The sequence below is a fragment of the Helianthus annuus genome, chromosome 9, assembly GCF_002127325.2.
Source record: "Helianthus annuus cultivar XRQ/B chromosome 9, HanXRQr2.0-SUNRISE, whole genome shotgun sequence".
Classification (NCBI taxonomy): domain Eukaryota; kingdom Viridiplantae; phylum Streptophyta; class Magnoliopsida; order Asterales; family Asteraceae; genus Helianthus; species Helianthus annuus.
Window position 1 is genome coordinate 108,811,603 of NC_035441.2, and position 72,089 is coordinate 108,883,691.

The following is a 72,089-nucleotide window of genomic DNA, read 5'->3' on the forward strand; positions in this document are numbered from 1 at the left end:
GAGGGTTTGCATGAACATCAAGCAACATTCAGCATTTGACCATTTCTTGATTCTCGCGGCACCTGTAAAGATCTGAAGATGGTCTTCGGAATCTTCAGTCACATTATATGTTCTGATGTGGGCCGACGTTTTGATCTTGGTCTGGAAGTCATAATCGGCTATCTGCTGTGAAAAGCATGAGAGGTTACTTGGTTTATAAGGTTTGGCCAAATCTTCTTCAACCCTTGCACCCATATTGTTGTTACCATTATTGTTCCCTTAAGTGGCTAGCACTTGATTAATAAAGTGTTGCCACAGGAAGTTGGCCATCATCTGGGGCATGAGGTTGAAGCCTTGAAGGCTTCCGGGTGCAACAGAACAGCTAACTCCCAAGGGAGTGCTCATAACGGCACTTTGTGCTAAAGGGAGTACCGACAAGGCCTGTTCCCATGAAGTTGTCGTCGAGGGTGGAAGACTTGTCACTGGGGACTGCAGGAGCTGGTCAAGGGTCGGCTCATGGCCCAGTGGATCACCACTTGCAGCAGGTTGAGACGAGAAGAGAGGGTATACTGTAGGATTTCGCCTTGCAGACAGATACGGGTTAGGATTTGGAGGATTACTGGGACTTGCCTCATCCCTAGATGTAAAAGGAGGGATAGGAGGTCCAGGAGATAGTGTTGGTTCTGGCTCGTCATAGTCTAAACGGATCCTCACTCCTTTGTCCCTTTCTCTATTCACATATTGGTTGAGGAGAGATCTCAACTCGAGGAAATTGTTAGCGACCCCCTCCGGGGTAAGCTTGACGTGTGACGGAGCACTAGTGACACCAACATTAGGGGATGGGACCCCTGATCTGGACGGAGTAGGTGTACTGAAAGTCAGGAACTCAGGAGTGCCTCCTGGTGTCAAAAAGGAAGCAGGTGTAGTTGCATGGGCTTGACTAGCACCTGGGGTGGAAGCGTTAGGGACCTGATTCACTTCTCCAGGAGATCCACTTTCTGACATGGCAATTTCAAGAGAATGGAGCTATACTACTAGGTCTTTTGGAGAAAAATAGTGGCGTAGCCCCACGGTGGGCGCCAACTTGTTGATGCAACAAATAATAGACCAAGGATAGTAGCGGGGTCGGTTAGGCAAAAGGGTTGAATGGTTCAACTTTGCCTAACGCAGGTCGTGGGGTCCCCCCACGTTTGCAAGACGTGGAAGGAGGTTCACTAGTTTGTTCTTGTTGTTTGCTATGGATCATCCTCTGAAATGTGTTCAGATTCGGATGAAGGAGCAAACAGAATGTGTGTGTTGGATGTGAAAGGAAGTATCTTGCGAGAAGCAAGTATTAATGATGTATGACCAGAGATTTCAAGAAATCAAGGCTGGCCTGGAATGTCCTTCTCAGTAAATGAAGTGTCAAATATATAGGAGGAGACATTTCCCAAAGAGGAATGCATTTGACTAGTGACCCTGCTTGCAGTGAGGGGCTTACCCTTTCGGGGGTTAAAGCCTTTTGACCCCTGGATAATAGAGTGTGCTCCGTGGACCTGCATTGCTTTTGCGGCTGGTGGGTTGGTGAAGTGATTCGGAGATGTGACCATTTACCGTTCTCACACTGCTTTACTTCACCTCCTCAACTTTTCAACCTTTGAACTGTTTAACCCTTTGAGCACTCATGTATTTTAGTCATTTTATTTAGTCTTGGGCTACCCCCGTCATCAATATGCAACATAACACATTACACATTCTCACATGAAATGCTAGTTGCCACTTGATTTAGAACACTTCTGGTAAACTAACACCCATAGGCCGTAGCGGTGAAATTTAATAAACTTCGAATCTCTCCAATCCCTTGAATCATTCATTTTTACGGCAATATGTTATCAACTATATCAATATAATTTAAAAACTATAAATTAGCACAATTAGTTGTTTTATATGGTTGTAAGATATGGATGGGGAGTTTTTCAAAATTTTTTTGCATTTTTCACTTTTAACCCCTTTGACTTTTTCAGTTTTAACCCTAAGCTTTTCAACTAGTCAATTTAACCTCAACACTTTTTAATTTTCAACTTTGGTCCCCAATACTTTTCATTTTCACAAGTTTTTCATTTCACACTTCGTTCTAAATTTTGCGAGTCAACACGCAGCAACGTGCGTGTGAGGTTCAACGTTTTTTTGTCTGTTTTTTCCCGTTTGACAGGCCAATCGCAACGCATCTATTTTAATCCGTTTGACAAGTTCGTCGTAACGCGCGAATCTTAGATCAGCTTAGTTATTCTTTTATACGTTTTACGTTTCTGTCTAATTTCATCGCATTAACACGCGGCAACGGGCGTACGTGGTTCAACAATTTTACGTATGTTTTTGTTCGGTGTTATTTTTTACCCTTTTATTTATTTTATTTTTACAAGCTCTTCTGATGTTGGTGTTTGCTGGCAATGGTTTGACATTAGTGCTACTTGGCACAGTTTTACAAATGTTATTGACCTATTAAGTTTTGTACTAATAATTTGTTTTGAGTTTACCAATATACCTACTCTACTTAAGAAAAACTATTTTTTTCACGTACATATTATTATGTACGTGCTGGTGTAAATTTGATATGCTCTATATGTCGACATAAACTTTTTCTGGAAACGAGTCAGGTCAAATATAACATGTTTTCGTTTAAAAAAAACATTTTTATGTGCATATTTTTATGTAAGTTTCGGTTTAATTTGAGTTGGTGTATGTTTCGATGTATTTTTTTTTTTTGGGAAACGAGTTAGGTGATGTTTTGTAAATTTTGTTTGTAACTAAGTGGAGTCAAATTGTGATTTTCTTTTTTTCTATTTATACTAAAGCTCTAATTTATCTCTTTTGGTTATACGTGTCATCTTTTCCATTATACCCGCTACATTTTCTATGTATGAATCAGGTCACATATAATAAGTTATGATTGTACGGTATATTTGATTACTTTATGTTTGATCCAATTACAATACTTATTGAGGTTACGTTGAGTTCAATCGGATACGTCGAAACGCGTGTTTTCTTATGGTTAACGTATCACATAACATTTGGACTAATCCATTTGATGTTTGCGATGTACCGTGCCGCAACGCGCGCAGGTGTTATTGCTAATTTATATTAATAAAGAAATCCATATAGTCGTTGTTTAAACATCAAACATCGCGTCCTGTAAGACCACCCGTAATGGGCGAGATTCCGGGTTGATTCTCCCCCAATAAGACCCGATTCCGCCGAGCCCCCACCCCCTAGGGCGTTTTCCGGTGTGGTTTTACAAAAAAAAAAAAAAAAAAAAAAAAAAAAAAAAAAAAACTTTCCGGCGTGATTTAAAACACGCCAATTCCACCGAGCCCCCACCAATCAAATCTATCTTCATTAGGTTTGACCAATACTTTTTTTTGTTAGTTTTTTTATTTTATTTAATTGTTTATACCCTTTTAACATAATGTCCACATCTCCACTACACCCACTTAAAAAAACGCCCAATAACGCCCCTTGCTGACTGTACTGTCACATGGCGGAAAACGCCCAAGGGTCGGGGCATTATTCACCCTTACCACTGCGCATGTTCTAAATATGATTAGCAACTTTAATGCCTCTATCCCTTCCAAATATTAACCCTGTTTCATAATCTCCCTTTCAAAATGTAGACTTCCGGCTAACCGTCATAGCGTTTCATCGACCGGAAAGCCAACACCCACTAATCATTAAACATCACATTATACTCGAAGTCGGAGTCGGCAACATTGATATTCATTCTATTTCCTCACGTAATTCTAATAAAAACTAAGGAAAACAACATCATACAATATGAAACTTCTGGTGAACGACGTATGCGAAGCAGTCAGGCAACACGATTCATATTGATACGACGTAAAGAACAACAAGGTGATGCAACTCTTCGATTCGAAGGGACCGACGATGACGAAACCCAATGTAAAGACGAAGAAAACGGTGTTGAATATTCTAATAGGCACAGAAACGGGGGCGAAACGGTTATTACGTGAAGATTCGAACCCACAGAAATCGATCTACGTTGCTCCGCCCTTATTCTCTCCGCCGGTTTGGTAAGTTCCGAGATGGATCGAAATCATTGTTTTACGTTATTTGCAATTGAACATGCTTATTTATATATTTATTAACTAAATTCACATACGCTTCTTGTTGATCTTGTCTGAAACGGTTGTAAAGAAGGATGAACATACATATTCACGTAAATGGATATCTATTATCGTCATTTTTCTTATGTAAAAAGTATATAATGCATTATAGCAATGATATGTAATTTTTTTCAACAAAAGGATCAGAACGACATATGACTGGATGAAAATTATAATGCTTAAATTAAAGACAATACCCACAACAATAAACCACCCACAGAAAATCACTCCCTTCAACGATATGATAACCTTTCTCCATTTCTCAAAAATCAAAACTCTCTCAAGGCCACCAACACTAACCTCTTCGCCACCACGTGCGCACAAAAACAAAGTCATAGAAGAACCCCTCAAAGTCGTTGTTTTCTGGTCAAATGACGTTTTTTTCCGACAAAAAAACAAAACGTCAAAACCCATGATGATTGTACGGTTGTACCAGCTGGTAGATGTCACACAAAAATCCATCAGATCTAGGATTGGCCGCTTCAATTCTAGTGTTGGTGATCAACATGTGTTTGCAAAAAGGGCCGATAGAAACATGGTTGCAGGTTTTACTCCCATGGCTAGAAACGATGAGGACGGTGTTCTATCGCCTGAAAACGATAATCTTCTTCGCGAATTCGTTATGAAGACGGTTTGGTTTCTTCTATGCCGCAAGTTATGTATATCCCAATTTCTTTGTTTGAAAATTTGCATGTAAGTTTATTTATATATGAATGTGAAGGGATATGATGGTTGACTGTTCATATTTACGACGGTTTCCCGATCGAAAGTCGGAGGGGATGCAACCGCTGTTTTTGTGACGGTTAATGGATAAGTGCGGCAATCTAAGTGATCTATGACTGCAGGGTTATGTATTAAGTTACTTTTGAATGTAAACGTGACGGTTGTTTTTGGTGGGTGCGACGGTTTAAATGTAAAACGCAACCCATGTTGCTTTTTGTATTATAAGATAATAATATAGGTTTGAGTAATGGTTTTGATTTTTGAATTTGGATTTGATTTTAAAAATTATGCATCCTAAACAACCACTCGGTGCTCAAACATGTAAAAAGAGAAAACTAGATAAAGCAATGAAAAAGTCTCAATGTCCCAAGAAACACTTAGTGGATTGGTAATGGTAGCCATCGAGAATGCAATCTTAGAGAATATAAACTGCGAAGAGGTGATCAAGCAGCTTGCTTTCAAGAATGCTAGGATAGTTTCACGAATCATCGGTTAACTATTACACTATGTAATTCTATTATTCTAATACTATTTTTTGTTATGTTTATTGCTATAACGTTAATCATCGTTTAAAAAAACAGCTAATATAATTCGTTAGGCCAAAGGGCCTTTTTCTCGACTCGGCTAACGCACTTAAATCCTCAGGGGCGGTTTGTTATGTGCCTCGTGAAGAACCACACAATAATACAAGACACGTTCCAATTCTTCTCAGTCTTACCCACTACTTCCATTAATTTAGCATGTATTATTATGATTTTAGCAATCCATTAGTCCATGATTCCCATGATTTACAGTTCACATGATGTAGTTGGATGCCTATTTAAAAGGCTATTATTGTTTGAATTGGTATTATGAATGTAAGTTATCAAAGTCTAATTATCTCTCTATGTTCTAGTCTGACTTCTATCTATTTTCTTTGGTGAATTAATCAAGAACCATAACACGGTTTTGGTGATGACGTACATCTGTGGTCCCCACCAAGCATGTTGCTACCGTATATAGTTATGTAGTGGGGCCCACAGTTCCAGAGCATAGATACATACCATCTGGAGAGGTTAGCCGTATCAAATGGTACGGCCAATAGGGTCATTACCTGTTCAATTTACATCTCGATTGTATAACGCTAGATTTTTTTCTCTTTACCGAAAAATCTAATAGCACTAAGTACAACTGATTAGTACGAAACGAAACTTATAACAACAAATATGAACTTCCTTCAATTTTAAGCAGGGGGGGACTACCCTTTGGACAGCGGGGGCGGCCGCACCCCTTGAAAAAAAAAAAAATTTAGTGTATATTTTAGGCAAAAAATCTGACTTCACCCCTTGAAAATATGGTTGAACATCTTATCCGCACCCCCAACAAATAATTTCTGGGTCCGCCACTGATTTTAAGCCGAAACTAACCAATGGAGTTTTCGGTTACAACAGAATGCTAACTGGTTGTTTTTAGTTAATAGGTCCTGGAAATTGGTTTGGTCCAGTTATGATTTGATTAACTAGTTATGTATTTGAGCCTAAATTATGTGGGTCTGGCAAAAACGGACTCAAATTAACCTTGGGCTAAAATTTTGGGTTTCAACTTTTTTCCTTAACCACTTGATAATGCACATTTAGGCTCAAATTTTGAAGCTTTATTATTAGCTATGTGCCTATATATAATATATCTATCCATTTAACACTCATAAAGGTGATAAAAACATTATTGTTAACCCCATTCGTTTGGTGAAACAAGAACGGATCAGTTAACAGAGATTGATTAACCGGTGATGAGAACAAGCATAACCAAACCTGAACCACAAAATTTGGTTTTTAAAAATAACTCTTAACACATATATCAGCTCTTTGTTTTGTTTGTATATTTCGGTCCAATCGATTACCTCGGTCGATTTGGTTCCGGTTTGGTTAAGCCGTTTTTCTCACCCCCTAAATACAGCTTTTAGAAATATGAAAACGCCTACTAGTGAGATATAGGACAATTGTATTTATTTTAGGATGTAATTTCTAAAATATACGTGCATAAAAAAGTTGGTAACTAGATTAGATTTCTTTTTAAGAGATATTAGATTTAAATAACCCTAACTTTCATCAGGTGGTCGATAACACTCCCAACTTTCGATTTATACACCAGCACTCCCAACTTTCAACTTATTGGCCAATAACACTCACTAACTAACAGAACCCTAACACAGTTAGCTTATGTCAGCTACCACGTTATCAAAAATGTCATGTCAGCTGCCACGTCATCAAAAATGCAACATCAATTGCCATGTCATCAAAAAATGTCACATCAACTGCCACGTCATGTGTCATGTCAGCAAAAATGCCATGTCAGATGCCACATTAGCAAAATCTAACTAGGTTAGAGTTCAGTTAGTTAGGGAGTGTTATCGGCCAATAAGTTGAAAGTTGAGAGTGTTGGTGTACAAATCAAAAGTTGAGAGTATTATCGACCAATTAGTGAAAGTTGGGGTAATGGAGGTGCATTTAGTCACACCCTTAGTCACACCCTTATTTAAATCCAATATTTTTTAATGGATCTAATTTGAATGTTACATGCTATTAAGAAATATAAATGTATCTCTTCTCTTATTACCATTTACTAAAACAATGGACGTCATCCACTCAATTATGATCGAGTATTAAAAAGTTTCAACTTTTTAAATAATATTTTTAAGGGTTCGAATAATTTTATTAGTAGTTCTAGAAAGTGAAGCTTAAAATCGACTTCATATACTTGCAACAACTTATGATACGGGCGGCTAGCCATCGATCCATCATGTGTTAACACGTTACAATGGTGTATGTCTGAGTTGGATGTTCATAAACTATTAAAACCGATTACACAACTATATCATTCAAACTTTAGCAAATCGGTCAATTTGAGTTGTGTACAGTTTAACAATTCAACTATCATTTTATTTTTTATTTTTTATTTTTTATTTTTCATTTTTCATATATAATATTGGTGGGAAATTGGCCTGTAATAATCTCATCTAGACCTTATTGGCCATTAATAATCCCACCTCAGAATATCCCCCCACCAGTCCCACTTTTCACCTATTTTTCCTACAATGGTCCCTCATTTAAAAAAACTTAACGGAGTTAAGTTTAAAAAAACTTAACGGAGTTAAGTTTTTTTTTCCAAATTACAAACATATTTTTTTAAGGCTTTTGATCAGAACATTGATACAAGTCCATTAATGTAAAACTTACTTCGAAATGGTGCTCCAAGTGACTTGATTTTGGTTAATTGGAAATTTAAACACCCGAATTGAAGCGTCGTTTTCATCGTTTGGAGCACCATTTCGAGACAAGTTTTACATCAATGAACTCGTATCGTCGTTCTAATCAAAAGCCCTAAAAAATCGGTTTGTAATTTGGAAAAAAGCTTAACTCCGTTAAGTTTTTTTAACGGGGGACCTTTGTAGGAAAAATAGGTGAAAGGTGGGACTGGTGGGGGAATGTTCTGAGATGGGATTATTAATGGCCAATAAGGTCTAGGTGAGATTATTACAGGTCAATTCCCCTAATACTGGGTATAACTATATGTCGAGTCCCTGAATTCCGGTTTGAAGTCAACAAGGCTCGTCAACGTTGTAATAGATCGGTCTTGTCTTCCTACAAAAAAGAACACAGTTAGCCTCGCCATGAAGGATCCCAGGGTAAGAATAAGAAAGCTTGCCGGAGAAAAAGGAGATTATTCCGACGAGTACGTAGTCGTCGGAATATCCTTGTTGGTGTGAACCCTAGGCGTGGAGCCTTAAATGTGATCCAAAAAATGTTTGGAGTAAATGTGTAGTGAGAATATAATCAATGAAGTCGGAATTGAATGCTTACCTTAAACGACATTAGACCCCTCTTATATAATGAGGATCACTTATCTTCCTGGTGAGAGCTCTAATGCCATATAACAGCTTTGTTGATCCTCGGGAGAGTCGGACACGTGTCTGATCTCCATCGGCTCGATGTCTTGGTCATTAAATGAATCCAGCTGCTTCATTGTACTTTTCTGGCGATAACTTCTTCTTGGGCAATTAATGTTACCTGCAAGGAATAAAACATCCTTCTTTCCCGTCTTTTCTTAAGTTCTCTTTTAGAAGAGTCAGAAGCTAGCTTTTAGCTTTGGGCCTGTTAAAAAGCGTAGATAAAAAAGGGGAGCCCAAGACGAGACAGCATAATACCGAGTGGGCCTAGTCGTCACTATACATATGATATCTATTAACCATTTTTATTATTTTATAAAAAAAAAAAAAAAAAAAAAAAAAAAAAAAAAAACTTAAAGCCAATACAACTAAAAGTGGAAAAATCTGTTCAAACCAAACTATTTTGGACAATCCGACAAACCAACCAACCATGCTGGTTTGGTTTGCTTATTTACAATGCTATAGTTACCGGTTCTTACATTTTTTGTCGAACTGCATTGTGACGTTTATGTTACACAATATCAAGTGAATGTACCAACGAGTTATTTAACCATGAAAATAAAGGTATGAAACAAAACTAGTCCAAACCACACCTTACATAATAAAGAATCTATATAAAAACCTTGATACAGTCTCAAAAGCCCTTTGGGCACACCCCTTTTCAAGTTTTTTTTCATTTGTTAAAAGAGTGAATTTCAAGTTTTGTCTTTTATCTTTATGCCCAATTGCAGGCGGTATCCTTTATCTTTAAAATTGACAAGTTTTGTACTTAATGTTTTAAATTCTTGCATGTTATGTCCTTTAACCCAAACCTAGTTAAATTTTTCTGTTAACTCAAATTACATAAGGGCATTTTAGTCTTTTTACCTTTTTATTTAAAATTAATTTAACAAATTAAACAAAGATTAATATAGTATATACGTATATTGTATGTATATATCAACCAAACACTCTCTCTGCTCCTTCAATTTCTCTGCACCACCACCACCACACCACAACCTCCTTCCACCGCCACTCTTCCTCATTCTACCTCTCTCTCTCTCTCTACACTAAAAGGCCACCACAACCACCCCCACCTACCACCACCAGATTGCACCACCCACCATCACTTATGTTCCGATGATGAAGACAGGAGACAAGAAGCGGATGACTTTGCGGTGAAGGAACACCGATGGCGGCGACCATGGTGATCGAACAGGTTAGTGACGGGTTAGGGTTCCAACGAAGGAGAAAAAGGCAGCGGCTAGGGTCTGAAATGGATGTACCTGAAGTGGTCTAATAAGGTCTGAATCAAGCGGTTTCTTAAAACCCCCAAATAAAATCGTCGTCAGAAACTAGTGTTTGATTTATGTTAAGGGGTTTTGTTGGTGGTGATGGTCTTCATCAAGGGTCGTCGGAAGTTTCACTTCAATGGGTAACAGTAGTGTGTATAGATTCTTATCTTTGATTTTGTAGCTTTCGATTTTGATTCACAACTTCTGTCTTCCACTTCGCTTTCTTTGATGTTGTATAGAAGTGTCTTAGATCTGTGTGATTATTTTTTAATAACTTGGTGGTAGTAGTGGATCCTTTTGTGATTAATAGTTGAAATGGGTGTGAATTGTTGCAGGTTGTTGAAGAGAAATTCGGGTTTTGAAATGGGATTGTTTTGGGGAAGAAGATGGTGAAAAGACAATTCTACCCTCATATGCATTGTACATTTGCACATGACCAGATTTGACAGAAAAATCTAACTGGGTTAGGGCTAAAGGACAAAACGTGTATTATTTGAAAACATAAAGTACAAAACTCGTCAATTTTAAACATAAAGGACAGTGTTTGCAAATGGATATAAAGATAAAAGGACAATCCTTGCAATTCACTCTTTGTTAAAATTCTAACAGATCTATAAGAAGATAGAAAATGAAAGATATAAAGATTTAGAATACTAGGCTGTTATAAACTTTAATCATCAAAACCAAAGCAAATCAGCTTTTCTTCACTTTTAAATAAGGCAGTTGACTGTTTATTATAATAAAAAATCATATTTATCATTGTAAAATATTTAATACAACCATATCATTAGATCGTCAAACCACTAAACCGGACCAGTCCGCCTGACCCCAGTGGCGGATCTTACCCCGCTAAACGTGCCAGGGCCGAAAGACACGGGCACTAAAAAAAGCTTGGGCAAGCCCAGGCCAAACATAGTATATATAAAAAATATTCGATCGAAATACGGAAAATTAACACTACGGCCGAAAAACTTGCCCGGGCCGTGGCCCTACCAGAACCCTATTAAGATCCGCCCATGCCTGACCCGCTCAACCCAGTTGATTCGGTTCATGGTCGTAAAAGTCACTAGGCGCTCCCTAGTCAGAGTTAAGAGTACTATAGAAGTACTCGGCCTAGGCGGAGAGTACAACATTATTTTAGTTTGTTCCCCAAAATAGCGGTTCACCCAGAATTATTGCCAAACGCATCCTAACGGAACCTTGAACGCCCCTATATGTTATAAAAGAAATTGTAAAACAAGATTCCTTTGTGCAACACACATGAAACTAATCATCAGTTGGGCAAAAATCGCTCACAATTTTTCCAACTATAACAAAACACCCCATAACTAAAGGCTACATAAGTCTTTTAATCCATTGGAACTCGGTACGGGGTATGAAAATATTAATCAGTACCGGGGATGTTAGGTCACGCAAACAAAAGGGTACGCAACAAAACAAAATCGTCTAACTTAGATCAACGGTTCCAGCCTTGGTTGTTGTCTTCAGTATGGCATGTACCACACTGGCCTCCTGGCCCTAGGAAACCTTCTGCAATATAACAATGTATGTTAGCTTCCAAAAAGTTGCTACATAATTACTACAATAAAAAGATCATTTAAATTTCTGATACGTACCCGTAGCCATATGGAGAATAGTATGATGGGCCAGGCATGTAAGGCCTTCGTGGATAAGAACCAAGGTATGGGTTTGGACGCCTTCCTCTGAATTGCTTCATGCCTGGAACATTGGTCCGTTTGGCGGCAACCTGCACAACAACAAAGTTTATGAATGAGAGTTTGATTAAAAAAAGTGGGAATGTGTTGAACCGGAAACTATAAGAATTAGGACCTTGAGTTGGCGCCCATGCAATTCTGATTCGTTCAGAAGCAAAGAATTCTGAACAGATTCAGGTTCCACGAATTCCACGTATGCGAAACCTTTCGGTTGACCAAATTTGTCTGTTAATATTGTCACCCTGTTTACGGTTCCGCATGACTGAAAATGCTGCTGAACCTCTTCAGGTGTACATGCATAGTCTACCTGAAGTTCATAATGAGTAAAACGAGGTTAAAAACCAGAACACAATAACACATTGATACACGAGATATTATTAGCACGCAATATCACATAGCATTTAAAGTTTCTAAAGGAAGTAGTATTTGTACAAAATACAGTATTATCCTGTTTTAGAAAGCTGTCACATTTCTGAAAAAAAAAAAATATGAAATAAGTTAAGGGATCGTAATTCTCACATTGCCAACATATATCGAACGAGCATCAGCCTCTTCCTTCTCAGCCTGTGTAGCAGAAGCACCTGGATCTTCTAGACATTCATCATATAAAAAAATTAATAATCAGTTAACAAAATTCAAATAAAGAAAACTGATAAACTATAATATTGGAAACACAGCACCAGAAATGGTTGCAGATAAAAAATACATAAAAATTTGGTATGAGGTGAATAAAAGAAGCTATACCCGATACTTGAAGATAAAGAAGACAAAAACACTAAGAAAACAGAAGTATATACTAAAAAGCTTGACGAACGTATTTCTACAGGTCATATAAAAACGCAAATCCCTTAAAAATCTTGATCATAAAAAGTTATTTACCTACAAAGAAAAATATTTCTGTGTATTGCTTTTGAATAAAACTCACAATACATGCGTACATTACTATAAACCATTAAATTCGTTTCCTCTTTTCCCTTGTAACTTGCCAAGATCTGGCCTTTCCTTATGGAAATCAATGAACGTCAACCTTCTTGGGGAAGAATTATACACAAGTAGGATGAATCGGAATTTTTGAGCAAAAATCCGTTATCCGTACACTCGGTAGAAAGGATAGAAAACCCTCGGAATTTATAATTCAAATATGAATTGAGACCAATGAAACCAAACATTTTTTACATTTTCGTCATAGTGACTCGTGACTGTTGACGTTGTTTGATTATATATACCAAGTAAAAAAAGATAAAGAAAAACTTAGCTTGTATGCTTCTTTGGAATGGTAGCATTAGTAGTACCAGCTAAAATTACCAACACACATGATTCTATGATCAGTATAACTGCAAGCTACAAAGATTATGCACTAAAGCTTTGATATTTAATATCAAGTCCATCATCATCATCATCATCATCATACTCAGTAAATCCCACCAATAGCAAAGCAAAGGTAGGGTCTGAGGAGGGTAAGATGTAGACAATCTTACCTCTACCCCGTAGGAATAGAGAGGCTGCTTCCAGTGAGACCCCCGGCTCGATAGTAGTTTTGCATCAAGCCTTGGACATAAGGCACATAACACTTAGCAATCGGGACAAAGACCGATTAGTGCATGTACCCTTTTGCCTTTTAGCTATCAACGCCACCACATGATGCATGATTAACCGTCCTCAGCATTTAACGTTATTTTCACGAAATTAGTAAAATAACGTTAAAATTATTGCACTTTCACCCCCCCTGGCCCACACATATATACCATCGGGGGGCAAAAGTGAAAGTGCAATAATTCTTTCTCAAAAAGCCCTATATACACATGCGTAATAATGCTACACCACTTAAATCACGTTTCGACGTAAGTATCTCCCTCCGAAAACATATAAAACACTTAAATACACCTAAACCCTAACCAACAAACACCATCCGATATCTCACATTAAAACACACATATCATTATTTCCATAACACAACTAAAATATATTCACAAAACAACAAACTAATCAAAATTAAAACTAATACCTTGAACTGAGCCCATTTCCTTCTCAACTTTCGCCTGCATTTCACGAAGCGCACCTGCCTCCTCTTCAATCTCCTTCAATCTCTTCTTCATATCCTCTAAATCCTAAATTAACAAAACAACAAAGCCAAAACACCATTATAACCCTAAAATCCTAAATTAACAAAAAAAAAACACAACCAAACCACTATTATAACCCTAAAATCCTAAATTAACAAAACAACACAGCCAAAACATTGTTATAACCTTAAAATCCGAAATTAAACACCACTGTAACCCTAAAATCGTATATTAAACATATTTTAACCCTAAATTCTAATTTAAAAATAATTTAACCCTAAAATCCTAAATTAACACAACAACACTGCCATAACACTAGTATAACCCTAAAATCAAGGTTCAACTTTAAATTACACGCATACAGAATCATCAAACAATCGTATCTATATACATATATAGACACACACATAATAGAAAAAGAAATTAGACCTTCGAGTTATTGTGTTCAATGTCTTCCGTTTCGTCTCTCGGAACCTCGAAATCGGCGTCCATCTCAGCTTCGTCGGGAATCTCTCCGCCATAAACTTCGTGTTCTTGATCTTGCTCCGCCGTGAGATCCATGTGGTGTTCTCTGTCGACACGAGGATCACACGGAACAGGGGTTCTGTGAGTGAGCGAGTGAAATTAGGGTTTTTATTGTATACCCATGAAACGGATTCAAGTCCGGGGGGTCTAGGGTTGGGGTTAATGAAACTTAAACCCAAGGGCTAGACCGGGTTAACCAACTCAAAAATTACCATAGGTAAGACAGTTTTTAAACATCTAGGTTTGAGAGTAAAGAGTAAAGATCTTGGGTTTAAGTCCTACGGACGATACGATAGAAACTAAAAAAAATTTACCATTAAACAAACTATCTCAAAAACTAAAAAGAAAAAAATGTTTGTTGCTTTTAGATGGTTGTAACGCTTCGCATTTTCTGAGCTTTCCTTATTTAGAAAGTGTATTCGTATTTCTATTTTCGGAATCTTGTAATCGTATCGTATTCGTGATTTCATTTTCAATTTTGTAATCCGAGACTTCGATCATAATAAAATTCTATTTTGTATACATGCTACATACTGGTAAAAAAAATACATGTTACATACTTGTATTATACGCTAAAATCTTGAATGCATACTTATACGCGAAAACGATACTTAAAATACTTGGATTTATAAATTGTGTGTGCATTGTACCAATACAATACGTTGATGCATCTTAGTATACTTAAACGGGCTAAAAATACGAGAAACTGGCATGATCTAACCCAGCCTATAACCGTTGGGCCAAAGACACACGAAGGCAGCCCAAAAAGGCCACCTTCGTGGCCTTCAAGCCCACACACTAAGGAGGCCTGGCCTCCCCACACGAAAGACACACATAGACACGAAGGGTGACCTTCGTGCCCCTTCCTTTTCGCGAAACACCCACACGAAGGCCCACCTTCGTGGCCTTCGTGCCACATAAAGGTAGCCTTCGTGTCAAAACTTTGACTTTGCGTGGAACATGTTGTACATGGACCTTTTCAGCAGTATGTTCTTAAAACTTATGTTTCACTTTTTTCCAACTCCCAACTACCACCAACCTCATTAACTCCCAAAACCCTAATCTTATCTTATAAATAGGAGCCTCCATACACCCCTAAATCCTTTCCACTCGCCTAAATCTCTCTCGAAATCTCACATTCTCTCAAGTTCTTCAAGTTGAACAGAATACTTCCAAGCATTCTCAGTGAGTTTTCACTCACTTTCCTTCTTTTTTTGTCATATCCCGACCGCGTAAAACAACAAACCGCGGCGGAAACGTCGGGGAGTGGAGCGACAGAATTATTGTTCCACAACCATGGTAATTAAAGTTTTGTATTATTAGAATAGAGTGTTTACATTGTTTTGGAAATTAATGAAAACATAACATAATTAAACTGTCTTTTAAGTCACTAAGAGTCCGCCTAAGTGTTGCACAAACATCATCATGCATTAGCACCTGAAACACATGTGAAAATAGGTACGTCAGCATAAAAATGTCTGTGAGATACATAGGTTATGTTTATGCAGGATTCATGACTTGTAGTTAAAATAAGTGTTTAACAAAAAGTAGTCATGAACCTTGTAAAACTGTTTTCTTTTATAAAATCATATGAAAATCGAAGTGAAAATCAAATGATAATAAAAGAATAATGCATGGTTAAATAAATAACCATGTAAAAAGAATTTGTATAAAATATGTAATTTGTAAAATAGTGTCATGTCTTTGTATAAAATGTTTCACGTCTTTGTCGAAGTGGTTTAGATAACGCTACTATGTGTAATACAATAAAAGCACTTATATATAGGAAGTACCAGCGGCGTATCCACCATGCTTTTATCATATAACACATAGCCTCGTTATATAAGTCACTTATCAATATTCAACCAAAATGTCTTGTTTAAAACAAATGTCAAAATGTTTATGTGTAAACTATGTTCAATGTCATGTGTAAAATGTATCATGTATATCCAAATGTAATGTATGGCAAGTAGAAAGTATCTACTCAAACCATATGATAATGTCAATGTGAAAATAAATGTCATGTATGGTGAATAAATAGTATTTACTCAACCCCATAGGAAAATGTACAAAACAATGTTTTTGAATAAACCTAAGTTTAAATCAAAGGTTATGTTTTGCAGAAAACAATGCTTTATAGATACGAACATTTATGCGTAATGTTTATCGCATACATTCAAGCCTTGCGACTGTTTGGACAAACCCTTAAACGAATTAAAGGTTTATCAATTTATGTATATCAGATTCTGTCATTCCCAACTTCCAAACAAACCTAGGAAGTCAGAAACGGGATTTGTCAAGTCCTATGGTACCATTACATACTACCGAGCGGCGTGATCAGTGTTAATGAATGTATTATTGTCCCGTTAAACATACCAAATGTCATAACCAGTGTAAGCATGTCATGTGAAAACCATGTACTAAGTATGATAAGTAAACATACATAGTAGAAATGTTCATGAAATCAATGTGCTAGCATGCTCAGTAAACATACATAGCAGAAATGTAATGTAAAACAATGTGTCCATATGCTGAGTAAACATATGCAACAAAGGTGTCTATGAAATCAATGTGCTAGCATGCTCAGTCAACATACATAGAAAAACATAATTGAAATCATGTACTCTATGTGTACTAGGTGAAACTAGCATGTTTATGTCATAAAAGCAATGAAAAGCACGAAAGTAACAAGTATGCACATGTGTATCACCCCAAAGTAATTGAAAACGGTAAAAGAGGGGACTATGTACTCACTTGGGATTGCCTATTAGTCTTGAGAATAAAACCAAATAAAGCTTCAAGGATCACGGAATCAAGCGGCACCTAATATAGGTAACTACGTTAATAATTGGATCCTAAATCGGGAGATAGGATAGAATGAGGTTCTATAAATCAAATGAGTATTTGAACTCATATAGCATGATTTAATAGAGCTAACATTCTGATTTGGAAGTGAACCTAAGTGCTTTTGACCTGTTATCACCCCAACCGATGGCGGAATCATCGGGGCATGGCACTGAGCGAAACAGATTGTCCAGAAGTTTCCACAACAATTATTATTACTATTCAATTTATGTAATACGTCCCATACTGTGACACCCCAGGAAAACCAGTGAACGATATAACCTACCTAGCTTCCTCAGTGAGTGCGTACCAAATTTCGGGACGAAATTTCTTTTAAGTTGGGGATAATGTGACAAATCGTGTTTCGAACCTACTTTGTGTAACATATGTGAACGTGTTGCGATTATATGAGCTTTGATTTATTGCATGTTATTATGTGCATGTATGTACGTTATTGAATGTTTGTATTAAACGCACAACATGATCCAATCGCACAACACTACACCCAATCGCACAAGCCCACTAGGGGCCGTATTCTTTGTATTCGGACCGAAGGGGGGCAGCCCATGATGGGTCGGCCCACTCTCCTTGAGCATATAACACTTAGGGGGAAAAGGTTTTACCTTTCACAACTTGTAAAGAAATAACACACTCAAACCCTAGTGCCCTCTTTCTCTCCCTCACATACCCGACGGCAAGCACACCCGTGCTATCGAAGATCTTTATTCGGATCACCCTCTCCTACTCTTAATCGGTTAGTATTTCACTATTTATGCTTGGTCACATGTTGTTATGATTCCATGATTCGATATAATGGTAGGATGAATAATAATGTTTATGTAATGATGTTCTTGTGAACCGGATTTGTACGATGATGTTAATCGGTTATCATGTCTTGTTTTCGGATTTATTTGCATGATGATTTAGTATCGAATGTAGGTAATCGGCTGTATGTTCATGTATTCGAACCAAGTATGATTTGTTAAGTAATTGTTTATACCCGAATGTGAATAGAGTTCATGTAAATTAACGAATAGATTGCCCTGTTTGATCGATGGTATGCTAGATGGATAGTTGAAAATTATGTTGATTGATCTGAATTGTGAAACTGCTAAATCTGTTTGCTAATATTACGGAACTGATTGAGCTGCAAATTATGGAAATCAGGAAGTCTGTTACATGCTTGTCTCGACACAGGTTGCGAGTCGAGAACTCCTAGTCTCGACTCGAGACCTCAACACCGACACAAAACAGCACAACCCGAGACCCCTATTGCGAGTCCTGTTGCGACTCGAGACCTGACTCGAGACCACCCAGTCTCGAGTGATATATGCACTAGTCGAGACCTCCTTGTTGCGACTCGAGACCCCGAAACCAATACCACTCGAGATCGTTAGTCTCGACTCGAGGCCATGAACACTTGCACATTTTATCGGACTTGCACTGTCACGAGCCCAACTGATTGGGCCGGATACTTGGACTTGTTTACGTGTCTACTATTGGGCTGCTATGAAATGCTTATACGTGAATTGCCATGACTATACTTGTGTACTTTGCGTGAAGAACATACGTGCTATATTCAAATACGAACCTGACCTGTATCATAACCATGCTAGGACGTGGTTGATCGCTATATAGTTTAACCGACTTTCTGTGTATCTGCCGAGCAAACCAAGGTGAGTTCACACAGCCAAGGCATGGGTTCCCGGGTGGGAATGGGATTGGATGACTTATTGTATATACTCGGATGATAGAACCTAACGACAAGATACGGCTAGACTAGTACCACTTATTGAACTGATCTTCGCACACCTGCCAAGGGTTGGCCGCGATATTATGACTGACTTCGCATACCTGCCTTAGGAAGGCCGCGAACTAAATTTACTAATCTTCGCACACCTGCCTGGGGGCCGCGATACGAATAAACCTAGTCTAGAATACGTGGGAAAAACATCCCCTAATATCTTCGCATACCTGCCTGGGAGGCCGCGATGGAAACTAATACGATACATGACTTAACGAACGAACATAATGCTACTCATACTGTTACAAGTACTGAACTATACTCTGTGAACCGCTCAACTAGTTGTTGACTCTCTGCTGCATGCCTTGCAGGACCTTAGGTACTTATGGAGCTTGCACAGGGAGGAGCAGGTCGTTGTGGAACATGGATCGTGGATGCCATGTTAAAGCGTTTAAACAATCAAACTTAACATTACTTTGGGTTTACATTTACATACTTTGGATTTTCATTATTACACTTCCGCTATTGATACTATGTTTGGTTTAGAACATCAATTGTATTGAATTGGGTTTTACGAACTATCTTATTTATATTATGCTATGTTCAATATGATTGATGGCTTGATCCTGGTCATGTCACGCCTCAAAGCGGTGGTACTCCGCGTGTGGATTTAGGGGGGGGGGGTGTGACAGATTGGTATCAGAGCCATTGGTTATAGAGAACTTGGTTTTAATATGGGGGAAAACGTTTTTATTAAAACCAGACTATAACCAGAACAATGCTCTCAACGATCCACAACGACGCTTCGCTCCACGTGCAAGACTCGACATCCTAGGTAATATGGTTTATGTTTATTGCCTACATGCTAGAACTATATAGAACTTTGCTCGTAGTATGCCTAGATGCACATGACCCTATTACATGAGAATACCTATGTGCTTACACTCTTCTGTCATCGCACTTTACGCGAACCTCTCTCTTACCGATGTTATCTTTGCTATGAAGATCATGTCTGGACGAATTAACATGACACAAGCCCAGTTGACGGCTCTCATCAACGAATAAGTTGCTGCGGCATTTGCAGCCGCACAAGCAGGAGGTATATCCTGTAGTCATAACTCACACTAGGATCTTTAGATCCTACACTCCTAAACCAACTCTTGTGTTTAACCTTGTCCTATTCGTACACAATAGGTCAACACGCACCGCAACCAGTTTGCACTTTCAAGAACTTCATGGACTGTCGTCCAAGTACGTTCAGTGGCACGGAAGGAGCAGTGGGACTACTCCATTGGTTTGAGAAGCTCGACTCAGTGTTCGAGATGTGTGAATGCCCTGAGGCTCGCAGGGTCAAGTACGCCACTGGTACGTTGGAAGGAATCGCGCTAACCTGGTGGAACGCGCAAGTTCAGATTCTAGGGTTGGCAGCTGCTAACGCCACCCCTTGGAACGATTTTAAGGAACTCATCAAACGTGAATACTGCACGCGGGGTGACATCCACAAGCTGGAAGATGAGTTTTACCACCTGAAAATGACGGGGTCAGAAATTGAAGCCTACACGAAACGGTCGAACGAATTGGCCATCTTGTGTCCAACCATGGTGGACCCTCCAATCAAGCGTATCGAATTGTACCTCAAGGGTCTAGCCTCAGAGATTCAGAGCCATGTTACATCGGCAAACCTCGACAACATCCAAGACATTCAGCGTCTTGCTCATCGCCTTACGGATCAGGCGGTGGAACAGAACAAGCTGCCCAAACGCATCAGTGCTACCACTACTGCTGTCACTACTTCTGCTACTCCCAGTGACAACAAGAGAAAATGGGAGGGGGATTCCAGCAAGGGATCAGTTTCTGTTCAGTCTCAAGCACAGCAGCGCAAGACAAATGACTACCAGAGTCCGAATCAGCAGTCATCAGGCAGTCAGGGACAGGGTGGATATCGGGGAATTCACCCATGGTGTAGTAGGTGCAACAAACACCACAGCGGAAGATGTCGCAGGGAACGTTGTCAAAGATGCCTCAAGATGGGTCATGAGGCCAAGGATTGTAGAAGCTCACGACCAGCAAATTAGAACCAGCAACTCCCACCGCCAACTCCACAGAACCAGCAGCAGCAGCCACAGCGTGGAAACCGGGGATGTTTCCAGTGTGGGGCTGAAGGCCACTTCAAACGTGATTGCCCTCAGTTGAACCAGAACCAGAATCGCAACAACAACAATAACCAGGGCAACGGGAACAACAACAACAACGGGGGAAACAACAACAACAATGGCAACGAGGCAAGGGGTCGAGCTTTCGTGCTGGGGCGAGGAGACGCAGTGAACGATCCCAATGTGGTTATGGGTAAGTTTCTCCTCGACGATATTTATGTTACTGTTTTGTTTGATTCGGGTGCTGATACAAGCCATATATCGCTAAAAGTCAGTAAATTGTTAAAACGTGCACCAACACTCTTACCCACCAAACATGTAGTAGAATTAGCTAATGGTAAGAGTCTAGAAGCCACGCAAGTAGTCAAGGGTTGTAGTATTGTCTTAGCCGGTCAAGCTTTCTCGATTAACCTTATTCCCATAGTCTTGGGTAGTTTTGATATCGTGATTGGGATGGATTGGTTATCCCAACATCAGGCAGAAATCTTATGCAGCGAGAAGATCATTTGTATTCCACGTTCTGGTCAAAAACCTCTCGAAGTTCAAGGCGACAAGAGTGGTGCTGTGGTTGGCATCATCTCTTTCTTGAAGGCGCAGAAATGTTTGCGCAAGGGTCACACCGCTATTTTGGCACTCGTTACTGATGCATCAGCAAGGGAAAAGAGATTAGAGGACATTCCAGTTGTACGCGACTTTCCTCAGGTGTTTCCTGAAGATTTACCTGGTTTACCTCCTCATCGTCAGGTCGAATTTCAAATCGAGCTCGCTCCTGGAGCAGCACCCATAGCTCGAGCACCGTATCGTTTAGCTCCAACCGAACTGGAAGAACTGTCGAAGCAGCTACAAGAGCTCTTGGAAAAGGGCTTTATTCGTCCAAGCTCATCGCCTTGGGGAGCTCCAGTACTTTTGTGAAAAAGAAGGATGGCACTTTCAGGATGTGCATAGACTACCGAGAACTCAACAAGGTGACGGTGAAGAACCGTTATCCTCTTCCACGCATAGACGACTTATTCGACCAGTTGCAGGGGTCGAGTTACTACTCCAAGATAGACTTGAGGTCAGGGTATCATCAACTGAGAGTCCGGGATGAGGACGTCTCCAAAACCGCATTCAGAACTCGCTACGGTCACTACGAGTTTCTAGTCATGCCATTTGGGTTAACGAATGCGCCTGCCGTATTTATGGATTTGATGAACAGGGTGTGCAAGCCGTACTTAGACAAGTTTGTGATTGTCTTCATCGACGACATTCTGATTTACTCCAAGAGTCGAGAGGAGCACGAACAGCACCTACGATTGATTTTGGAACTTCTTCGAAAGGAGCAATTGTACGCCAAGTTTTCCAAATGCGACTTCTGGCTTCGTGAAGTCCACTTCTTAGGCCATGTGGTGAACAGGGATGGGATTCATGTCGATCCATCCAAGGTAGATTCGATCAGGAACTGGCCTGCACCGCGTACACCAACTGAAATCCGCCAATTATTGGGTTTGGCGGGATACTACTGACGGTTTATCAAGGACTTTTCAAAGATTGCTCAGCCGCTTACACTACTGACACAGAAGGGTGTCACCTATCGTTGGGGTAATACTCAGGAAGCCGCTTTTCAGCACCTAAAGGATAGACTTTGCAGTGCACCTATTCTCTCATTGCCAGAGGGCACAGACGACTTCGTGGTTTACTGTGATGTATCCATCCAGGGTCTTGGATGTGTGTTAATGCAGCGCGACAAGGTCATTGCTTACGCTTCGCGCCAACTCAAGGTTCATGAACGGAACTACACGACGCACGATTTAGAGCTAGGAGCTGTTGTTTTTGCGCTTAAGATATGGCGACACTACCTATACGGTACCAAGTGCACAATCTACACCGATCACAGGAGTCTCGAGCATATCTTCAAGCAGAAGGAATTGAACATGCGTCAACGTCGATGGGTTTAGCTACTGAACGATTACGAATGCGCCATCAAGTACCACCCAGGCAAGGCCAATGTTGTGGCAGATGCCCTCAGTCGAAAAGATACTACACCTAGGCGCGTACGAGCCTTACAGCTCACTATTCAGTCTAGTCTTCCTGCACAGATACGAACTGCTCAGATAGAAGCATTAAAACCCGAAAACGTCAAGGCTGAAGCCTTACGCGGCTCAAGGCAACAAATGGAACAAAAGGAAGACGTCGCCTACTATGTAACAGGGCGTATTTGGGTCCCACTATATGGCGGTTTACGAGAACTGGTGATGGATGAAGCACACAAGTCTCGCTACTCGATACATCCAGGTTCGGATAAGATGTATCACGACATCAGGACGACGTATTGGTGGCCTAGCATGAAGGCCCACATCGCTACTTACGTCGGCAAGTGTTTGACATGTGCAAAAGTCAAAGTGGAGTATCAGAAACCAGCGGGCCTACTTCAGCAACCCAAAATACCGCAGTGGAAATGGGAAGAAATTTCCATGGATTTTGTTACTGGCCTACCCAGATCCCAGCGTGGGAATGATACCATATGGGTGATCGTGGATCGACTCACCAAGTCTGCACACTTCCTAGCCATAAAGGAAACGGATAAGTTCTCCACTCTCGCAGACGCTTATCTTAAAGAAGTCGTTTCGAGGCACGGGGTGCCCACCTCTATCATTTCGGATCGGGATGCACGATTCACGTCAGAGCTATGGCAAGCGATGCATAAATCTTTCGGCTCACGGTTAGACATGAGTACAGCGTATCACCCTCAGACGGATGGGCAGTCTGAGCGAACGATCCAAACTCTTGAAGACATGCTTCGGGCATGTGTTATTGATTTCGGCAACGGCTGGGAAAAGCACCTCCCTTTGGTGGAGTTCTCATATAATAACAGTTATCACACCAGCATACAAGCCGCTCCATTCGAGGCATTGTACGGGCGTAAATGCCGGTCACCTCTCTGTTGGGCAGAGGTGGGGGATAGTCAGATCACGGGTCCAGAGATTGTAGTGGACGCCACGGAAAAGATTGCACAAATACGACAACGCATGGCGGCAGCATGCGACCGTCAGAAAGCCTACACGGACAAGCGTAGAAAGCCATTGGAATTTCAGGTCGGGGACCGGGTTTTACTTAAAGTCTCACCCTGGAAGGGTGTGGTACGTTTTGGCAAACGGGGCAAACTAAATCCGCGGTACGTCGGACCATTTGAAATCATTGAGAAGATTGGCAAAGTGGCCTACAAGCTAAACCTACCAGCTGTACTCGGGGCAGTTCAAAACGTATTCCATGTGTCGAATCTGAAGAAATGCTTGTCAGATGAGACCCTCGTAATTCCTTTGAAAGAGCTCACTATCGACGAACAGCTGCACTTCGTGGAGGAACCAGTTGAAATCACGGACCGGGATGTTAAGGTCCTCAAACACAAGAGAATCCCTCTTGTCCGAGTTCGTTGGAACTCCAAACGTGGCCCAGAGTACACCTGGGAACGCGAAGACCAGATGACAGAAAAGTATCCCCAGTTATTCGGAACCAATACAACCACTACTGAGGCTGAAGCTACTACTGCGGAATTTCGGGACGAAATTCCAGATCAACGGGGGGAGGATGTGACACCCCAGGAAAACCAGTGAACGATATAACCTACCTAGCTTCCTCAGTGAGTGCGTACCAAATTTCGGGACGAAATTTCTTTTAAGTTGGGGATAATGTGACAACTCGTGTTTCGAACCTACTTTGTGTAACATATGTGAACGTGTTGCGATTATACGAGCTTTGATTTATTGCATGTTATTATGTGCATGTATGTACATTATTGAATGTTTGTATTAAACGCACAACATGATCCAATCGCACAACACTACACCCAATCGCACAAGCCCACTAGGGGTCGTATTCTTTGTATTCGGACCGAAGGGGGGCATCCCATGATGGGTCGGCACTCTCCTTGAGCGTATAACACTTAGGAGGAAAAGGTTTTACCTTTCACAACTTGTAAAGCAATAACACACTCAAACCCTAGTGCCCTCTTTCTCTCCCTCACATACCCGACGGCAAGCACACCCGTGCTATCGAAGATCTTTATTCGGATCACCCTTTCCTACTCTTAATCGGTTAGTATTTCACTATTTATGCTTGGTCACATGTTGTTATGATTCCATGATTCGATATAATGGTAGGATGAATAATAATGTTTATGTAATGATGTTCTTGTGAACCGGATTTGTACGATGATGTTAATCGGTTATCATGTCTTGTTTTCGGATTTATTTGCATGATGATTTAGTATCGAATGTAGGTAATCGGCTGTATGTTCATGTATTCGAACCAAGTATGATTTGTTAAGTAATTGTTTATACTCGAATGTGAATAGAGTTCATGTAAATTAACGAATAGATTGCCCTGTTTGATCGATGGTATGCTAGATGGATAGTTGAAAATTATGTTGATAGATCTGAATTGTGAAACTGCTAAATCTGTTTGCTAATATTACGGAACTGATTGAGCTGCAAATTATGGAAATCAGGAAGTCTGTTACATGCTTGTCTCGACACAGGTTGCGAGTCGAGAACTCCTAGTCTCGACTCGAGACCTCAACACCGACACAAAACAGCACAACCCGAGACCCCTATTGCGAGTCCTATTGCGACTCGAGACCTGACTCGAGACCACCCAGTCTCGAGTGATATATGCACTAGTCGAGACCTCCTTGTTGCGACTCGAGACCCCGAAACCAATACCACTCGAGATCGTTAGTCTCGACTCGAGGCCATGAACACTTGCACATTTTATCGGACTTGCACTGTCACGAGCCCAACTGATTGGGCCGGATACTTGGACTTGTTTACGTGTCTACTATTGGGCTGCTATGAAATGCTTATACGATCAAACGGCTTGACCGTTCGGTTGGCATTCCGTTCGGACAGCCTGTCCGGTTGGTCGGTAGGCCGATCGGATGGCTGTTCGAGTGGATTGTTTCTTCCTTTGAGTAGGATGTGTTTGTGTATGATGGTTTGACCTTTTGAGGTTTTTGTTGCAGTATTTGAAATTATTGAAGTATCCTTACCTTTCAGGTAGATCAATCGAACGAACCGTTCGATCGGCCGGCTTAACCGATCGGTTAGGTACTTTAGTAACCAAGTTCTTAGTAGGGTGTCACCTGATCGGACGGCTGTTCGATCGGGTGGCACTCCAAATGCATCGAACCAGTTGAAAATCGATTAAGTGTTGAAACATAGTATCTCATGATCCGAAGAGTAATTCAAATCGGACGGTAGTCCGATCGAACAGTAGTTCGTTCAATACTAGACTTCATGAAATTGTTCAAGTGTGGGGCCATGTGCTAGCCGATCGGCTGGCCTGGTCGATCGGCTGACTGTCCGATCGGCTGGGCTGTTCGTTCGGACAGCAGTACGATCGGTCAGCTTCCTGACCTGGTCGACCTGTTCGCCTATCACTTGGTTGTTCTGATTTGTTTGTCGTTATATTGAGGTGTTTTGACAACGAGTTGAACCATAGGACTCTCGTTCTTACTTGTTTCTCCTGATCGGACAGGAATCACCCAAGTCCGGTCGGTGAACTGTTCGGAACGGAGTTTAATGTTTAACCCGAAGTCGGTTAACCTCATGGATAGAATCCAAATCTTTAACCGCACCATTACTAGAACGATTAGTAAGTTGGCCCAAGCTTCGTCTCTATCAGTTTGAAGGCATTGAGTGTAAAAGAGTTGAAAGAAAGTTGGAAAACCTTCTTCCAATCCTTTTCACCGTGTGAATGTTTAGATCTATCACAGATCTTTGTTTGTTTATGTGGAAATCGGCTAGATCCAAGTTATTCTTGGTGGATTGAGGCCAAAACATGTAGTTCTTCAAGAACACCATGATGATATCATCCTAGAACACTTGAATCTTGATGATTTCATGGTTAAAAGTTAAGATTTGAAAGACAGAAAGGTGTAGGAGTGCGTATAGATCAAGGAAGTACAAGATTTAGGATGAAATCTTACCAGAATCGAGAGAAATCTGAGAAAAAGGGTGAGAGCACGAGCTGGTCGGTCAGAGCTTTCCAAAAGTGGTAAGTATGACAATGACAGGGGTATTTATAGGCTGCCAAAAGAGGAAAGGGCTGGCCGATCGGCCAGGCATCCCGATCGGACAGCCTGTCCGATCAGACTGCTGTTCGATTGGCCGAGAGCCTGATCGTTCAGCTGCCTGATTCGAGTGTTCGGTGCGACGATTTTTGAAATTTCGATTTTGATTGAAGACGATGCGAATACGATAGAGTTTCCTATTCAAATTACTTTTAATCCCAACTACTATATCTAACATACAAGCATCTATATCTCGCGCTATCTCTTCTCCACTAATTATGATAATTCGATTCCGACTGAGTCGATTGAGTTTCAAGTTTCGATTCGATTGATCACCATACATAAAGTAAACACGCACAAGTAACACATAAGGCACACACACACGTATAATAACACCAAAGTTGCATAATTCGAGTTTCGAGTCCGATGATGATTTGATTAGCTCGATTTTTGATTAATTGACTTTATCGCATTGTTACTTCCTATTATTCACAATCGTAAAGCGTTTCGCACAATAAACATTCGATTACTTCGATTTTAATAAATACTCCACATAATACAACCAACGTAACATGAAAATAGATTAACTACAGTCAAAGAAGTCAAAACAATAGCTGAACAAGGAGTGACAGATCACAATTAGCGATCTTTTCTTCCTTTGACTTCAGTCTTGACTTTGACTTTGACTTTCGAAAACACGGGGTGTTACAGCCTCCCCTTGTTTAGGGAATTTCGTCCCGAAATTAGGCTGAAAGCTGCACAACACCGTGAATCACGTTTGAGGTCTTTCTCTCTCTAGACTTTCACTTGAACAACTGCAGGTACTTCGCCTTCATGTCGCTTTCGAGTTCCCAAGTGAACTCTGCGCCTCGTTTGCCTTCCCATTGGACTTTCACGATAGGAATGCGCGAGCGTCTGAGTTGCTTGGTTTGGCGATCCATGATTTCGACAGGCTTCTCCACGAAGTGTAGCGTTTCGTTGATTTGAAGGTCGTCGAGGGGTACAATTAGATCATGCTCAGCCAGACACTTTCGGAGGTTTGACACATGGAAAGTCGGGTGGACGTTACTAAGTTCCTCTGGTAGTTCGAGTCTGTAGGCGACTTTTCCGATCCTTTCCAGAATCTTAAAAGGTCTAACATATCGAGGCGCTAGTTTCCCTCTCTTGCCAAATCTGACCACACCCTTCCAAGGTGATACCTTTAGGAGTACGTAGTCACCAACGTCAAATTCAAGGGGCTTGCGTCTTCTATCGGCGTAACTTTTCTGTCTACATTGAGCTTTCAACAAGTTGTCTCGGATCTGGAGGACTTTGTCAGTCGTTTCTTGTAGTAACTCGGGACCGGTTAGTTGTGAATGACCGATCTCATGCCATACAATCGGCGATCGACATCTTCTTCCATATAAAGCCTCGAATGGTGCCATTTGGATGCTGGTATGATAACTGTTATTATACGAGAATTCGATTAACGGCAGGTATTTATTCCAATTACCACCGAAGTCTATGACACACGCACGGAGCATGTCTTCAAGGGTGCGGATCGTTCTTTCAGTCTGTCTGTCGGTTTGAGGATGGAATGCGGTACTTACGTTAATCGACGTACCAAGAGCCGCCTGAAACATTTCCCACAATTGCGAGGTAAACCGAGCATCACGGTCAGATATGATGTCACGAGGTGTACCATGATTACAGATGATCTCGTCGGTGTAGATTCGGGCTAATCGTTCTACCTTGTAGTCTTCTCGTATTGGAAAAAAGTGAGCTGATTTGGTCAAACGATCGATTATAACCCTAATGTTGTCGTGACCTGATGGCATGGGTAGAAGTTTGGTTATGAAATCCATAGCTATACTCTCCCATTTCCATATTGGGATTGGTGGTTGTTCGAGTAAGCCAGAGGGTCTTTGATGTTCAGCCTTGACTCTTGCACAAGTCAGACAACTTCCGACATAAAGAGCGATATCCTTTTTCATACCCGGCCACCAGTACTTGTAGCGAAGGTCCTGGTACATTTTATCAACACCGGGATGAATAGAATATCGGGATTTGTAGGCTTCATCCATTAAAATCTTTCACAATTCGGTCCTCTTAGGGATCCAAATTCGATCCAGAAAATAGAAGATCCCATTTGATTTGCTTACAAGCTGAGCTCCATCGTGATAGATTCTCTCCTTCTTCAATGTACGTTCATTAAAACAAGCATGCTGGGCTTCGCGGATGAGGGTTTCGAGATCGTGTTGGTGTAACACCTCGAAAAATTTCGTCCAATAATGTCTTGACACGTGTCATAAGGTTCCGGTATGTGAAAACAGACTTTAGAGGGACTAAAAGTGACAAACAGTGAAAACTATGGAACGTAAGGGTCCAAAGTGTCAACAATGGATAAATAGACTCTATGATAACCCTACATAATGTTCATAACCTTAAACGGGTGGTTCATGGATCATACGACGCAGAAATTGCACAAAAGTGAGGAATTGCAAACTATAGGGGCCAAAAGTGTCAACATGTTTAATTTATACCTCTGAGTGAACTTTTGGCAGACCCGAAGCTTTGAGAAGCTAAAATATACTCACTAGAATCTGTGGTAAAAATTTCATGAAGTTTCGTCAACGTATGAGAAAGTTATGGCCAAAACCGTACTTGAAGGACTAAAAGCGTCAACGTCGAATTTCATGGTTTTTCGGTTGAGCGCAAAGTTATCCGAGGACATTACCATGTAGGTAAATGTCCCAAGGTTCTTAAAAACCAAGTTTGGGGGTTTACGAGTCAAAATAAGCAGCCGAAACATCGCATGCAAGTTCAGGGACCAAAGCTGCCATGTTTGAAACTTGTTTGGCTGATCAGAGGGTCAGGCGACCCGCCTGGACATGCCCAGGCGGGCCGCGTGGGACTACCAGTAACAGAAATCGCGAAAATGACCATTTTGGGTCCGAATTTGAAGTTGTAAACAGCTGTTATCACCTCTCTTTTGATCCAATGAAAGTCCTTGCATGCCTAGGCTACTGAGAACTTGCTACTACCTCTGATTTCATCCATAAAACAGATCAAAAGCTCATTTCTTTGAGCTCATACATTGTGATCAAGAACATCCAACTTGTAAAACTCTCAAGACAACTTCCTGGAGCAAATCTGAACGTCAAGGCAACATCCTAGTGTTAACTAAGCATCAATAGGACCTTTGTAAGCTTCTAATTCAGTCCTTAATTCGTTCTTGCATCGATTATTAGTAAAAGTCAAACTGATTGTTCATACACTTTGACTTTCTGATTAAACGAGTTTCACTCAGTCATTTCTCAAATTGAAACCACACTTATGTTGGTAATTATGTGGGAAACAAACCCTCAAAAGGGTATTCTCTGATTCCCACTTTATGCATGCTAATTGTCGAGTCAAACTTGTTTCTAAAAAGTCAACAAAAATGATTTTTGTGAAAAATAGCTTAAATGGTAATGTTGATGACATGCAATCCGTTTGATCATTAAAAATAGCTTTATAATGAATATAAGAATGTGTTTTACTATGATCAACTCGACAATCTTTAGTATAGATACGAATCGGAACCGAAAGTCTTGTAAAACGACTATTTCGTAGACCATCGATTCGGATTCGTACATGCATGTTTGAGATCTGTATTGGAGAGTATTTTTGACCATTTTTATTTTGGTAAAACTTTCTGGAATTTTTGTTGCCTGAGTCTATGCTTAGCCGATTCATTTGCATGTTTCCGATTTATGCATAAAGTTGACTATTTTGCCCTTTTTGATATAAAACGTGATTTTTGGAAAAGTGAAAGAGTAGAAATCCTTATTCCTAATATATAAACTTGCACCGAAAATTTGTGACCAGTTGGTGGTCCAGATTTTGAGTTATGGCCAATAGCGTAAAACTATATCTTATTATTACATAATCGGCGCATTTTGCGTATAACCCATTTCAGGCCACGTTTTGGTATAAAACTTTTTACCCACTGATGTTATATATTATTTTGGGATTTTTGATGATTTTTATTAAATTTTTGGCTGATCGTATCTTAGATCGCTTAGTCAATTCGGTTAATGCCGATTTTGACCGTTTAGGCCATAAAATGAGTTTTATACATTCTTTTGACCCGAAACCTTTTTCTACTGATTTTATTTGTTAAATAAATTATTTTAAGCATTCTGGAAATATAAAAATCTCAGCTTTCTTTTGAAAACCCGGAAACGGCGTTAAATCGCATTTTTAGCATTTTAACGCATAGTAAGCGTTATACCTATTTTTAACATATAAGACTTATACCTACTGATGTAATTAGTATAATTTCATATAATAACAGTAAGTATAAGTATATGAACTCAAATTTCCAGTTTTAGCATTTTTAGCCCTTGTGAAATTACTAAAATACCCCTACGGTGCATAGTTTGATTTTAAATGTTAAGTTTGGTATATGGGTCATACCCTACTGTTATAATATGTTAAATGAAGTATATTTACGGTATAAACCAGACCCAAAACTCAGATTGCTAATTTGACTCTTTTATAATCTTTTAAATGACCGAAATGCCCTTATGAGGCATAAATTGAGTTTAAATTTATTCGGGGCATAATAGAACATAACTTGCTGATATTATATCATATTTAAAGCATATTATCTCAGGGAACTTGCATATGACTCTTTTGGCTACCCGTAACGCCCTTTTTGCGTTCGGTTCGGTTTACGTAACTAGTTTGCGTAAGTTGACCGAAACGGGTCAAACGTTATCATTTTTGTCTCAAAATCCAGAATGTATTTAGTATACCCATATTATACAAGTATTCAAACTTGTCGGGTCTAAATCACGTTCTATCCGGTCTTCGCTTAATCATGCGCTTGAACCGTATATTTCCTTAAAACTAACCGGTCTAAGCTTAGGCTTAATTAAAGACCCGTTAGTATTCTAATTGGTTATTTATACCATCGTTCCAGACTAGAGCCTTCCGGTAAATTGTACCTACGCTTACTTAAGTGAATACGGCTGAGTTATTATAATTCTTGCTATTTAAGACAGGAGCTAGCTCAGGTAAATACTCTTAACTTATTTTCCCTATTACGGGCTTGGGATACGGTAATATAAATACCGCATGGTCAGGTATGGGATTCGAAGACCAATGTGTCGGGAAATCCAAATAACCTGTTTTTAATTCGTATTGCTTGACTGAAACATTGGGGGTTAATGCGACCGTGTCCTGGATATCCTTGACTCATTAATTGCAATGGCCACGACCTAAGCACGGGGTGTAGGCATACACCTGACAGATGCTTTATGCTTATTATTTGATTATACCCAATAAGGGATTCCCAATAGGGGAATAGTGGTGTGTCGGTTAATCTTGAACCGGCATAGGACCGGGCCCCGTATGTAGAGCAAGTTATGTAAAACTGATAACATAAGATATAGTTTGTCCCAAGTATAAAAGATTAATCTTGCCTTGTGCATCTTAATCAAGTGTCAAAATAGTTTTGTGGCTTGTGCGCCTAAACCAATTTTCATAAACTCTTTTCAAATGAGTCAGTTGAGTGTATTTACCAGTGAAAACTGACGTATTTTCCAAAGTCTAAGTGACAGGTACAAGTACGTAATAGGGTGGAAGCTGCTCAGGGCGTTAATAAGGAATCTTGCAAATTCTAGGCGTCTAAAGTCTGTTGAACAATACTTAATTTTTAAGATCCGCCTGTGGATCCTCTACTTTCCGTTGTAATACTTGATATTACTTTATATTCGGATTGTAAAATATTATCTTTTGCTTCCGCTGTGCATTTATAAATTGTGTTGTTTGACTATGATGTTATCAACTACGTCACGATACTCCCCACCGGGCCCACCGGTGACACGTGGAAATTCGGGGTGTGACAGTTGGGCTTGAGTATTGCGAATACTAAGCAAATAACTCCGTCTGCTGAGTGTGTTGGCAACAACATTTGCTTTGCCTGGGTGATAACGAATCTCACAGTCGTAGTCGTTAAGAAGTTCTATCCATCGGCGTTGACGCATATTAAGTTCTCTCTGATTAAAGATGTGTTGTAAACTCCTGTAATCAGTGAAGATCGTACACTTGGTACCATACAGGTAGTGTTGCCATATCTTTAACGCAAAAACAACCGCGCCTAGCTCGAGATCATGGGTTGTACAGTTATTCTCGTGGACTTTGAGCTGACGAGATGCGTAAGCTATAACCTTGTCCCGCTGCATAAGAACACAACCAAGACCAAGGTTGGAAGCATCAAAATAGACAATGAAGTCGTTGTTTCCATCAGGCAATGTGAGAACAGGAGCATTGCAAAGCATATGCTTGAGGGCTTGAAAGGTAGACTCTTATTCAGTTCCCCAAACAAAAGGCTTGTCTTTATGGGTAAGAGCGGTAAGCGGCACAGCGATTTTAGAGAATCCTTCGATAAATCGTCGATAATAGCCCGCTAATCCGAGAAAGGAACGAACTTCAGACGGGTTCTTGGGCGTAATCCAACTCTTAACTGCTTCAATCTTCGCGGGATCGACATGAATACCTTGACTATTAACGATGTGACCCAGAAACTGAACTTCCTTCAGCCAGAATTCGCACTTGGAGAACTTGGCATAGAGTTGGTTCCCCTGGAGTAGCTCGAGAACCAAACATCGATGTTGCGCATGTTCGGCTTTCGACTTGGAATAGATCAAGACATCGTCGATGAACACGATGACGAAACGGTCTAGAAATGGCTTACACACGTGATTCATCAGATCCATGAAAATCGCGGGTGCGTTGGTTAAGCCAAAAGGCATAACAACGAACTCGTGGTGGTTGTATCGAGTGCGAAAAGCGGTTTTAGGAATATCTTCTTCCTGAATGCGTAATTGATGATAGCCTGAACGTAGATTGATCTTCGAGAAACACGTAGCACCTTGTAGCTGATCAAACAAGTCATCGATACGAGGTAGGGGATAACGGTTCTTGATGGTTAACTTATTCAATTCCCGATAGTCGATGCACATCCTGAACGACCCATCCTTCTTTTTAACGAAAAGGACAGGCGCGCCCCAAGGAGAGGTGCTCGGGCGGATAAAGCCTTTTTCAAGTAATTCCTGGAGTTGGTTCGAGAGTTCCCGCATTTCGGATGGCGCGAGTCGATAAGGGGCTTTGGCGACAGGATTAGCTCCAGGAATGAGGTCGATACGGAAGTCGATATCACGACTTGGCGGTAGTCCAGGAAGATTATCAGGGAACACCTGAGGAAATTCACGGACCACTGGAACATTCTTAACTTCTGCCTTCTTTTTCTTTTCCTTCTCCGCTACTACAATATTGGCCAAGAAAGCTCTATATTCCTTGCGGAGATACTTGCTAGCTTGGACACATGACATAAGCTTGAGACCTTTTGAAGCTGTTTCGCCATACACACATAATAAATCACCATTCGCGAGCGAGAATCGAATCATTTTATCGAAGCACACAACTTCGGCATGGTTTTCGTGTAGAAAGTCCATGCCTACTATGACGTCAAAACTTCCGAGTTGCATCGGAATGAGGTCGATTGGGAAGATGTGATTGTTGAGCTCGAGTGTACAATCACGGAGAACAGAGTTAACGGCGACGGTTCTTCCAGTAGCGACTTCAACTTCGAATGACGTGGGGAGATAAGAGCGCTTACGACTAAGGAGCTTCTCGAATTCAAACGACACAAAGCAGTTATCGGCTCCAGTATCAAACAAACACGATGCATAAATACCATTCACAAGGAACGTACCATTAACCACGTTGTTGTTAGCCTGGGCTTGTCGAGCATTGATGTTGAAGGTTCTGGCGTGTACTGCTTGTTGCTGCTGCTGAGGCTGTTGCTGCTGCTGTTGGGGCTCTTGCTTTACAACCCTGTTCGGGCACATGTTTGCAAAGTGGTTAGGATCACCACATGTGAAGCAGACTCGAGCATTGTCCGCGGGTGCTTGAGCTGCATGTTGGCCTTGCGGGGCTGGGAGTAGAGCTTGATGAGCATTGGCAGGAGTTGCGGTGTTACGGGGACCATAACGACAGTTGGTAGTGAAATGATCGTACAAATTGCAATGAGCGCGGAAACGACAGGCGAGACCCACCGGATGATGATACGAACATGTCGGGCGGAGCGGGTGGGGGCCTGTGTATGCACGCTTTGCTGGCGGTGCATATGTCACTCGTGCTGGTCGATGGTGAGACTGCTGTTGAGCCGTTATGGCTTGCAGAGGAGCAGTGGTGGTAGTGATAGCACAGTTCTTGTTGCTGGAGCTGCTGTTGTGCTTCTTCTTTCGGCGTTATGACTTGGATGGTTGAGTAGTGCCGGTGTCGGCGGTCGGTGCAGTTGTAGCTTGATGCAGAGACTTTGAGGGCTTATCCCAGAAACCAGATTTTACCCGCTTGTCGTTGATCTCGGCAACAAGCAAGTAAGTCTCCTCGATCGATGATGTTTTGGCAGCATGAACAAAGTCGGCAACACAATCGGGTAGAGCTCGAATGTACTTCTTGATCGCTATCTCGGGCGTCTTGACTTGGTCGGGACAGATAATGCTGAGCTGCTTAAAGCGAGCAGTCAAGGCAGCGTTGTCTCCATCTTTCTGCTTGATGTTCCAAAACTCGTCCTCCAGCTTTTGGCGTTCATGGGGAGGGCAGAATTCGTCCATCATGGTGGCTTTCAGCTCTTCCCAAGTCAGCTCATAAGCTGCATCATTCCCGTGTTTGTTTCGTTCGTGTTAGGCCCTATAGGTTTATGGATTAGTTAGATTGGCTAAATGGACCAAGCTTCTAGAAGATGGTGGGTATTAGAGTGGGCTTAGGGGTAATTATGGGCCTAGGGTTTAGGGGGAAACCCTCCCTATAAATAGTTAATGAAAATTAGGGGTTTAGGTTGGTTCCTTGTTTTAGAAACTTGTATTAGACAAGCTCCTTGTATGCAAGTTTAAGCATTGAATCAATAAACATTCAAATCTTCATCATCTTTGTTCTTGATTTCTTGATCATCATCAAGTTTGGATTCCGCCCATCCTTGGTGATTGTTTGATATCGTTGTTTGATCCGTATTTTCGGGACTTACAATTGGTATCAGAGCCAATTTGATATCAAACATCAAGAAATTCTGCATTTTTGTTGAAGTTCTTCATCTCGTTCTTCGTGTTCTTCATTTTGTTCATCCAAAATCTTCAAAAACCATCATATTTTGCTTCTTAATCTATTTAGAAAAGTGTTAAAAGTTGAGGTTGATTTTTTTTACTGTTTAAAATCAATCAAAAATTGATTCTGTCTTCATCGTACAAATCATCCAGTCATTAATCTTATCCGACATCATCATTACGGACTGCAATTCATCTGTCATCATACATAATCATCATCGTACAGCAGACATCATCTTATCCTAATTCTTCATCAGTACATCGAAATCATCCACAATCAAACAACCTTCATTTCGAGTCAACCACCTTCACAATCTGATGCTTATCCGTAATCGATCCGTATCATCATCTTTTCATAACATTCAATCAGACATCGTTGTCGATTTCATCCGTGATTAATCCGTAATCAACAACTCGCATCTCGGATCGCATCTTCATCCGTAATCTTCAACATTCATCATCCGTAATCATCATTGTACATCATCGTATGCTCATCTTCCTTCCATCCGTATTCATCCAGAATCATATCCGAAATTAATCCGTAATCTTTCAACGTTTATCATTCGGAATCATTTCCTTCATCCGTAATCGATTTCCTTCATCCGTAATCATCCATCTTATCTCCGGTTAAAGACCACCGTTATATCATTTATCACCGTCATCGTCTCTATCATCGTTTTCCTCAACAACAATCATCATCATCCGTTCATCACCGGAAAACATTAGCTCCATCATCATCACTGTTCAAGTCACCTTCATCTCCATAAACCGTTAACCATTCTCCATATCCATCATCATCTGTCATCATCGTTCCGATAAACCTCCGGTCACCTGAACTTAAACCTCCGTTCATCCATCGTTCCGACACCCTCTGTTACAACCGCCGTTCGCCGTCATCGTCCCACTGCCATCTCCGTCTCATTCCGATAAACTTCTCCGACAACCACTTTTGTGCATCGTCTCCGATCACCACTTTCACCTCCGTTCGACGTTCCGTTTCAGATCATCTTCTCCGATCCATCGATCACCGCCGTTCAATCACCCACTCCGACTCCGATCCATCGTTCTCCGCCGTTCACCGCATTCATCCATCTCCGGTCCGCCATCACTTGTTCTCCGGTCGTTAACCATTTTAGCGGCGGCGTTTTAAAAAAAAAAAATTAGGGTTTTGGGATTGAAGATAACAAACGACACTGTTTTGTCGTTTAGGTTATTAATTATATAATAATTATAAATCATTAGGTAATCATTACATAATTATTAATATAATATAATTATAATATAAAAATATAAATTAGTTTTCTTTAATATATATCTTAAAATTAATTAAAAAAGGTTTATATAATATATTAAAAAAAAAGGTTAAATCTTATTAGTTTAAAAGTTAAAAAAAAAAAATTTATTATTTAGAAAATAAAAAAATTATAATATATAACCTATATTAGTATAAAAATAATAAAAAAAAAATCATTTTTATAAAAAAAAGGGTTTGTTTGTTTTGCGGTATTAGTTTTGACAGGATTTGAGATTCGGTACACAAAGCGGGATCGTTCGATTGCAAAGTGTTCGAAGATGTCTACAGCCCAAACTCAGTACTCAAACATTGTTTTCAGTCCAGTATGTAATCCAAAGACGAATGCAAATCCGAACATTGTCTTCAGTCAAATTATCCAAACTACCGTTAACAGCACTGCACCCCAGACACAAAAACAAAACCAAAACCCGAACCAGAACGTGATGGATAATGCTGACGATTCGCGGTTTGAAATCATTATTTCTGAAGATGGAGCTGGAAGGTTGCAGGATCGAGTGAAAGAAAAGCTAAATGAGTTCATAGGAGAATACAATGTTGATCCTGTCGTGGAATTTGTGATGCGCTCGCTTAAAAGAGGGGGACGAAAAGAGGGAGTAAGAAATGGGATGAATACTTTTTTGGGTAATGATAAAGACTCCTTTGTTTCTTGGCTGTGGGATCATTTACAATCAAACCAAGATTTATACGCACAGTCAAAAGAATCTTATCCCGATGAAGTGGTGAAACAGAAACCTCAAGCCCAGCAAGCTGCAGTCAATAGTCCAGCACCCCAACCCCAAGCACAAAGTCAGCTAGATAAACCAAGATCGCTCATTGACACTGTCAACTATCTGTTGTGTACTGAACCTTGCAGGAATAGGGTTGCACAACTGAGGGCGCTCAATTCTAAAATGATGGATGATTACAACAGTGTCATGGCAAAGTACATCGGTCTTCGAGAGAACAATAAAATTCTCTATGAAAAGATTGACGCACTTAAGAAGGACATAGCTCAACTTCACAGAGACGTGAATCAACAGCAATGTTGGGTTCACGACTATAAACATAGACTCACAGTTAAAACTCTTGAATGTGACTCTGTGAAGGGTGAGCTAGAGCTCCTCACTGGAAAGTATAAACAAAACGAGTTAAACATTAAAAAGTTTGATACTTCCAGTGACACTGTTCGTAATCTGTGCGATGTGCAACTGGCCTATCAAGAAAACAAGGGTAAGGGTTTGGGGTATAAAAAGGTTTCGCCACCATACAATCATAATTATTCCAGATTGCCAATCACTGAGCAAGAAATGGAAAATTATGACACTATGATGTATGGCAAACCTAGTGACTATGTTCCATGGGAGCCCTTCAGACCAAAGAATGCCAGACCAACTGATTTTCAAAAACCAATGAATTTTGTTAAAAATGCGGATAAAAATTGCTCAAACGAATCAGCTGGCGAATATGAAAAGGAAAATGAACCAGAGAATGAAACAGAATCAGTGAAAACATCCGCAAATGAGCCACAAGAAATTTTGTCAAATTCTGATTGTGATTCTTTAGAAAATAATAATTGTTCTAGTTCATGTGCAGAATCAATGACAGTTGAAGAGCAGTCTGCAGTGGATGATGAACCACATTCAATCGTTGCTGATGTTGCTGATGATTCAGATGCTACCAAACCCGATCATTATGCTTGGAACAGTGTTATGTCTTGGTATGCTGAGAGTCGGGGTATTCCAATTAAAACTGATGATTCAGGTGCTGTGGTTTTAGATTATGATCGTGACGAAAGTGCTTTAACAGGGAAATCTGATGTATTGATTGATAAACTTGAAACACTTGTTTCAAGTGACTCAGAAATGTGTTCTGGTGATTCAGACAACTATTCTAGTATGTCTGAAACATCAACCGATACATCAGAAACTCATGAACAAAAGAAAAATGAGAAAATTGATATGTTTGATTGTGTTAGTAAAGAAGTTGATGAACAGGGATCATCTGATGAATCTGACGTTCAAGCTGCAGATTCTGGTACCTCAGATAATGAGCGTAGCGTTTCTGAAAATTCTGAATGTGACAAACACTCAGATTCAAGTAGTGCAACGCCCGAAGAGAGCCAAACAGTTTCAAACACAGATTGCTCTTCGTCTGAGAAACCAGAATCAGCTGATGTCAGAAACTCAGAGGTTGATGAAGCTGAAGAAGAGATATTCATAGAAACCAGTTCTGAGGAAACTCATGAGATCTTGGAGCCTGAAGAAAAGGGATCCACGGAAATCAATTCAACAGTTGATTCAACTGATGAAACTGAAGAAGAGATATCTGTGGAAATCAATTCTGCAGAAACTCCTGAGAACATAGTTTCTGAGGAAAATGAATCTATGGAAGTCAATTCAACAGATGATTCAACTCCCGGTCCCAAAGGATCAGATTCTGAAAAAAGTGTTTCAAATGAAGCAAAGTCTACTGAATCTGCTCCTTTAAAGAAAAGACGGTCACGTAAAAATAGAAGACCACGGAAAAAGAAAATTCAAAAGGAAAACCCGTCTCTCAAGCAAACTGAATCTAAGCTGAAGGGTAAAGCTGTCGATACTTGCTCTTGTGCTGATAACTGTAAGCAGGGTTCTTCCAAGACCAAACATACGCACAAGCAATCATCATCAAAGGAAAGGAAAGGACTTGATCAGTTCCCTAGAATAACACAAGCAGAACTGAATGTCTTTTTCTCAAAAAGACAGACGTGTTTTAATTGTGGAATTCCGGGGCACATAGCTAGAAATTGTGTTAATCGGCCTTTCGTGCCTCACTACTCTGGTAACACACATCATCAAAAGGCTATGCATTATCGATCGGACGGAAATCGATTTTCTCAAGCTAAGCCTTCTGATGGAGACTGGAATCTAGCGAAAAAGAACAATCAAAAGTTTTCAAACACAAATGGGTTCCAAAGACATCATATGGAGTCAAAAGTCTCATCTTTAAAGAAAAATATGTCAAACAACAACACTGACTCTAAGATTTGGAAGCCCACGGTTCTTGCTGGATCCCAGTCTCAGTGTTCGCAACCATCAACATCCACTCCATCGCCAAAAACCACCGGCGATGTTAAGAGTTGCATGATTTTTCGTGAGGTTTCTTACACTGATAGCGATGGTCAACTCAGGTCAACAATGGCCTGGGTTCTAGTTTCTAATTAATCCCGCTAAGTGTGCAGGAACAGCTATGGAGGGCAATCGTTAGACCTTGGTTTATCGATAGTAGTTGTTCCAGACACGTGACAGAAGACTTATCCCAGTTGAGTAACAAAAAAAAAAGTATTCGACGATGGATTTGTCAACTTCGCGGGAGAGGAAACTGGAAGAATTACCATGAAGGGCACTGCCAGAAACGGGGTTCTCACCTTCCCAGACGTCAATTATGTCCCTGATCTGTAGCACAACCTTTTGAGCGTATCTCTGATGTGCGACAAAAGAATGGAGGTTCTCTTCACCAAGAGTGGCTCGCAACTTCATTTTTCGACTGTTCAGAAGCCGATTTCTGAACCTGCTATAGCTATCCCTGATGGTGGAGTACGTAACACTGAAGTCTCCTCAGGACTCTCAAACATTTAAGGAACTTCTTTGTTTCTGGGAGCAATTCTCTCAGACTGCACTGTAGATCCACCGGTGATCAACAAACTCTACTGCATCAAATGAGGGGGAGCATTCTGATATAGCATAAGGAAGTTGCTGGTGCACAATCCCACAGCGAATCGGGTATGAGAAAGTTGCTTCGAGCAAGTTAAAGGTCCGGATTATGATGAGGAACATGCATTTGTGATGAGAAAGAAGTTCGAAATGAGCTCGTTGGGAGAAGTGAAAATGTTTCTGGGCACACAAGTTCGTCAAAACAGGGATATGAAGTGTACATCAGCTGGATGCCAATTCTTGGGGGACAGTCTCACCTCATGGCAGTGCAAGAAGCAACAGCTCACTTTTGAAGCGGAAGCAAAGTGCGTTACAGCATCTGCTGCCTACTGCTCTCAGGTTCTTTGGATACAACACTAGCTCAAGGATTACGGTTTGACTTATCTAAACTCTACTACTTATTTTGATAAGGTTGCCGTTATCCAGATTATCAAAAACCCTGTCTATTACTCTAAAACCAAGCACATTGATATCAAGGTGCGTTTTATTCGAGATTGCTATGACAGAGGATTGTTTAAACTTAAACAGATCCACACTGATGCTAATTCAGCAGATCTTTTACTAAACCTGTCAGTATCTCGAGATTCAATGTGCTAGTAGATCTTTTAAAAATGACACGTTTCACCGACTGAGCGACAAAAAAAAAAAAAAAAACCGGTTTCATACTAATGTAAATAAATAAGTAAATTTGCGCATAAAGTGTGATGCACAAATTTAGGGGGGAAGAGGGACATATATGTACATATGCATAGTTTGAGGGGGAGAAAAGCAAAAAAAAAAAAAAAAAAAAAAAAAAAAAAAAAAACAAAAAAAAAACAAAAAAAACATATATGTACATACGCATCGTTTGAGGGGGAGAAATAGTTGCTAGGGAAATGAAATGAGCTTTCGTGTTAAAGAACTTGATTAACACACGTAAGGTTTCAATGTTAAACAGGTTCGGCTCCACTGCGATGTGTTGATAGGTCTGCCGCTCGAAAAGCAAAAGAAGCAAAAGTGATACAAACATAATGGACTGGACATCTCGTGGGTAACAGACCAACGGTGTATGATTTCATGGTCTTAAATCCTGCGTTGATAGATAGCCAACATCTGAAGTTTCGGGTCTTTATACTGAGAAATCATCCTGACTGTCCCTCTGTTGCATCCAGATTATATGCAGACCTGGGCACAGTCATATCTTGCTAAAAGAGCCCGCGTCAGATCTTCCTTGGTCTCTCTGCTGTACGGAAGTACTGACCTGTTCACCAGGAAGTCTGGCGTTGTAAAATAAAAAAAAACAAAAAAAATAGAATAAAAGGGCTCTTGTCGGATCTTCCTTGGTCTCTCTGCTGTACGGAAGTACTGACCTGTTCACCAGGAAGTCTGGCATTAAAAAAAAATAATACAAAAATAGAATAAAAGGATGATCTCAGTATACTCACCTGCTACGATGAACCGTTGTGCTTACCTTGATCGCGGGGGTATGCCTTGGAATGGGACACACAGATGTCACAGTATAAAACTACCTAAAAGCGTATCACAAAGCAAAAAGTTGAAGTTTGAGCGGTGGATTTAAGAGGACAAACATATCAACAATTGCGTGGACCAGCCTAAGTAAACGAAGAGCTGAAAAGTGTCCCTTAATCGGTTCGAAAACGATTTTGATCCCATGGCAGGTTCTCCCTATATTACTCCTCCATTAGTTTTCTATTATTAATTTGTTTTGTTTTGATTATCTCTTTGCTAAAAAAAGGTTGCTCGGTTGGTTGGATCGTTGATTTTGATAAAGATATTTTCTGTCCTGAAAATGCAAATCATTAAAGTAATAATCTGGCCCACTATTTCGGATTGGGGCCCACTATTTCGGATAAAACGAATCAGATCCGGCCCATTGCTCTTGAATGTAATTCGGACCATCGTTCCGAGTTGGGGCTTGGCCGTTTGATCTCAGGCCCAATCCGAAACACTATTAACTGGCAATCACTTTCTCCTTCGAGTCACATTTCGGACTAATCTCTTTTCTTAAGCATTTCGGATCCTCTCATTGTATTACCGGACCACTTATTCGAATTACAAGGTTTTTCAGGTTCTCATACTTTCCAAACCAAAGCCTTTGAATGCCACAGTTGCCGAAGAACATGACGAGCAACTCATGAGTGTTGCTGATAAAGCTGAGATAGAAGCTGAAGTGTTAGAAATGGATGAAGAAGAATCTGACGACAACAGTGATGTGGATGTTATTGTCTCTGTAAATGTTGAGGAACCCGTTCAAGAATCAACGTAAATGACGACTGAAGATGTTCAAGCCCTGATTGAATTCTTGAAGGATAGTATCGGAAACCCTCCTTCCGTATCTATTCCTGAAACTGAAGATTATTTGACAGATGATGCTGAAGAAGCATCCAACAAGAAACGAAGAACCGAAACTGCCCCTGATTTTCATTCTCTGGCCCAAGCTCAGAACCATAGCCTACTATGCCCACCGATCCACAAGTTACTGCTGCTACTCAAGAAACAAGCACACAAGATCTCGATTTTGATTTAAAATTCGATGTCGATCTCGATCTGCCTGAAACAACTCATTTGCAACCAGAAAGCTCAAGCAGCATAAGGTTCAATGAAGGAAGTTCCAGTGGTGCCGATTTCTCTGAGCATGATGAAGCAGCCATGCGTTTCGCCGCCAGCAAGATGGAATTTGTTGAAGAAAGAGATAGTGATGATGATTCGGCTGTTGATGTAGCGAAGCTGCAGAGAAGAGTGATTGTGTTGGAACACGACGCTGCCCTGAAAGAAGTTCAGATCTCATCTTTGCAAGCTCAAAAATCAAGCAAAGATCAGGCGATCGAACAACTACAAAGTGATGCGGGTATGCTGACATCTGGTGAAAGATAAGCTGAAAAGAAGCTCGATAACGTAATCAAGAATCGTCTGTTTGCTGATCCGGCTCCGTTGCAAGGTGGTTCTCCAAACGGATTCAACAACTAATCCAGTAAACCTAGGGGGAGATTGTTAGGCCCTATAGGTTTATGGATTAGTTAGATTGGCTAAATGGACCAAGCTTCTAGAAGATGGTGGGTATTAGAGTGGGCTTAGGGGTAATTATGGGCCTAGGGTTTAGGGGGAAACCCTCCCTATAAATAGTTAATGAAAATTAGGGGTTTAGGTTGGTTCCTTGTTTTAGAAACTTGTATTAGACAAGCTCCTTGTATGCAAGTTTAAGCATTGAATCAATAAACATTCAAATCTTCATCATCTTTGTTCTTGATTTCTTGATCATCATCAAGTTTGGATTCCGCCCATCCTTGGTGATTGTTTGATATCGTTGTTTGATCCGTATTTTCGGGACTTACAGTTCGGCCGTCCACCAGTCTAGAACTCGGGACTGGAAGACGCCAGTTGCGTTTAGGGTACGGAGATTTTCTGGACAACCGCTTTGGCGCAGAGTGACTTCGACAGAATCAAACCATTGAAACATGGCGGCAGGGCCATCTTCTCCGATAAATTCCTTTGGTCCGCATGCCTTGAACTGTTTGAAGCTGAAAACAGCCTTGGTAGCATCTTTAGGAGCTTCGGTTCTCGACTCCTCAGACGATTTGCTGACGTTTTCATAAACCTCGCTCACAGCTTTTGCTACTTGTTTGGCGATGATAGCAGCAAGACGCTTGTCTCTCTTTTCTTGGTGAGAAAGTAGGTATCGGGATCTAGACGACATTGTCTGCAACAGACATCACCTCAGGATTCAACACAACAAAATCGAATCTCACCGCACACGTCTAGTTATAACAAAAGCTTAGGAGCACAGTCATATATACACATAACCACGTAATTGCATAAGCACAGAAACACATATTCACGTAGAGCACAGAATCACATATTCACGTAAGGCACAGAATCACATAAGCACATATTTCACCTAAGCACATATTTTGCATGTATCCCCCTTCCTGTGATTATGCGTGTTCCTTTTTCATTTAAGAGGCAGTCAGAATACAGAAACCTATCATTCAAAGTTCGCGAGTCGTTCGTATATATCGGTCGCGTATAGCATATCGAGTAGTAGAGTTTAGTCGTATAGCATATCATAGTGTTGTCTAGATTTGTAGCGACTTGTTAGCATATTGAGATAGAAGTGCAATGCGAGTCGTGTGTGTCGATCGAAGTGATGGCAAAAATCGAATAATTCTTCAAAATTTCAAAATTTAAACATATAAACAGATAATTACACAAAAAACACATAAAATCGACGAATTATTAGAGTCGGCAGTTGCGGGCTCAGAATCGAAACACATAAAAATCGGGAAGTAGATTGTCTGCGGCTATTAGACATCGACTACCCAAAGCGATTCGACTATTCTCAATAGACTTGTCGTTACATTTTGACTTTCGGGATCGTGTTCCTGCCTCGATTCTTGGTCATTCAGCACGCATTCCCTAGGTCATACTCATGAGTTCAGATCGTTGGAGTCCGTCGAGGCTTTGGTGAGATAAGCAAAAGTCGGAATAAATTGTCAAGGTTAGGGTTTCACCCCTAGCTTAGCAATTTCTTCCTTGTTTTTAGTAAAATTGAGGAGGTTATTCATTAAAATGCGGATTTCACTCCTGATTTGGTATAATTCCCCTTGTTAAACAAGCGTTCGTTATTGAAAAATAATGAAGAAATCATTGATAAGTTGGTAAAACAGCATTGATCAAGCAACTTAGTCGAGAGTTTGCGGTTTTCACACCTAATCTCCACTTAATCGCTTGTCTTTTCTTGAAAATTTGAGTGCAGTGATAGTGTAGAGTAGCGAGATATGACAGGATATAGCACATAAAGTTGGTCTGTTGGTTCCTAACTATAGTCTAGGTCTCTAAGACATCGACCTGGACTAGGTCATGTCTAGCTTAATTCCCTATAGTTATGGCTCTGATACCAATCTGTCACACCCCAACCGATGGCGGAATCATCGGGGCATGGCACTGAGCGAAACAGATTGTCCAGAAGTTTCCACAACAATTATTATTACTATTCAATTTAGGTAATACGTCCCATACCGTACCTAAAATAGCAAACAAATTATTACAGATAACATATAGTCAAATATTCTGTTCCGACAACTCAGATTTAAATATAAATATTGTTTATCTGTGTCTAGAGACTCAAGCTGTAAGATCTACAGACAACTATGCTCTAGACTCTTATTCTAGCTTCGCCTTCCTAGCAGATAAGCATCTTAAACACCTGTCACATACGTTAAAATAAAGTCAATACATAAAATGTAAAGGTGAGCATACAAGTTTGATATTAGCATATAGAGTTCGAAATAGTTTACGCATAACCAGCACGTACACAGAGGAAAATGAAGCATGTTAATTATCGACATGGATCTATCGATACCAATGACTGCGGGTTGACTGCCCGAGGCAGTTCACAATACATGTTTACCACCGTAATCCATGCAAGTAATTGTCCTTAACAACCCCCGTGTGAACGGGTGCTGAGTCCAAACTATAGTTCTATCGTCGTTAAGGCAGGTAGACAACATTCCACGTGTAAACATAACAACAAGCATTCATTTAGTCACGTAATACATGCGGTAACGATTAGCGTTTAAGTAATTGAGTAGTGTGTGTTCGCTTGTGATTTAGAATAAGTAACGTATGTCACACCCAAAAGTGTTAAAGCAAAAAGGGTTCGAGTATAGTCACAGCGGTTGATGGATTGAAGGGAGCGCTTGGGAGTAAAGTTAGCCTGAATAGTTCGATAGCATAACGATAAGCAACGCTTAAAACGAAAACAAGTGTTGGAGGGTCGGACAGCTGGTCGATCGGACGGTAGTCCGATCGAATGGCTTGACCGTTCGGTTGGCATTCCGTTCGGACAGCCTGTCCGGTCGGTCGGTAGGCCGATCGGATGGCTGTTCGAGTGGATTGTTTCTTCCTTTGAGTAGGATGTGTTTGTGTATGATGGTTTGACCTTTTGAGGTTTTTGTTGCAGTATTTGAAATTATTGAAGTATCCTTACCTTTCAGGTCGATCGATCGAACGGACTGTTCGATCGGCCGGCTTAATCGATCGGTTAGGTACTTTAGTAACCAAGTTCTTAGTAGGGTGTCACCTGATCGGACGGCTGTGCGATCGGGTGGCACTCCAAATGCATCGAACCAGTTGAAAATCGATTAAGTGTTGAAGCATAGTATCTCATGATCCGAAGAGTAATTCAAATCTGACGGTAGTCCGATCGAACAGTAGTTCGTTCAATACTAGACTTCATGAAATTGTTCAAGTGTGGGGCCATGTGCTAACCGATCGGCTGGGCTGTCCGTTCGGACAGCAGTCTGATCTGTCAGCTTCCTGACCTGGTCGACCTGTTCGCCTATCACTTGGCTGTTCTGATTTGTTTGTCGTTATATTGAGGTGTTTTGACAACGAGTTGAACCATAGGACTCTCGTTCTTACTTTTTTCTCCTGATCGGACACGAATCACCCAAGTCCGGTCGGTGAACTGTTCGGAACGGAGTTTAATGTTTAACCCGAAGTCGGTTAACCTCATGGCTAGAATCTGAATCTTGAACCGCACCATTACTAGAACGTTTAGTAAGTTGGCCCATGCTTCGTCTCTATCGGTTTGAAGGCATTGAGTGTAAAAGAGTTGAAAGAAAGTTGGAAAACCTTCTTCCAATCCTTTTCACCGTGTGAATGTTTAGATCTATCATAGATCTTTGTTTGTTTATGTGGAAATCGGCTAGATCCAAGTTATTCTTGGTGGATTGAGGCTAAAACATGTAGTTCTTCAAGAACACCATGATGACATCATCCTAGAACACTTGAATCTTGATGATTTCACGGTTAAAAGTTAAGATTTGAAAGATAGAAAGGTGTAGGAGTGCGTATAGATCAAGGAAGTACAAGATTTAGGATGAAATCTTACCGGAATCGAGAGAAATCTGAGAAAAAGGGTGAGAGCACGAGCTGGTCGGTCAGAGCTTTCCAAAAGTGGTAAGTATGACAATGACAGGGGTATTTATAGGCTGCCAAAAGAGGAAAGGGCTGGCCGATCGGCTAGGCATCCTGATCGGACAGCCTGTCCGATCGGACAACAGTCCGATCGGCTGGGCTGTTCGATCGGCCGAGAGCCTGATCGTTCAGCTGCCTGATTCGAGTGTTCGGTGCGACGATTTTTGATATTTCGATTTTGATTGAAGACGATGCGAATACGATAGAGTTTCCTATTCAAATTACTTTTAATCCCAACTACTATATCTAACATACAAGCATCTATATCTCGCGCTATCTCTTATCCACTAATTATGATAATTCGATTCTGATTGAGTCGATTGAGTTTCAAGTTTCGATTCGATTGATTACCACACATAAAGTAAACACGCACAAGTAACACATAAGGCACACACACGTATAATAACACCAAAGTTGCATAATTCGAGTTTCGAGTCCGATGATGATTTGATTAGCTCGATTTTTGATTAATTGACTTTATCGCATTGTTACTTCCTATTATTCACAATCGTAAAGCGTTTCGCACAATAAACATTCGATTACTTCGATTTTAATAAATACTCCACATAATACAACCAACGTAACATGAAAATAGATTAACTACAGTCAAAGAAGTCAAAAAAATAGCTGAACAAGGAGTGACAGATCACAATTAGCGATCTTTTCTTCCTTTGACTTCAGTCTTGACTTTGACTTTGACTTTCAAAAACACGGGGTGTTACACCTGCTTCGACCCGTTACGGTAGTTTAAGCTACTTTAACGCGTCGTTTGCGTAAAACTAAGGTCAGATGGTTATCTAAGTCCTATGTCAAGTCTTACATGACCAATTATGCCTAAATATGTTACTAGATCAGATTATATGTCAAAAACTTGATCACATATGCAAATATCAATTTATGCTTCAAAAGGGCATTTTGGTCATTTTCTATGGGCATATAATCTACTTAACAAATAACTAACCAACCTATGTGATCATAAGGTATAACCTCAGTAGGTTATTCCCTATGCAATTATGATCACTAAACATGCTTGGTCGGATCCTAATGATCGACCAAATGGGTTGGGTTCGAAAGTCTAAGCGGTTGTCGAGACCGCTTAACTTACGACCCTAAACAAGCACTAAACTAGTAGTGACGAGTTAAACATGTAAAAACATGTTTAACTAACTAAGAAAACTGATTTGGTATCAAAAAAAAGTGTTTTGATACCTAAAAGTAGTTCCGTTGCAAAATGCGCGTAAATACGCATTTTGACCGAAACTTTGACTCGTCACTACGCCTAATCAACGTGGTAATCAGGAATCCATCGTGATTACAATCACGTTGCAAATTTCAATTGAACTTTGACTTGACCAATTGATGGTCAAAACCGAAAGTCAAACTGTTGGTCAAACTGTTTAACTTTCAGCTCTAAATGGCTGCAAATAACTACTAAGCCATGAAAGAACACTTACAAGGTGTTCAAAGGCTGAAGAGAAGGTTTTAGAACTCAGGTAGGTGGCTCCTTAGCATGAAATCCTCCGCTTAGAGTCCCAAAATGAGAATGAGCAATGAAACAAGTGAAAAGACCAAGCTATTTATACTTATGGATGATGAACAAGATCATTACAAGTGTTCATTTGGCCTCCAAGCAAGAAATCTGAACCATACAAGTGTTAATGACAGCTATCCTTTGCTTGGAGAGGTGTTAACTTGGTCATTACACAAAGAAATTACAAGAACAACCCCTGAATTATCAAACAGCAGCTGAAAATGAGTTTTCTGTCACCGGGGGTTCTGTCGCACCCCGCGTAGGAATTGGGGCTGGCTTACGCGGCTTGCGACATCCCCTCAGTTCAGCAACAGTTTCATTTTTTACACATTTGGTCCCTGCATGTGTTTAAGCTGATTTTTGACGTGTTTGACCCCCATTAAGCCATTTTCAAGGCTCTACAAGGTCGCCAAAGTATAGGGGACTCAAAATATGCTTGGAAAAATCTCGGATGTCGGTTCGTTTGGTCGTACGGTCGCGTTATTTGTCTAATTACGACGAAACTCGAACGGACGCGAAAACGATCCAAATTACGCGACGAATGGTATTTTTGCATTCCGATCACTAAAATAAAATATTTTAATGTCTACAAAAATTTTTGGATGTCCGGATGTGGTCAGAACGTAAGATATGCGCGTAAATGCAAACTTACGCCGTTTTTGACGCTTTTAGTCCCTGCATGATCAAACAAGCGTATTTTTGCACACCAAACCACTCAAAGCTTATTTCTAAGCTATGTTAAGGTTATTTATGGTATGTTTAGCTTATGATCCTGTTCCGGAATGTACGTTGCCATACGAAACGACAGACTTTTGCAGTTTGATGCAAATAGTCCCTGTAAGCGAACAAACTTGTTTTTGCCATACCAAACCCTTCAAAACTTATTTCTAAGTTATGTAAAGGTTATTTAAGGTATGTTAAGCTTATGTTGCTGTTCCGGAGTGTTTGTTGCGTTAAACTGATTACGTTTACGCATCAGTTTGCGTATAACTTTCCAGAAAGCGATATAGAGTTTAAAATCGATCAAAAATCAAAACGTGCAAAATGTCAAGTATCATTAAACAAATATTGGGATCAAAACACGTTATTTTATTGATATAGAATTGTTTTGAGTTTGTACAAAGATTACACAAGCACAGATGTCACATTTTTCTCCTTATTTTCTTTTCTAAACTTCTTGGATAATCTCTATGAAGGTTTCCACAAGCTTGCTATGGCAAAATAAGGTGGAACCTCATAATATTTAAGGTCCAAGATAGTTTTAACTTACTTTTTTACTTTACATTCTTATTTCTCATGTATTTTGTTAGAAACTTGGTGAAATCTTATGCCCACCTTGCTCCTAAGTAAATCATAGTTGTGGGTTTGTGTTGTGGTTGACTCTCACCAAGAAACAAAACTTGTAACCTCTTTAAAATTCTGCCCAAAATGTTCTAAGTGTTGAAACCATCCAAGCTTCCAACCTTCAATGTTGGAAGACTTGTGTATGAGTAATGTGTAAACTATGGAAGCCTTGGCTCTCCAAACTTGTTCCACTACCTCACTTGTACGTTTTGGTATGAAAACAACTTCCGCAAAGTGACAAGGCTACATCACGTCCTCGAACATTTTCCATGCTCGAGATGTACGCATCTAGTTTGCTCAGTTGGTTGCTTTAGTTAGTTAGTTAAATTTAATCTGACATTCATGACCAACCGAACTCATCAACTAAGTTGATAAGTTTGTGCTTTGTTGAATCATATAATGAGGATTAATGGATGGAAATCATCCTACCTCCATGCTTGACTTACATGATAATACATGATGGACCAAATTATAACTTATATTATATAATGTATAATATATACTTTTTAGCCGAATTCTTGATACTAACTGGGCATGGTTAGATGTCAAGGACTTAGGTTAAATCATCTTCGTTCTTAGGCTCCTCGTTTGTGATTCTAGTGGGCAAGTTAGGACCTATGAAAACACATGAAAACTTAGTGTCCAAACGAGTATCTAGGCAAGATATACTTTCATGCACATATACTTTTCATATTAATTCCGAATACAAACTCACTACGAACTTCATATACTCATACACCTTCGTTTCCCCAATGTTGGGTAACTTTGGTGCTCCACCCACAACGACTCGCCAACTCACGTTTATCTTTGGAAGCTTAGCAAACCGTGAATGTACATAACCCCCTTTTTATTTTTCAACACTTTCGGGTGCAATACTTATGATTTATTAAACTCACACAATCACTTACGAACATACTTAACACATACGAATAATCCTTTATACATGCTTAATATGTGATGCTTAGAACTCATACATGCTAGAAAGCTTACTTGCTCTATACTTTACCATTAACTTCGTACAAGCATCCCTTACATGTATAGCGCTATAAGAGTAACACACCGCCCGTATTCTTGAGGTCATGTTAAGTTATACAAAAACGGTCTTGTCGTTGCGACGACAACATTACGCTAGTGGGTAACTTTGGGTTGACAATTATAAGTTGCATGCTAGTATTGTAATAATAAGTCTTAGTTTACAATTATGCCATGTGGATTCATTTAAACCGTTTTATACTTCTGCTAGTAATTCAACCTTGTATGCTTGCCAATACTTCATGTGTTGACATGTACTTTAATATGTATTGCATGAACTTGATGATGTTACATTGAAAGAAATCTAGTAGGAAGACTAGAAATGCAGTTTAAATTTTGTTTATGTTTTGTACTTGTTTTTCCTTGTTCAAGATGTTGTACTTTGCTTTCAAACGTTGCATTTCCGAGTTAGAAATGAAATTGTGAGGACCGTTTCGGGTCCTCGAATGCTCCGGTCGGTCATGTAATCTTCATATCACGTGCGAAATATATGTATGAAGTTGACAAGCACAAAGATACACTGTTTAAACACTGATTCTATTGATAGATTGAAAGTACAATGCCGAGAATCCAATTGGACAGAGTCTCCCCTCTAAAGTACAAAAGTTACAAATGAGGAACCCCAAGCCCCTAATTATAGACAAACCCAGTCGTCTGAAACCATAGGGATGAGAGGATCGCATTCACATGAAAGAGGTTTAAGTCCCTTTCGCATGAAAGACTCTTTCGTGAGAAAGGGTCTTTTACATAACAATCCGACCTTTTCTTGCGTTAAACTATCAAAACTAATCTATACAATCACATACAATAGACCTAGACACGACACGACACGACACGACACGACACGACACGTGGATGTAGGCTGCAGACATATGCATTCACAAACTCCCTCTTTGATGTAGCCGCAATCAACACGTTCAGTCTCCAAGACTCTATCTCTTTCTCTTCTTCCTTTTCTGCTCTTCTCGATGCTCTCTTCTTTCAGATCTACCCTTTGTTTACCACCATTCTCTGGCTTGTACACTGGAGTCGAATAATTTAGTAATTCTGACTTTCTTCTTTTCTTCTCTTTCAATTGGAGTTTGGTCAGTAGCAACTGGCTTGTTTGGCCTATAGGTAAGATACTCTCATCGAGAAGCAATTAACGGTATCTTACCCTTCCAGTTACTACACGTCTCTAATCGATTGAAACAATTGAAACTTTGGCGAGATTGAAAATCGAGGAATGGGACTTAATCGACAAGGTGCGGGTTTTACCCCTAACTTGACGATTTCGTACCCTAATGTGGTTGGTACTCGTCGGGTCAAAATATAATTTCGACACTTTGACGAGGGTCAACTAGAGTTTGAATTGGAAATTTATCATTAAGATGTGGATTTCACTCCTAACTTAATGGCGTAATTTCATGCAAAAATAAAGTATAAGCGGGATGAGAGTCGTTCACCAAATTATGGGTTTCGCGCCTATTTTGGTAAACTCGCCTCTTTTGTATTAAGAGTGTCTTCAAGTCTTCAAGTGTATTGTGTAAAATGTCTTAGGAAAGACATAATGTAAGTATTTGGACCAAGAAGAAGAGAAAAGAAGCAAAGTAGGAAGAAGGATATTTTAAGCATGAAACAAGAATGGTAAAAAATGAGGTACCTAATATAGACTAGGTCGAACATGGAAATTCTACCTAATTCCCTATAGTTATGACTCTGACACCAATCTGTCACACCCCAACCAATGGCGGAAACATCGAAGTGGGACGAAGAAAGATTGCTCATCACACATAACACTACTTGTGATAATATTTAAATCAAAACCGTTTTCATTTCATAATTCAAATTGTCAAACATTACATGGAAATTTAAATACAACATGTTGAATACAAGAAAACAACATAACAACAAAGACAAAATTGATACAACATATTAAAACCTAAGGCATCTATATGTGTATCTAAGCATCATCGCTACTTCAATTTCATAGCATCGTTATCCTCAACCTGTAACATGTTTAAAATAAAGTTCAATGCAAAAGCAAAGGTGAGTATACAAGTTTTCATACATACATAGCATAAAAATGAGTTTAAACGATTCCATATGGCAAGCTATTGATACAAGACAAACATTAAAATCGGCATGTGTTTAACAAATCAAACCAATGATGAAACGCAATAAGCTCTTAACATAACCTCAAGAATACGGTTGGTGCGTTAATCCTATATTGCTATATATGTCAAGGATAGGCTCGATCGAAGCTGATAAGTCTAACACAAAACGTATAACCCCAAGTTCAATGTATCAAGTAATCAAGTATGCAAGCATGTATAAGGAATGTTTGTGCATTTACGAATAAAGTTAAGCGTAAGTTTCATAGATAAATATGTTACACCCCAAAAACTGGTAAATGAAAAGAGGGGGTTCAAGTATACTCACGCTTTTGCAAGCTTTCCACTTGTTAATCCGCGAGAGAGTTGTTGTTGTGGGAGGTTGGAACACCAAGTCCTTCTACACGAAGAAACGAAGGTGTATGAGTATTGGAGGATAACGGAAGATTAAGGATTCGGAATAAAAAGGAATATGGAAAGTAACATATGAGAAAATAACCATCTAATCACAAAATACTCATTCTTGACACTATGAAACTCAAAAGAGTTTAAATATTTTCATGGGTCAAAATGCCCATTAGAATCGTGATGAGTATTATGTTCTTATGTGGTGTAACCTACTATTTTGACAAATAACCATTAGGTTATCATCAAAAGTTTGGTTATTATAAGTATTATATATCTTATATAGTTTATATTATAAGTTATTAGTCCAAGATTATCACAAGGATGTCATACAAGTCATGTAGGAGGTAGGAAGATAAATCTTCCATTTAGGAACCTCTTGTGTTTCACCAAGGCACAAGTTGTCATGGACAACAAGGATGGTCATGAATACATACAATAAGGAATGAAATAACTAAAAGTTAGCTACTAAAACATCAAGTGATGTGTGGATTTTCAAGTAGGATAGCCCAAGCTAACCTTATAATCACACAAACTTCAAGCTTTAAACTTGTTCATCACTTGTAGGCTAAAACCTTATCAAAACAGAATGTTTATGAGGATTAATGTAACACCTCGGAAATTCATGTCCAATAAAATAAAGACACGTGCCATGAGAGACAAACGTGTCAGGAAAACCGGATTAAACAAAAAGATGTATGGTAGGATTTTAAATGAAAGGGCGTCATGTTATTTAAAATACCTCTGAACGGCCCAAGGGCGACATGTTATTAAAATATCTCTGAGCGACCCAAATCATAAATCCCAAGATCCTTAAATCATTTGATAAACATCTTATATATATTAACCGGTTGTTTTTAAATAAATAAAATTCCATCTTTATATGGAGATTAGACTATTAATAATGTTACTACAAGAAAATGCTAGTTTAAATGCTATTCTAATGGAAATTAGAATAAATAATTAAAACATGTCCAACTATTAAGAATCCAAGACTTGTTCTTGTATTTTCCGTCAATTCTATCTTCCCACAAGAATCCAAAGTAAAGTGGGAAACATGTAAGGCATTTACAAGCATGCAATGGCTGTGCAAAAAGGCCCCACAACTAAGAAAGATGGCATGGATTCGGACTTGTATGATTGCATGGTCAAGGCTTGAAAGTTTACAAACTTTTGTCCTCTGACCAACGGTTACGGACCGTAAGGGTCATGGCTTACGGTCCGTAAGATGCATATCTGGGCGATTTAGCAAAGGTCGGTTACGGACCGCAACCATCTGAGCATACTGTCCGCAAGGGCTGCATACGGACCGCAAGAGCTTAGGCTTACGGTCCGTAAGCCTGTCGCTGGCAGCAGAAAATGGACAGCTGCCTGTTCAGCCTGTTGCACCGCCTTATTGAGATGGTTTTCGAAACAAGGGACTTTCTAGGCAGTATTTAGCCTATTAGGGACACCTGGGGTGATCTTGTAACCATCCTAGACTTCCATGTCTTGATCCTAGAGCATCTTGGTCACTATATAAGGGAGTGAAGTGTAGTGAACTTTGATCATTCATTTGTGTCACTCACTTGGAGCATTCTCTGGAGCTTCCTTGGACAGCAACAAGTTCTCATTAAGTCTCTAATCCTATTTAGGATCTTTGTAAGTGATCCTAATCATCCCTAATCCATTTTAGCTTAGTTAATTAGCTAAAAGTCAAACTATCGTAATTAAGGTTTGACTTCGAGATTAATCCATAATTACTCAGTTAAATCTCGAATTAAAAATACCTATAAGTAGGTAATTATGTGGGTAACAAACCCGTAAAAGGGTATTTCCAGATTCCCACTCTAACCATGTTAATTGTCGAGTCAAAGTATACTTTAAAAAGTCAACAGAATGTTTAAATCCAAATAAATGCATAATTAGCAATGTAGGATACATGCAACCTGTTTGATCATTAATATAACATGGTAACCAACGTAAGAACATGTCCCAACATGTTCAACTCGACAATTTTCTGATTAGACCCGGTTTGGAACCGAAAGTCACATAGTTTGACTTTCGCTTTGACTTTCAGTTCTGACCCGTTTTAGCCAAGAGTAGGAATTCCTTAGAGCTTCTTTTGGACCTAGTAACATGTTGGTATAACCTCCTGTGATTATACGGCTTAGTTCACTAGTTGTCTAATTAGTATGCAAGTTTCCGTTAAATGCCATATGTTGACTATTATGCCCAAATATCCATAAAATGTGATTTTTGAAAATGTAAAAGAGTAAACATCTTAGTTACTGAATTATAAACTTGTACCCAAAATTTGACATCAGTTTGAGGTCTAGAGTAAGAGTTATGCTCATTAGCGTAATTAGAAGCTTTCTTAATAATTAATTAGCGTAATTAGCATATAGCCTAACTAAACCCAAATTTTATATCAAAACTTTATACCCACTGATATATAATAATATTTTGGGATTTTTAAAGATTTTTATTTATTTTTAGGCTGAATATAACTTAGAGTTCCAAACTTATTTCGGTAATTGCCGGTTATGCCCTTTTTGGTTATAAAATGGGTTTTATAAATCCTTTTGGCCTCAAACCTTTTTCTACTGATTTATTATGATAAATGTATTATTTTGAGTCTTCTGGAATTATAAAAATATCAGCTTTTCGTTTAAAACCCGGAAATGGCCCAAATCGCCTTTTTAGGCATTTTTACGACATAGTCTATGTCAAAACTAGTTTACATGTATAAGGGTCAATACCTACTGGTATATTTAGTAGAATTCTATATTATAACAGTAAACTAAAGATTGAAACTCAGATTCCCAGTTTTGACCTTTAGGGTTATGTGAAATTACCAAAATGCCCTTTTGGTGCATAAGATGGTTATAATTAATAAAATTCACACATATTTGATAATATACTGTTATAACAAAGTTAACTAAGTATATTTACTGATTTATTCAGATATATAACTCAGAATGTTAGTTTAACTCTTTTACACCCTTTTAAATGACCAAAATGCCCTTATGAGGCGTATATTGAGTTTAAAATCATTTGGGGCATAATAGGACATATCTTACTGATATCACAACATATTTAGTGCATATAATCTCAGGAAACTTGTATATGAATTATATGGTTACCCGTTACGCATTTTCGCGTTCGGATCGGCTTATGTAACTAGTTTACACATGTTAGCCGAAATGGGTCAAACCGTATCATCTTTGTCTCAAAATCCAGAATGTGTTTAGTTTACCCATAATATACAAGCCTCCAAACTTGTTGGGTCTAAATCACATTCCATTTCCAGTTTCCGCCTTTCATGCGATTAAACCGTATTTATCCTTTGAAACTAACCAGTCTAAGCTTAGGCTAAATTAAAGACCCGTTAGGATTCTAATAGGTTATTATAAACCTTCGTTCCAGAATAGGAGACCAGTAAAAGACACTTGCATTTGCTTATTCTGGTTTTATACTTGCTCAGGTAAATACTTTTAACTTATTTTCCCTTATACGGGCTTGGAGTACGGTATATAAAATACCGCTTGGTCGGGCAATTGACCCTAACTCATTAGTAGTTGGGTATTATCAATGTGACCCGTTTGAAAACTGGTTTTGTTTGTTTTACGCCTTTGGGAGCTTAATGACCATGTCCCGGATATCCTTGGCATCATTTTACGAAATGGCCACGACCTTGACACGCGGGTGTAGGCGTACACCCGACAATGTGTCCATGTTTATTAAGGTATAACCGTTGGTTTCCCGCCACGGTTTTATACTATGTGGTGTGTCAATTAACCTTAAACCCGGCACGAACCGGGCGACTGAACGCATAACGAACATGTAATTCTTTTACAAGATTAAACTTGATTAATTATCCCCAAGTTATAAAAAGTTTTGTGCCATGTGCATTTAAAACAATTTTTACAACATTTTCAAAATGAGTCAGTTAAAATTTATTTACCAGTGTAAACTGACGTATTTTCCCCAAAAAGATTAAGTGCAGGTTCTACACGTAATAGGCTGGCTACTCCTTAGCATCATTAGAGTCTCGCAAGCTTGGGATGCCATTCATCTGTTGAACAATTTTCCTTTTTATATTGATCCGCCTGTGGATCTATGTCAGTTACTATGTGATACTTGGATATTACAATACGTTTGGTTGAAATAAATCTATTTTATTGCTTCCGCCGTGCATTATAATTTGTGTTGTTTGACTATGATGATATCAACTACGTCACGTTACTCCCCCACCGGTGTTGATGCATTTATTGTCTATCGCCTTCGTCAATCCGAGTCGTAGTGAGAAGCCGGAAGAAATCAAGCGCATAATGTCATATTTAGTTAGAAATGGCAAGGTGGCAAACTTGTAATTAATGTGAACTTTCATTAAATAGCCTTGACCATATAAATAGGGGATTATGTCACTAGTTTTGTAAGTTCTTGAAAGAGTTTAGGAGGAGACTTGGAGGAGAAGACTTTCTAGAGAGAGAAAGTAGAGAGAGAAAGTATTGTATTTGTGATTCTTGTACCGTACACGTCAAATTTAGCAATGGAATCACATTAGTAGTACGTTATCGTGTGTTCGGTCACGTTCGTTCACGGATTCCGCACGTGAAACGTTCGTTACGCAATCGAACGGCGTCAAAACCGGTCCTACAATTGGTATCAGAGCTAGGAGCTCGATTGCTTGATCAAACACATCGTTCTCGTACAGATTTCAGCGATTTCAGAGGCGATTCAGATCCGATTTCATCTATTTCTTCATCTTCTACCTACTCTTCACGTTTTTCATCGTTTTTCATCAAATTGAACAGGTAAATACGGTCCGTTTCGTCTGATTTTTGGATATGTTGTGCGTATAGACCCGATCTACAAACCTACCAAGTTTCAGCTCGAAACTCCAAGTCGTTTAGGAGTAATCGCAATTTTTCGGTCCAATTTCGCGTCATACGATCAGATGAGTTGTGGACCGCTTTTGTGAACAACTCATGGGTCGCTGTAACACCTCGAATTTTTGTGTCCAAAGATGTGTTAACACGTGTCATTTGTTTACACGTGGCATCTATAATAAATAAAGGACTAATTTTGACAAACCTTGAAAGTATATAAATTCGAGGGTTATAAATGTCAACAAGGGTAAATATACTGTATAGTATCCCTAAATAATGCTTAAACCTTCAAACGAATAAATTATAGATCGTACATAAACAAAACGCGGAAGAAAGTGAGAGATTACAAACTACAGGGGTTAACTGTGTCAACATGTTTAATAATACCTCTGAGTGACCCTTTAACGTTCCAAAGACTTTGTAACGGTATTATACCCTCACTAAAATAATGCATATGAATTTCGCGAAGTTCCGATATGAAACGAGAAAGTTACGATCGAACTCGTAGAAGAAGGGTTAAAAGCGTCAACAGTGAAAGTTAAGGCTTTCCAAATAATTAATAAATAAACCGGGGACTTAATAATGCGGGTAATTAACACGAGGCCCCTATCGGTAAATAACCGAGGGCCAAACCGCAAAGTTACCCTTCAATTCCGAAAGGTCAGGCGAATCATTACGAAAGATTTCGTTATTAATGGCCCGATTCTGTAATCATTATAAAAGATTTGAAAAATTCAGAAAATATAACCTCACGCGACCCGCGTAAGGTTTAGACATAAGTCGAGGCGGGCCGCGAGCCTCCTCACTAACTCGCCTGATTTCTAACCTTTAGGCGACCCGCATTAAAATGCATGGGAACTCCCATGCGGGCCGCGTAAAGTGCCCAGATGCAGAATGGTTGTAACTACTTGGCTTTTGGAGCTTTTGAACGATCAAACAACCATTTAATTGAGCATGGGTGCCCCCTACACGACCCATACCACTTAGGGACACCTGCCCATGATCCATGATCAATTGTAGCTTGTTGTGTAATGATCTTGAAGGCTCTTAAGCACTATAAATAAGCTACATTGGCTCATATCATTCACAACATCAAAACACACAACTACTGATCATTCTAAGTGCTCCCAAGCATTCTCTTCTGCTCCATATTCAAGTTCTAACTTCTGTAAGTTACCTTGATCATCCATTGTTCAGTTTATGCTTAGTTTTTAGCTAAAAACCAAACCGTCGTAACTACGGTTTGACTTTACGATAAATCAGAAATGGTTCAGTCTTATGACGAATCAAAAGTGGTTATGAGTTGGTATTTACGTGGGTAATAAACCTCTAAAATGGTTCCCTCTGATCACCACTCTAACTATGTCGAATGTCGAGTCAAACGTGCGGTTAAAAAGTCAACAGAAAGCTATTTTAGCGATTTATGCATAATCTGTAATATATATGATATGAAACCTGTTTTGACAATCATAAAACATGATAATAAGTATATAAACATGTTTGCGCTCGTTTGAATCGATCATTTGCTATATAGAACCGGTTCGGAGCCGAAAGTCGCAAAAGTTTGACTTTTGCTTTGACTTCAGTTCTGACCCGTTTTAGTGAGGTATAAATATACCTTAAGACTCTCTTAGGACCAGGTCACATGTTGGTATACGCCTCTGTGGTCGGTTCATGAGTTATCCAAGTCTTTTACGTATTTCCGTCATTCGCCTAAAAATTGACCGTAACGGCCTTTTAAAATTAAAACGAGTATTTCGGACGTGTGAACGGACCAAAACCTTGCTTATTAAATTATAAGCATGTCCTTAAAGTTTCACGTCAATCCGAGGTCTAGAATGAGAGTTATGCTAAAAGGCGCACTTTTAAGAAAGTTTTGTAATTAACGGCGCAATTAGCATAACGCCCATCTAACCCAAGTTTTCGTCACCAAAACTTTTACCCACTGTGGTAAAATAATATTTTGGGAATTTTAAAGATTTTTAATAATTTTTACCTTGCTCATAACCTGCGGTTATGGCTACGGTTCGGTAAATACCGAATATGCCCTTTTTGGCCAAAACGGGAGTTCTACAAGGTCTTTTGACCCGATTCCAGTTGCTACTGGTTTTAAATAATAAATAAAGTATTTTAAGCTTTATAAACTGTTCGGGAAACTCAGATTTCCTGTAGAACTCGAAAATCCCTTTTTAAAGTCTTTAAAGTGACCGAAAAGCCCCTACAGGGCATAACATAAACTTAAACTCGTTACGGGCATTACGGAAGGTATCCTACTGATACCAAAATACTTTTAAGGCATATTGACTTAGGAAATAAGCGTAGGACACTTATGGTTAACCGTTTCGCCTATTTGCGCACACGGTACGGCCCATGGAACTAGTTTTCGTGCAATAGCCGATATGGGTCAAATTATATTATTTGAACCCCAAAATCCAGAGTATGAACTATAAACCCATATAAAACAAGTCACTGAACTTGTTGGGTCCAAATCATACTCCATTCTCGGTTTTCGCCTTTTCGTGCGAATTAACCATATCTATATATCGGAATCAACCGGTTTAAGCTACGGCTAATACAAGGACCGTTAGGATTCTAAGAGGTTAATTAAAACCTTCGTTCCAGATTAGGAGCCCCAGTAAAAGCTATCGGTGACTTGATCTAAATTAAGGATTTATACTTGCAAAGGTAAATACTTTAACTTATTTCCCCTATATGGGCTTGGGTTACGGTATATTAATACCGCTTGATTGAGCATTATATAATTCCATCGCTTAGGTGGTTAATTAATTAAATATGATCGGCTCATTTAAACAGTTTTGTTGCTTATAAGCCTTTGGGGGGTTTAATGACCGTTGTCCCGGATATCCTTGGCATCATTTTACGAAATGGCCACGACCATCGACATCCCGGTGTAGGCGTACACCCGGTATAAAGTGTCGACATTAAAACTAAAAGACGTAGCCGTTGGTTTCTGTACTACGGTTTTACGCAAACGTGGTGTGTCTATAAATCTTTAACCCGGTACGACCCGGGCTACTGAACGCATAAAAGAACATGTAAAACGTTCACAAGATCATTATGAATTTTCCCAAGTTATAAAAGAGTTTGTGCCTCGTGCATTCAAATCAATTTTAAATAAACATTTTCAAATGTGTCAGTTGAATGTATTTACCAGTGTAAACTGACGTATTTTCCCAAAAAGATTAAGTGCAGGTACCTAAACGTAATTGGCTGGTATTAGCTCCCTAGCGTCGGGATAAGCCTCGCAAGCTTGATTGCAGTATCTAATGGAACAATACTTTACCTTTATTTACGATCCACTGTGGATATCCAACTTCTGTAATACATTGATATTATAATCAGAGGTTGAAATTATATATTTAAATTATGCTTCCGCTGTGCATTATATAATTGTGTGGTTTGACTATATTGTTGCCAACATCGTCACGGTAATCCCCCACCGGGCCCACCGGTGAGACACGTGGAAATTGGGGTGTGACAGGTTGGTATCAGAGCCAACATTGAGTGAATTAAACACTATCCTAATGTGTTTAATCTCAGTGACACAATTGCACATACTTGAGTCTAGACAAGAACTTAGGACAAATTCGGATTAATACTCCTTTTTGTCTTTATTTTCGATTTGATTTTTATAAGTTTTGGAGCAGGAAAATGCCACCTGTTATATTCTGAGGAAGAGGAAGGGGACGTAGAGGCCGAGGAGAAATCGTGACACATCACGATCAAGAAGCTGGACCATCTGGTACAAGACATCCTTCGATGACAAGGAGCGAAGAGCCACAACGACGAAGAGATCTTTACGAACCCGCGAGGCATTCCACTTCGCACAGCTCAACGCCATCCTACCGGCACTCCTTTGGGCCAGATTCGGAAAATAATCCCAACAATCCACAACCTTCCTTCATACCTCTGCAACGTTCGGTTTCGCACCGGAATTATGACGACCCTACTCCATACTACGTAGCTCAGTTTAATCCGGCTGACTACATACAGGAACCTTCAGGTTTTGTTCCACTAGGGCCACAAGACCATTTTTCTGAAGATCCCATGGAGGAAGATGAGGATCCAACTGAACCAGCTCGTGGTACGCCCACGCATCCGATAGAAGTATCTGATGGATCTTCATATCATGGACCGCAGTATCAAGGCCCAGACAGCTTTATGGCCTTGTTTGACCGACATGAGTGGTACAACACACCACCTCATCAGACATCGCAACCGAGACATCCACAGGATCCCTCTGAGGATTCACGCTTTGAGGCAGTTACGCCACCACCTCCGCCACCGGCACAACCAGTAATACCTGATCCGCCGAGGCGTAGGAGGACAAATGCTCGTGTGTCTACACGAGGAGGAGGGGGTATCCACTTCAGCACTCCTCGACATTCTAGTAGTAGCCACTATCCGCCACTACAAGAAGAAGGACCTTCAAGTCCTATACAAGAAGCGAACTCCGCACCTACTGCACGAAATTCGCCACCATTTGGGTATGACCAACCCATACCAGCTTACACAGGTCCAACGGCTTACAACCCGTTTGAACCGTCACAAGCACAATACAACTACGGCTATGAGCGCGACCCATATGTGGTGTCGGCAAGATATAATGCGCGCTACCCTGACGGAGCACATGGAAACATGGGACCACCGGATTACTCAGCTCATGGGTATCCAATACCTCCCAGACCTCCAGTTCCGCATCAAGCGCCACAACCACGATTTTCTCCTCCTGAACAGGAAGAAATACTCCATCGACTAGATCGTGTGGAGAGAGAGTTCGAGGAAGAAAAGAAAAGCCACCGAGGATTTCTCAAAGGCTTGGCGAACCTACTAAAGGGCAAAAAGAAGAAACGTGACCATTAGCCCTTAATAGCTGTACTACTGTAATTTCTACTTTAAAATAAGTCCCTGTGTGGACAACTTATCGTATTTCAGTCCCTACGTGGACTTATCTTTAGTCCTTGCATGGACACCTATCTTATATTAGTCCCTGCGTGGACTTGTCACTTATTTTAAAACCTCTATGGAGGTATGTATTATTTGAAAGACCCGTTTAGGGCAATATGTAATTGTATTTGTGATTTTTGGAATGTATGTTATGAGTTTTGTTTTAATATATATAAAAATAAATCAAAACCATTCCTTTTATATTGATCTGCCTAAATAAAGAATCTTAAAAGGTGAAACCTAGCTTGGGGTCTTTTAAGATCTAGTCAAGATGGTACGACCTAACTGAAAAGATTCTGATTCCCTGTTAACCTCTGTACGCATGTTAACATTCATGGCAGATGTGATTCGTTATAATCACGCACGTCATTCCTATACAATAATCCTTTAAGGATTTCAAAACCCAACTAAATGATTTATAAATCGCGGGTTAAATCACCAATGAAGGTGATCAATATTATAAAGACATCCATTAGTGATGCAATGCCTACGGGCCAGTATTATAAAAACATCCATTAGTGATGCAGTGCCTACGGGCCAGAACTATAAAAACATCCATTAGTGATGCAGTGCCTACGGGCCAGAACTATTAAGACATCCATTAGTGATGCAATGCCTACGGGCCAGTATTATAAAAACATCCATTAGTGATGCAGTGCCTACGGGCCAGAACTATTAAAACATCCATTAGTGATGTAGTGCCTACGGGCCAACCATATTAAGACATCCATTAGAGGTGTAGTGCCTATGGGCCATAATAATTGTCTTATAAAGACAAAAGGCAGTGGTAGTCTATGACTCTCTGTCAGAAAGAGATAAAAGAACTACGGTTCAATTCTCTATGCCTTTGATTCTCTGAAATCCCGGTAATATTATAAAACATCATCATGATTAGGCTTTATGCCGCCAGTACTATTTATATAGTTAAAATAGGATATATTCAAATCCTAATATTTAATGTAATGAGATAATAAGTTAACCGAATATGGTCTCTGTACCATGGTTGACAAATTGTCATAAAAGACAATCACATAATAATCTCCTAAATTAAAATTTTGTTATCTTCTGTAACAGATTCAAGTTACAATGGCGGATCCCAATGGAGAGAACAGCCACACGAATGAAGATGACTATGACAACGCGTCAGTACATTTGACAGGCGCACAGCTAAAGGCTCTGATCAACAATGCTGTCCAGGCAGCTATTGATCGTCAACATACTGAGTCTCAAGGCAGAACTGTGTCAAAACCACCCTCTAAACCAAAGACACACTCCAAACCACCCTCTGAACCCAAGAAAGATGACGACAAGCATTCGTCTACTGAGCACAGCGTTCACCGCGATAGAGAATATACGGATGCGTCCAGTGCTAAGGGTTGCACCTACAAATACTTTGTATCATGTAAGCCCCGTGAATTTACAGGGGAGAAAGGTGCGGTTGACTGTATCACCTGGCTGGACGAGATGGACACGATTGTGGACATCAGCGGGTGCGCTGAGAGGGACGTGGTTAAGTTTGTGTCCCAGTCATTCAAGGGCGAGGCCCTGACATGGTGGAGAGCTCTGGTGCAGGCTTCAGGTAAGTCTGCCTTGTACAAAATGTCATGGGGGGAGTTTATTACCCTCATAAAAGAAAACTACTGCCCTCAGCACGAGGTTGAGAAGATTGAGGCAGATTTTGTCTCACTAGTGATGACAAACCTGGATTGTCAAGCTTATCTGACAAGCTTTAACACTATGTCACGCCTGGTGCCATATCTTGTGACACCAGAACCACGAAGAATTGCCCGATTCATTGGGGGCTTAGAGCCGGCGATCAAGGCCAGCGTAAAAGCCTCTAGGCCGACGACCTTCAGGTCAGTTACTGACCTCTCCTTGTCTCTTACACTTGATGCTGTCCGTCTGAGGGCACAAAGGAGCAAGGAGGCTGAAAAGCGAAAGCGTGAGGATGATACCTCACGAAAGTCTGGGAAAAAGCACCGTGGAAACGGTGAAGGCAAGAGAGGGTCGGAGGCAAAGAAGGAGGGGCAAGCTGATGGAAGACCCCACTGCAAGGTCTGCAAGAAACCTCACTCCGGGAAGTGTAGGTTTGCGTCTGGTTCGCAGTCGCAACAAAGGACTCCACCCTGTGGGCTATGCAAGTCCAAGGATCATAAGACAGTGGAGTGCAAAAAGATAAAGGATGCAACCTGCTTTAATTGTAATGAAAAGGGGCACATAAAGAGTAATTGCCCGAAGTATGCCAAGAAGACGGAAGAAACGAAGAAATCAAATGCGAGAGTTTTTCGCTTAGATGCAAAGGAAGCGGTCAAGGACGACAATGTGCTTACAGGTACTTTTCTCGTAAATAATATATTTGCAAGAGTACTGTTCGATTCTGGCGCTGACAAATCCTTTGTAGACCAGAAATTTTGCCACTTACTAAATATGCCAATCAAAACCCTTGACGTGAAATACGAAGTAGAGTTGGCAGACGGCACGATAGAAACCGTCTCTACATGTGAAATATCCATTAGGAACCATTCTTTTCCTTTATCTCTACTTCCTTTCAAACTTGCGGGTTTTGACATTGTGCTAGGCATGGACTGGTTATCCCATAATCAGGCCCAAATCATCTGCGGCAAGAGGCAGATAGTTTTAAAGACTCCGAGTGGTGAATCTCTTACCATTCGAGGGGATACGCATTACGGATTGCCCGAAGACGTATCTATGCTGAAAGCTTCAAGGTGTTTGAACAGAGGCTGTGTAATTTACATGGCTCAGGTGATAATTGAAGAACCAAAGCCGAAGATCGAGGATCTTCCTGTCATTTCTGAATACCCCGAGGTTTTTCCTGAAGAACTACCTGGTTTGCCACCAGATAGACAAGTGGAGTTCAGAATTGACATCATTCCTGGAGCAGCTCCGATAGCAAGAGCACCTTACAGATTAGCTCCAACTGAAATGAAAGAACTAAGGACCCAGTTGGATGAACTACTGGCGAAAGGTTTTATCAAACCTAGTTCATCTCCCTGGGGAGCTCCTGTCCTATTTGTAAAGAAGAAGGACGGATCAATGCGATTGTGCATCGACTATAGAGAGCTGAATAAAGTTACCATAAAGAATAGATATCCTTTACCAAGGATCGATGATCTATTCGATCAGCTGCAAGGAGCAAGCTACTTTTCCAAGATCGACTTAAGGTCGGGTTATCATCAACTAAGGGTCAGAGATGAAGATGTACACAAGACTGCATTTAGGACTCGCTATGGTCATTACGAGTTCCTAGTGATGCCTTTTGGGCTCACAAATGCACCGGCTGCGTTCATGGATCTCATGAATCGCGTTTGCAAGCCATACTTGGACAAATTCGTCATAGTCTTCATCGACGATATCCTTATCTATTCCAAGAATCAAGCTGACCACGAGAAGCACCTCCGTTGCATTCTCGAATTACTACAACGTGAGAAACTCTACGCCAAATTCTCGAAATGTGAATTCTGGCTACGAGAGGTCCAGTTTTTAGGACACGTTGTGAGTGAGCGTGGTATCCAAGTGGATCCCGCTAAGGTAGAGGCGGTCATGAACTGGCAAGAGCCAAAGACGCCTACCGAAATCCGTAGCTTCCTGGGTTTAGCAGGATACTACCGGAGATTTATTGAAAATTTTTCAAGGATTGCTGCGCCCTTGACTTCCTTGACCAAGAAGAAAGAAAAGTACATTTGGGGCCCGAAGCAGCAAGAGTCCTTTGAAATACTGAAGCAGAAGCTAAGCAACGCACCTGTGTTGACCTTACCTGAGGGTACAGATGAATTCGTAGTTTACTGCGATGCATCACATACAGGCATGGGGTGTGTTCTTATGCAGAAGGGCAAGGTGATTGCCTATGCTTCAAGACAATTAAAGGTGCATGAAAAGAATTACACCACCCATGATTTGGAGTTGGGTGCCGTTGTATTTGCACTGAAGTTATGGAGACACTACCTTTATGGTATTAAATTTGTGATTTATTCTGATCACAAAAGCCTCCAGCACCTGTTCAACCAGAAGGAGTTGAACATGAGACAACGCCGTTGGATGGAAACCCTGAATGATTATGACTGCGAAATCAGGTACCATCCCGGCAAGGCGAATGTAGTCGCCGATGCATTGAGCAGGAAGGAAAGGGTAAAACCCATTCGAATCAATGCCAAGAGCATTGAAGTTAAGAATAATTTGATTGAAAGGATTTTGGCTGCACAGCGAGAGGCTGTGTTGGAAGCTAATTATCCTAATGAAAAGCTGGGAGTAACTGAGGAGCAGTTGACTCTTAGCAAGGATGGAATTCTTAGGCTGAATGGACGTATATGGGTTCCGATTTATGGGGGACTACGAGATGTTGTTCTCCAGGAAGCCCATAGCTCCAAATACTCAGTCCATCCTGGTGCTGATAAAATGTACCAAGACTTAAAGGCAAATTATTGGTGGATAGGCTTGAAAAAGTCTGTAGCCGCCCATGTAGCAAAGTGCTTGACTTGTGCTCAAGTCAAAGCCGAGCACCAAAAGCCGTCTGGCTTGCTACAACAGCCTGAACTTCCCGAGTGGAAGTGGGAATGCGTAACTATGGATTTCATAACCAAGTTACCCAAGACCAGGAAAGGAAATGATACAATATGGGTCATAGTCGATAGGCTGACTAAATCAGCTCATTTTCTACCCATCAAGGAGACGTATAGCTCCGATATGTTAGCCCAACTTTATGTTGATAAGATTGTAGCCTTACACGGCATACCTGTGTCTATTATTTCCGACAGGGATACTAGATACACATCTCACTTCTGGAAGAGTTTCCAGCAATCTTTGGGCACGCGTTTAAATTTTAGTACGGCTTACCATCCACAGACGGACGGTCAAAGTGAGCGTACTATCCAAACGCTAGAAGACATGCTTCGTGCATGTGCGATCGATTTAGGTGGTAACTGGGATAAAAACCTACCCCTGATCGAATTCTCCTACAATAATAGCTACCACACCAGCATAAAGGCTGCGCCTTTTGAGGCATTATATGGTAGGAAATGTAGATCGCCTGTTTGTTGGGCGGAAGTAGGAGAGGTCCAATTGTCGGGACCAGAGATTGTTTTCCAGACAACGGACAAGATTGTCCAGATACGGGAACGTCTCAAGGCTGCCCGCGATAGGCAGAAGAGCTACGCTGATCCAAAGCGTAAGGATTTTCACTTCGAAGTGGGTGAAAAGGTATTACTTAAGGTATCGCCCTGGAAGGGGGTGATGCGTTTCGGCAAGAAGGGCAAGCTGAGTCCGAGATACATAGGGCCTTTTGAGGTCATTGAACGAGTCGGATCAGTTGCCTATAAACTAAACTTGCCTGAAGAGCTCAATGGAATTCACAATGTGTTCCACATCTGCAATCTCAAGAAGTGCTTCGCCGACGAATCGTTGGTGATTCCACACACAGATGTGCATATAGATGAGAGCTTAAAGTTCATAGAAAAACCCTTGTCGATTGAAGATCGACAGGTGAAGAAGCTTCGCAGAAAGCACGTACCGATTGTAAAAGTCAAATGGGATGCTCGTAGAGGTCCTGAATATACGTGGGAAGTCGAAGCTACAATGAAAGAAAAATACCCCTATTTATTTGAGTAAATCTCGGGTCGAGATTTATTTTAAGGGGATGAGGATGTAACACCTCGAATTTTTGTGTCCAAAGATGTGTTAACACGTGTCATTTGTTTACACGTGGCATCTATAATAAATAAAGGACTAATTTTGACAAACCTTGAAAGTATATAAATTCGAGGGTTATAAATGTCAACAAGGGTAAATATACTGTATAGTATCCCTAAATAATGCTTAAACCTTCAAACGAATAAATTATAGATCGTACATAAACAAAACGCGGAAGAAAGTGAGAGATTACAAACTACAGGGGTTAACTGTGTCAACATGTTTAATAATACCTCTGAGTGACCCTTTAACGTTCCAAAGACTTTGTAACGGTATTATACCCTCACTAAAATAATGCATATGAATTTCGCGAAGTTCCGATATGAAACGAGAAAGTTACGATCGAACTCGTAGAAGAAGGGTTAAAAGCGTTAACAGTGAAAGTTAAGGCTTTCCAAATAATTAATAAATAAACCGGGGACTTAATAATGCGGGTAATTAACACGAGGCCCCTATCGGTAAATAACCGAGGGCCAAACCGCAAAGTTACCCCTTCAATTCCGAAAGGTCAGGCGAATCATTACGAAAGATTTCGTTATTAATGGCCCGATTCTGTAATCATTATAAAAGATTTGAAAAATTCAGAAAATATAACCTCACGCGACCCGCGTAAGGTTTAGACATAAGTCGAGGCGGGCCGCGAGCCTCCTCACTAACTCGCCTGATTTCTAACCTTTAGGCGACCCGCATTAAAATGCATGGGAACTCCCATGCGGGCCGCGTAAAGTGCCCAGATGCAGAATGGTTGTAACTACTTGGCTTTTGGAGCTTTTGAACGATCAAACAACCATTTAATTGAGCATGGGTGCCCCCTACACGACCCATACCACTTAGGGACACCTGCCCATGATCCATGATCAATTGTAGCTTGTTGTGTAATGATCTTGAAGGCTCTTAAGCACTATAAATAAGCTACATTGGCTCATATCATTCACAACATCAAAACACACAACTACTGATCATTCTAAGTGCTCCCAAGCATTCTCTTCTGCTCCATATTCAAGTTCTAACTTCTGTAAGTTACCTTGATCATCCATTGTTCAGTTTATGCTTAGTTTTTAGCTAAAAACCAAACCGTCGTAACTACGGTTTGACTTTACGATAAATCAGAAATGGTTCAGTCTTATGACGAATCAAAAGTGGTTATGAGTTGGTATTTACGTGGGTAATAAACCTCTAAAATGGTTCCCTCTGATCACCACTCTAACTATGTCGAATGTCGAGTCAAACGTGCGGTTAAAAAGTCAACAGAAAGCTATTTTAGCGATTTATGCATAATCTGTAATATATATGATATGAAACCTGTTTTGACAATCATAAAACATGATAATAAGTATATAAACATGTTTGCGCTCGTTTGAATCGATCATTTGCTATATAGAACCGGTTCGGAGCCGAAAGTCGCAAAAGTTTGACTTTTGCTTTGACTTCAGTTCTGACCCGTTTTAGTGAGGTATAAATATACCTTAAGACTCTCTTAGGACCAGGTCACATGTTGGTATACGCCTCTGTGGTCGGTTCATGAGTTATCCAAGTCTTTTACGTATTTCCGTCATTCGCCTAAAAATTGACCGTAACGGCCTTTTAAAATTAAAACGAGTATTTCGGACGTGTGAACGGACCAAAACCTTGCTTATTAAATTATAAGCATGTCCTTAAAGTTTCACGTCAATCCGAGGTCTAGAATGAGAGTTATGCTAAAAGGCGCACTTTTAAGAAAGTTTTGTAATTAACGGCGCAATTAGCATAACGCCCATCTAACCCAAGTTTTCGTCACCAAAACTTTTACCCACTGTGGTAAAATAATATTTTGGGAATTTTAAAGATTTTTAATAATTTTTACCTTGCTCATAACCTGCGGTTATGGCTACGGTTCGGTAAATACCGAAT

The 72,089-nt window shown here is 40.1% G+C and overlaps 1 protein-coding gene across 2 annotated transcripts; it reads right to left on the reverse strand.

The window, feature by feature from the left end:
• Positions 1 to 11,255: 11,255 nt before the first annotated feature.
• On the reverse strand, positions 11,256 to 14,507 carry LOC118479264 (polyadenylate-binding protein 2-like). Of its 2 annotated transcripts, none has more exons than XM_035977491.1 (6): positions 14,269 to 14,507; positions 13,782 to 13,884; positions 12,296 to 12,363; positions 11,892 to 12,083; positions 11,678 to 11,808; positions 11,256 to 11,591 (listed from the first exon to the last, which is right to left on the reverse strand). In XM_035977491.1, the coding sequence occupies exons 1-6, from the start codon at positions 14,398 to 14,400 to the stop codon at positions 11,546 to 11,548; spliced, it is 672 nt and encodes a 223-aa protein (XP_035833384.1). In that variant the 5' UTR covers positions 14,401 to 14,507; the 3' UTR covers positions 11,256 to 11,545. The 2 variants fall into 2 exon arrangements, with proteins under 2 accessions (XP_035833384.1, XP_035833383.1); XM_035977490.1 differs by having other exon boundaries at positions 12,296 to 12,366; positions 14,269 to 14,505.
• Between the last annotated feature and the right edge of the window lie 57,582 nt (positions 14,508 to 72,089).

What these genes read in the sequence shown, in the direction of transcription:
- LOC118479264 (XM_035977490.1), bottom strand. Translation starts at nt 14,400, where the DNA reads ATGGATCTCACGGCGGAGCAAGATCAAGAACACGAAGTTTATGGCGGA. An exon ending in GTTCGATATATGTTGGCAAT is followed by an intron (nt 12,084 to 12,295) that starts GTGAGAATTACG and finishes TATGAACTTCAG; the next exon opens with GTAGACTATGCATGTACACC. An exon ending in TATTCTCCATATGGCTACGG is followed by an intron (nt 11,592 to 11,677) that starts GTACGTATCAGA and finishes GTTATATTGCAG; the next exon opens with AAGGTTTCCTAGGGCCAGGA.